Raw genomic sequence first — 67,961 nt, 5'->3', positions numbered from 1 at the left:
GAGGATACATCGGTTTCAGAGAGAACAGAGTCGGGAGGCCGGACCTGGTGGAAAAAAAGAAAAGCAATCATTCTAGACCCAGGACACTGTTAAGCCCTGCATGGCGCCAAAGACGAAGCTCTTCGGAGCCTATTTCTTCTTTCACTCCATCCTTTCATCCTGGAGATGTTCTACATTATCTCATGAGTAATGATCGACCTAATCTCATCTTGGATATGTGAGCATCCACGTGCACAGCAAGGTGTTCTTCCTCTGTAATTTACCACACTGCCTAACTGCACTTGCTAATTGGTTTATTTTGCAGGATATGAAAGCTTTCGTAAAATTGGTTTTTTTTATGTCAAAGATCTGCCAGTACTTTGTTCTCATGTACTATTCATCACCCTTGCTCCAGTTGTTCTTTACCGCATTTGTAGTAGATCTAAGGAGCTAGCACATCATTTCAGTTATACAATTTATATGGATGAAGATGAACTTTCCTGTTAATTGTTTTAGAATCACATTGCATGCCCAATTTGTGTCATCCATTCCTTTGATGAAATATAACGTACTAAGGTGTCTTTCTTCACTGATTAGGTCACCTTCCTAAGATAGTTGTACTAATTTTTTTTGTGACACCAAGAGCTGGTGAAACTATTGAAGCAAAACCATAGGCTTTGTTTGCTGGTGTTAATTTCTGAACCAATGAAAGGACTGTTTAGTCACATCACTCATTGTATGGAATATATACATGTATGTTTAATACTATTGTATGGAGTAATGTTTTGTAGAATTGTAGATTTTTGTTTCATCGTTATATTGGTCATTTATATAATCTAATTGCAATTAATGTTTTCAAGTTTCACATGCAAGGTGTCAACATCACCATCCACATCATTCACATCATAAGCATGCAAATTGTCCATATCACCATTCACATCATTTGTTGTAGACCACTAGAAATCCATTTTGGTGGTCCCTTCGATGATTTAATATTTTGACACCTAATATTTTTCACTTTCATATTAAATAGTTCACCAAGTACAAATGTTTTCATGATATATATGTCAATTTTCTAAGATATGCAAATATTCAGGTTGATGAAGTTTCACTTTTCGGTTTCTCTGAAGTTGTATGTTCATGTACATCAAAATTACTTTTATTGTTTTGTTGCATATGTGTTATGTATGATAAAGTCATTTTGTCCTAAAATATTCATATTTCTTTTGCACTAAATCATATTATTATCATTTGTTCCTAACATCATATCCAGACATGCATATAGAATTTTCCGCGGCAACGTGCGGGGAATCACCTAGTTGATCAAATGGGGCGGTCACAGCCAACTATCTTGATGTTATATTCAGTTAACGTATATTAGACATGCAAATTAATGCTTCTAAAACTCCATATTTGATTCAGGTAATTAAAGCGGGTACAATATCATCGATTGTAACTTTCTAAGTGGTCAAAATCTCAAGCAAAATTGCTACGGCCTGTGAGTTTCCACAACTCTATTAATGAAGCAATATAGGTTCGAATTTCAGGCTTGGAAATCAGGTTCCTACAATTAGGATTAACTTCATAGCTAGGAGTGATTTAATTGACTATCTATTGAGTCAATGCTTAATTTAGTTGTAATCTACCTTCCGTTCAGTCAAGAACCATTAATACAAGCCTATATTGCATTATGTTTTACAAACTTCATCTGCATACTTTGTATACAGGTTTTCACAAATGCATGAATATATAATGACCTTACTGTACATGCATTTTGCTTTGTAAAGTGAAGCGGACAACAACCTCAAGAGACACGTACGGACTGAAACATATTGTTTATTAGTGGAGCATGTTATCTGTTCGGCTAACCTCTCTTCGATCAGTAGCAACATCCAATAGGTTTTCTTTTCAAACATCTTAATATCATATCATTGCTCTTCCTTTCATGATACATGACCAGATTTGAGACGAATAATCTCCTTTTCTTTCTATTTTTTTCGGCAAGAACCTCCAACTGCTCCTCTTTTGCAGCGTCGCGCTCACGCGGTCGCTCCCCTTCATCATCTGGTCTCTTCCTTGGCACATGCCTTGCGCTCTGTCGTGGCGCTGCCACGCTGCTGGTCCTAGCATACGAGGTATGGTCGACCGTCATTGCACAATGTTCTACCAAGCTATGCAGTTGTCTACTACTTCCCTCTTAATTCTTAAAATTTAATGGTTACCGTTGATGCATGATTAGTTAACCTTGATTCAACTTTACTTCATCTTTATCTTCTACTCTTTGTACTTTGATGTAGTTTGCAGATACCATAGTATTTCACATGTATCACATATCACTTTATGCTTAATTACTTTTGCTTAGGCCATTGGTGTACATCATTGTAGTAATCCAGCAAAATGATGCGGCTGTTTCTTCCTTCCTTTTAGAACTCTGAATTTAATGCCTACTGTTCCGCTGATGCAGAATTATGCAATGTTGAATCATTTATGGTTGCCTTATGCAGATTCTTATTGCCACAAGTGATGTCTACAGATATGACATCGAAAATTCAGTAAAAATTGCATCCTCCAGTTGATCCGTTTGAATTTGATTTATGTGTGCATTTTTTTATTTGAATTTGCCACAAGGAGAAAACACGTGTTTAAATATTACCTGAAGGTTCTCTACTCGACCTGTGTATGCACCATCGCATGCATTTTCTGGGTACATTCATGGTTGATCTACGGACCTAACTAATACTACTGTCTATGGATGGATAGAGATACGCAGTACGTATTGCTGCATATATTTTAAAAAAATTTATTTGAATGACAAGATCTGAACAATATCACCACACAGTTATGAAGAATCAACATATGAATAGCCTGAAAAAACAATGGATAGTCATAAAGAAACAAAAATACTTTACATATGTCCTAAGTAACAAATAAAGATTGTTATTTGACTATTCACTTATACTGGATTTGTGCGCAATATTGTAAACCCATATAGGATATTTGATAATCATGTATATATGCAAGCAGGTATATTAGGATGTACTCCTTCCGATCCTAAATTGTTGTCGAAATATTACATGTATCTAGACGCTTTTTAAGAATAGACACATCCATATTTGGGCAAATTTGAGTCAAGAATTTAGGATCCGAGGGAGTACTAAATAGTGATGGTTGTTTAAGTATTCCCGTATATATAATGGATTTATGTGCAATAATCCGTGCTCATGTATGTATACTTGATCATGTAGGCATATTAGGTGAGTTCTTAGTGCCTGCAAACAGGTCAAAGTATTTAGTTCTTCCTCGGTATATATTGTGTGACTAGGAGCAACAATCATTGCAGATATTTGATACATACTACTATAGTTTTGGAGGCACACTGTTTTTCATGTCATAGCATGTTATAATTAAGGATGTCAGTGTCACTTGGTTTCTCATAATCATCGTGTTCTTTTCAGATTTAACATGGATGGTAGTATCATGTCGACATAATATTAATGTGAGGCGTGGATTATGTCACCCTTTATCAGTCGGTGAATCACAAGTACATTTGGTAGCTTTAAAAGGAAGGTAAGTCATTGTTGTTTGATAGTTTAGTTCCAAATTCTCTTTTTCTTTCCATTCAATTCCTATGGTCTACACCTGAGTAGAACTTACTTGGTGTGTTCTTCACTTATACAGAGGGTTTGATATTATGAGAGAGAGAGAGTACTTGCATTTAACATCCAAACTATATAGATGTTGATCAGAATTTAAAAACAGCAGGCTATTGTTATCTTTGGTGAGTTGACAACATAAAAGTATATGACGGTGCACTCTTCTTCACCGATTGCCTTCCTGTATACTTAAGACTTATTCTCCAGAGTAATTTTCCTATGGTGTAGTATGAATGCACGAATAGCCTGAAACCAGTGACTTCTTGAGTGAGGATAAATGATACTGAAAACATATAATATTAGTATGGTGGTTTTCACACAACATTACTTACTTACCAAAATAACAACAAACGTATAATATTGGTGCCTTTATAAAAATATTATTCCTCTTTTTTATCGAAAAGTAATTGTTCATGAAAACTACTGCACTGCACATCTTCGGGTACTAGGCTCATTAGTGCTTGAATTGGTGATGTTACAGTTTATTTGAAGGAGAACGTACTATTTTTAACATGCTTATTAAAAAAACAACCAAATGAATACAGGTCTATATGTTTGAGCAGTGTTCATCATGATTAATCCTGATGTATATATAAGTATCTCCATGTTTTCCGCATTCATATGAATACCGATATCATTGATATATGCATTTCTAATTTTGTTGTGTGCCTTCTTGGGCTCGGAGGATGGATGTCAGAGAGCTATTGACATCCTGTTTGGGCAGTATGCTGACTATATTTTTCTTGAACATGTATTTGCATAATGCTTAGTACTACTGATGGCAGTACTCTCTGTTTCAAACTATAAGATAGGATCTAAATATGCAATTTAGTAATTTTAGGACTAACTTGACACCTCGTCAATAATATTAGGACCGCGGGTGTATTTTACTCATCTAGGAAAGTTTCGAGTGTATGTGTTGCATAGTTTTAAATAGCGGGTTATGCTTCTTAGCGGTGGCATTTTCCAGCTGCTAAAAAAGCTATAGCGGCGCTAAGCCATTTAGCGTTTTTCTCATAAATAAGAAATTTTTCATGAAAATTAGTCATCATATATTCATATCATCAAAAACAATATGACCAGAAATTGAATGATACAAACTTTTATTGAATAACCATGATGATTGTAGCAATAAAAGGATTGCATAAGTGCATATTACATAACTAGGTGCAACTTCCAAATTCAAATCAAGAAATTTTGGGGCTTAGCGGGAGAAATAGCGCTATTTTCTGGCCCAATTTAGCGTTTTAGCGCATTTTAGCGAGCTATTAGCGACATTTTTTATTTAGCGCTAAAAGTGCATAACTTTAGCAGAGGTGATCCAAAAGGCGCGCTATTTAAAACCATGATGTATTGACAATCTCGTTGGCTAGTAAGGACACTGGAGAAGGTGAAGGCCGAGCTCGCCGTGACGAGTGTATTTGGTTGCTCGAAAACACACGGTGAATTTGTATTTGGTTGCTCGATTTCGCTTCGATGGACAATTTGTCGACGATGATCAATATATGGGTGCGGGAAGCTGCCATGTCTATCATTCTCCGCAACTAATTTCGTACTGAAAATGGGTCGGCTTGAGATCGATTCGGGTTAGTCTAATGGAAAAGGAAGTATAAAAAACATCTGGGAATTCCATTTTTGACCTCACGTTTCACTTACTTCCCACACGTTGGCCGCTGCTGAAACCCCCCTGCCGGCCTGCCGCCTGCACTTGCTTCCCACACGCACTAGCTCTCAAGCCAGCTCGAACTGGACCCCGCCAAACCGCCAGAAGCAGCTCGTTAGTTTGGCCTTCGGGCCGAGCCTGGCTCGACTCACCGACGGCGTGCTCGCACCAACCGAGCCCTGCTCAGCTCGGCACGCGTGCGCTGCAGCTCGATCAGCGCCTGCGAGTTGTCACAGAGCGTCGCCATAAGGCATGCTCGCGGCCGGCACGTGAAAGGATGTACATGCTACTCACTCCATTTCACAAAGAATGGCACGCACGTATTTTAAAATTTTGTTTTGACCAACAATTAGACTAATGATTTGAGGGTTATGTGTTACAAAAATTATATCATTAGATTCGTATTTTAAAAACCTTTCCAACAATATAAATTTGTAACACATAATCTACATACAATTGGTCTAATCGTTGGTCAAAGTTCGATCTCGAAAAGCGTGAGCGTCATTCTTTGTGAAATGGAGGGAGTGCAGGTCAAGGTGTCATGGCAGTAAAGAATTAAAGTCAAATTATTAAATGGGGTCATTTGTGGCAAAACTTTTTCTAAATGGGGTCAAAAACGAAATTTTTTATTAAATGGGATCAAAGCTGTAAAAAAAGTGAACCTTGAGGGTTAAAATTGGAATTCACTCAAAAAACATTTCCAAACATTTACACATACTAATGTTCATGTATCCACGTGGTTATAAATTTCCATTGAAATGACATTTTGATGTTTGTGAGAGAAAACATTGAAATGACATTTTTATGTTCATTTATCTGCACAAAAATAGTTTGGAAATAAAAAATAAAATGCAAAATATGACAATTAAAATGAAAAATAAAATGCAAAATATGCTAATTTTTATGTTCATGTATCTGCACATACTCTTGCTAAATCAGATCTCAAAATTAAAATGAAAAATTAAAAAAAATCAAAATTTTAAATTTTTGCCAGTAAAATGCAAGCATATGCCAATTTTGTGAGAAAATATTTTATTGTTTCGCTATATCTAAGTCGCGTGACTCCGGATGGCACCCGGCAGGTTCAAGTCCGGGTCGGGGCATACCAGACTTGCCCTGACCCGGACCCGGCCACCTGCCCCGCGACCTAGTCTCGGACTCGGCATCGGATCCAAAAAATTCCTAGACCTGGCCCTGATCGGGTCTCGGGTACCCGTCGGGTATACCCGACCTGAGAGCAGCATAGTCGTCAGCATAACAAAATGACAGCAACATAATAGCAAAAATGACAGAAATGACAGCAAAAACATACAGCATAAATATACAACAAAATGACAGCAAGCATCAGGTTTCATCATTCATCCATCACAAATTCATCCATAGACACCGACAGAAGTAGCACATCAACCATGACACATTCACACAGCACACACACTAGTTCATAGTTTTATACATGATAAATCCAATGTTCAGGCTTCAGAGAACACAGCAGCAGCAGCACTGCAGCACCATGGAAGGGACAAAAGCACACAATTTTCAGCCATCAAAGAACACAACAGCAGCCCAGCTCAAGTGCTAATCAGGTCCAATTCTTTACCAGATCCGTATGCTAATCGGGTCTAGACCCGTCGGATATTCGGCGAGCGGGTACCCATTGCCATCTATACGTCTGACATTTAGCATGAATGACGTCCAGATACTCATCCGACAGATCTGACACTATCAACTAAAGATTTAAGCATTTTGCTAAAAAATTCAAGAGCTTGAATTATAGTCACCCAACATAATATTGGTGAGGTTATATCTGAGGCGACTAATATGTAAGAAAAATAATTCTTAAACCTCAGTTGATATTATCAAATCTATCGGATAAATATTTGGACGTCATTTACCCCTCCCCTCCATCCACGTCCCAAATCTTAAAAGAAAATCTAAATCCAATGGCTGAGCAATCAACTTATCTCTAACTAAAATTCACACGAGTTTCGTATGAACAAAACCCGGTATTCTAATGCACCAAAATAAAGATCTTACTTCGATGTTACTAAGTCAGATCATTTTTTTGAGAATTACAGTACTAAATCAGATCCCAACATAAAGATTCAAAATTTCGGTGCGCGCATACAGCATTCCTTGCTGAACCACTTGTGCCCTGCATGCCTATCGAACACATTCTCGGACCAATGCAATCTCTAGAACAATCTCATGCACTCAACCATGAAGCCAATCAAGCAGCACGTCAAGACAGGCGGGCGGCCGGCGGCGGCGAGGCGCGGGTTGAGCCGGAGCGCGCCGTGCTCGTGCGCCGCCAGCGCTCGTACCCCTCAAGCGCGTGCTGGGCGCGCCGCCGCACGTGCTCCGCGGATCCCAAGAACTGCCGCACCGCCTCCGCCGCCCGCTTCGTCGCGGCGAGCTCGGCCTTCACCTTCTCCAGCTCGGCCTCCGTCGCCTGCTTCGTCGCGGACAGCTCGGCCTTCGCTGCTCGCTTCGTCGCGGCGAGCTCGGCCTTCACTTTGTCCAGCACGGCCTCCGTCGCCTGGCGAGCTCCGACTTCGCGTTCTCCAGCTCCGTCCCCACCAGCTGCCTCGCCGTGGAGACTTCGGCCTTCAACTTCTCCAGCTCCGGCCCCAGCTTCTTCCGCAGAGCGGCGACCTCGGCACATCGCGCCACCAGCCTCTCCCCCAGCTCCAGCGCGTAGACACGGTACGAGAAATCCGGTGGCGCCGAGAAGCCATCAGCGGCAGGAGGCGTGTTGGGGACAGAAAGGGACATGCTCTCCTCGCCGTTGGCTTCCTGCAGACTCCTCTTCTTCCCGCACAAACCCAACGACGACGACCACCACGCTCCGGCAAGGCCCGGCTCTGTTGTCATCTTCTCCATCGTGTCATAGACCGAGGAATCCATCCCTGAGAAAGACGCAACGGTAAGGCACGGCAATCAACATCAAGGAGAGATTTGGATGTTTACCTCTGGAAGAAAAACTGGCTGCAGCACGAGCAGAAGAAGGCATCGGCAGCAGTGCGGCGGTTACCATGGCGGCGGCAAGGTTGGTCTCGCAAAGATAGGTCCTGAAGTCAATGGCGGCGCCGCCATGAGCAAGCAGCAGCTTCGCGGCCCAACCCTTCTCCTCAGGCGTGAGCATGGGATCCTTGAAGGAGGTCTCGGACGGCACGACCCACTCCACGGGGCAGGGCCACGGCGCGGGCGACGAGAGGAAGAAGAAGCGGGTTTTCCAGTCCATGTCCATATTAGCGCACCGCGTGCCGGCGAAGCGCAGGCCGGAGGATTTCTTGGAGCGGAAGAAGTACCAGCCGGAGGATCTCTTGCATAGCGCGAAGAAGGTGCGGAAGACGGCGAGGGAAGGGGGCAGGCCGGCGTGGCGGCAGACCACGACGAAGCCGGCCATGATGCGCCAGCCGTTGGGCGAGAGCTGCGTCGGCGCGAGGCCGAAGTGGGCGGGCGCGCCGGAGAAGAAGGCGTGCAGCGGGACGCGCATCCCGGCCTCCAGCGCGTCCGCGTACACGCACACGGAGGACGGCGGGGGCGGCGAGCTCGCGCGCTGGTCGGCACCGGCGGGGGGTGCGGTGAAGAGCGCGGGGTCGACGCCGTGCATCCTGCAGACCGCGTCCACCTCGGCCTGCGTGCGCAGGGTCGATGGGAAGTACTCCGCGGCGGCGGCGGCCGGCTCCGGGTCGACGCTGGAGGAGGAAGGCATCGCGTCGCGCGCGTGCTGTTTGTGTTCTGTCTCCGGCGGTGCGGCGGAGGATTGGGAGAAAGAAGAACGGGCGGAGACACGAGCGCAGTGAAAGGGCGTGCTACGAAGGCTGTTTGTTCGTAACCGAATAAAGCCAACCTTGTGTTGGCGATCCCTAGCCAAAGAGTCGCGGGAGTGGAGCCCGAAAGTCTGTGAGCTTGTGGACATGTTACTTTTGATTCCAGAAGCGATTCAATGTAGTGTCACGCAAAGTAGTCAAGGTTCTGGCGCAAGGCAGCAGGATGGCAGGCTTGAGCTTTGGAAAAGACCAGGGTAGGGGGGCTCGCTGTTGGAGGCAGGCCACCGCCCGTCTTGCAGCCTTGCAGAGTGGGGGCAGGCGCCTGATTCAGCTCAGGTCCAAGTACAGACAAGGATGGATCCACAAAGTCGGGTTCGTGATCTAGCAACCATTGGCACGATACACCATAAGCCATCACATGTTTCCACATGAAATGGCTTGCATGAATGGGTAACCTTCAAATTTTCCTCTCTCAAAAAAAAAAAAAAGGATTCCTACCTTATGCCTCATCAGCAGCACGCGCGGCACCAGCAGAAGCAACCCCATGGGCCATGTTCGTCTGCGCTTCCCAAGGCCCAAAGCCCGGTGCGATCAACGTAGCACCCCAATGAAGCTGCAGACTCTTTTTCCACCCAGGCAATTGATACCTGGCTAATGGAGCTCGATCGATAGTCAATTCCAGAGCTGGGTATGTTTACAGTTCCTGGGTGTTTTAATTATTTTCTCTATCGCTTCATGCTTGCTCCAAACACTTGCTTAAAAGTAATAAACCAAGCCTAAATTTGCTTATTATCGGTGCCCTATTGCCGATATACTATATAATACTAACATCTACGAACCTGCTAAACAATGTTTCATAATAATATTATCGCCGGAGCATGTATACACTCCCTGGGGGAAACAATCTTTCTCAATCTACAGTACATTACAGTTCAAATCTCCCAACATAGCAAATAGGCTTATAGAGTGCTCCCGCGATGGAAAAAATTAGGTTTCACACGCGTTTCGTAAGACGGCGCCACTGCTCTGCTGATCGCACTCCCCAGGGTGACGACGATGAATGCTTGCTTTCATGACCTTAGCCTTTTGAGGTCCCTCTCGCCGCGGTCATAGTTCCTGTGCTCGTGGGTGTCCTTCCTCTTTCGGTTGTCAAGCTCAGGAGAACGATATTCCTGACTGTCCATGGACAGCTCGCCCTCTTCAGTGTTCTCTGCCGGGCGGGCCATGTTCTGATGATCCTCCCGGTGCGAGGGATGTGGCCTTCTGTCATGCTTTTTATCATCCTCTGCTGCCAATTCCACTCCATGTTCCAGCTCCCTCTCAATTAAGTCATCATCATCCATGAAGTCAACCTTCCTGCCAGCATCACCTTTTGATTTCCTCCGTTTCTCGAGCGCAGCTTTCACCTTGTCCTTGTCTATCTTCTTCATTGCATCCATCATTGACGATGACATATTGGCGCCTTCACTGCTATTGGCACTACCATCCCTTCCTTCATTCTGGGGTATCCTCTGGTTTGAGTTTTGTTTTTCAGGGTGAGGGTGGTCATATCCATGACGGCCTGGCATGCTCGACTGTCTGGGTGTTTGATGACTTTCATGAGCAGGAGGGTCCTCAACAGCACTAGCAGCTTTCCCAGGAGTACGCTGAATAGCCATACTTACGGAGCTGCCTTCAGTGTCATTCCCTTGCGATGGTGGTGGGCCAACACGGTTTTGCTCGTAGAGCTCCAACATTTGGTTGCTAACCTCTGCAAAGAACAGTCACAATTAATATAAGAATGGGTCCTTCGTTTGTAACTTCACAAAAAAGAACAATGAAACTACAAAGGTAACCATGGCAGAAAATGGAGAAAGTGTCGCAACTTTTTCTAGATACGCATGTACCTATACACTAAAACGCATCTCCATACATGCAAAGTTGCGATACTTAATATGGGATGGATGGAGTATTAGTCATAGTAAATAGGTATAAAAATGAGCAATAATATTAATATGTGGCTTCAGGCTCCACATGTCATCCTCATGTCCGATGGTATTGTCCAATTTGTACCAGTTTGTGATGCCACTAATAAGCTAATTTCCTGTACAGTACAAATGATACCTAACTGAAGAGTCAACGCTAACCAAAATATTTCAGGATCCATAAAGGCTAGTCAATACAAGTTCCTGAACCTAACATTACATTCCTGTACATGGCATTCCCTTGTATATCCCAGAACACTAATACTCAAGAATCCCTTGTGCTTATCTCGCAACAACGTGTGTCTTTGACCTAACCAACCTAGCTCCACCATCATTTTTTTGATAAATTGATGAATTTCCGGTCCATCCAGTTCTCATGGGCTCCTAGACAACTAAAGCATCACACCAAATACTACTACTTGCGAGGACATGAAATACTATCCTTACAAGATTGAATAGTGCAATTACACACTACTGACTTCATATCTAGAGACCAACCTTCCAACTGCCGTGGAGTTACATCAAACTCTTGCCACCAGACCTTCTCGCCATCTGCTGGAAGCTTGACTTTGAGGAACTTCGCAGCAAGGAAGATTGCCCCGGCCGCAATATGATGGGGCTTAAATTGCAGGCAGAGCGAAGTTCGTAGCCTGTACACCCCTTTTAAGGCGTAGTAAATAGGCATAATCGGGGATTACTATTTTTGTAAGGATGTAAGTGTAATTTAGCATACCCATCGTTGACAAAATTCCAGGCAACTTGAGCAAGTGCATTTTGAGCAACCTTGAATTTTTTTATTGCTTCAACCAAGGGCTTGTACGGGTGGTGCACATTCAGGTCAAAACCAAGTGTTACAAGCACAGCTCGCTCCCCAATTAAAAGAAGTTCCTTCTGTTGTTCATACACTTCCTGCACAAAACAACACAAAAATAGCCTCAGCGTCCATTCTTGTCACAGTGATCAGGGTATAAAAATGCATTGACTATAAACAAAAAACTTGTAGCTTTATGAATGAGGGTACACAAAGATAGCTCTGGCAACTACATAAGGAATATCGAGAAAATGTTCACAGTAAAATACTTCACCTTCTGCTTAATTCGAGCGACTGCAGCAGGATCCTTTTTGTGTATGATCTCGTAAGAAATGAGTATGACATCCTTCAGGGGTCTGGGTGTTTCTTCAACTTTGCCCGCCAAGAACATGCAAACTGTGGCTATCGTCTGCAGATTATAATGAACTTACATTCACAACTTGCAATGAGCACTTGTATAAAAAATTAAAAACATGCTACTCCTAACAAATAAAAAACTGCAAGTAGCATGATCTATGCTTACACTACCCAAAATTTTAACATTCATGTCTTTTCTGCAGAGCCAAAACAAAATTCACCAAACATGGAATCCAATAAAATATATGGTTTACAAGTGACAGCAAACACTTCTCTTGATTTACAGATAAAGTAGAAAGTATGTTGTCTGACAACAAACATGTACAGGCCCATACGGATTCAGCAAGGCTTACCCGTCTATCATTTTTGGCATGAGATTGACGGAGAAAGAAACGATGACAGAATACTATAGCTGTAGCAATTGTCACTTGAGGCCTACATTATAAAGCCATTCATCACAAGATGGAAAACAATTACTATAAAGAACTATCCCATGCCAGAAGAGCATAGTTCATGCAGTGATATAAAGGGATCTTTATTGCTCCATAAACATTAGTGCTACAATTGTTCTAAGGACACATAAAGGCCTAAGTTATACTAAACAGAGTTGTGTATTTCCTGTTCTACTTAAAACAAGGATTTCATCACCGGTTGTTGCATGCCCGACAAGAACAAGTGACCCTTCCAAGGCCATATGTTAAGTTATTCCTGACAAAGCCATGTGCTTACGAAGAAAACATAAACCTGTTTTAATGGGGATAAATGAACAGGAGTTATGTGGTCACATGCATATCTAGCAACTTTTCAAACATAAATTTCACTGAGTTCACAGGCATGTGCAGCCATATTTCTCAGCAGAACACAAAAAGCCATGGCTTCATAATTGACAGCATTGCCATCAAATTATTGAATCAATATTACTACAAGATCATCTCTAGGTGTTATCATAGAAAACAAAGTTAACACAAAGCTCACAATCTACATGGAGTATGGCTAAAATTCAATGAACAAACTAAACATCTAAAGCATAGAAGTGCTCAGGAATGCTTAGGCAGAAGAAAAACTCGGCAGGTCATCAATCATAAATATCTAATATAGTACAGATGTTGCTTGATTAAATAACAACAGTTGTTCAATATAATCAAGTAAATACCAGGAAAAACAAGACAAGCAAATCTGGACAGGCGAATGATTAAACTGACACTTGATCAGTTGGCATGCTTGGCAACCTACAACTAAAAGGCCATTCTACTTTTCTTTGAAACCTACACACCCTATTCCTTGAATCACCAAAGGTAATGTCAGTAATCTTCTAAGTACATTTGCATCCATAATATCATTACAAAGGTTCCTCACAGTGTTTGTTTTTCCACAAAAGGCCTGCTTGATTCACATCCAAAGAATGCCTGATCATGTGAGATATTTTTGCTTGTCTCAGTGAAAAATGGTACTCCCTCCGATCCATATTACTTGTCTCAAATTCGCCCAAATATGGATGTATGTATGTTTAAAAAGCGTCTAAATACATGTAATATTTTGACAAGTAATATGGATCGGAGGGAGTACCAGATCTTAGCCTGCCTAAATATACCTTGCGACAGAGCATATGTCTATGTCATTTGAGACCCAGCTGAAAAAAAAGTTTAGCATGCCTAAGCTGTGGCGATAAACGAAACACTAGCCTAACTTGGTCAAACTTGTCTCGAGGGGTGCAAAAACTGAGGCAGCATTTGGTTTCAAACTACAAAGGGTCCTAATGTTCTGTCCGCGAAGGGGTAGCCAAGGGTATGGAATGCAGCCAGGTACACTACAATACAATAACTGTCACCAATAGAATGTTCATTTATGCTTTAGGTGTGCACTGGACTTCCCTTGGATTTGGAAAATAAAACAAGAATGACATCAATCATAAAGTATTTCGAATATTGTTAACAGGGAAATGAGAAAGAAACAAAAGCTTCTTAAAAGGAACTAAGCTCTACACAAACTTAATATGAACAGGTAAGATTCAAATAATACAGCTAAAACTGCTACTCACTCCAGCCGGATTACTTGTCACTGATTTAGTACAACTTTGTACTAAATCTGAGACAAGTAATATGGGTCAGAGGGAGTATTATATTTCCCATGAAAACAAGTTGAAAAATATATTCATGGCCTTACACTTTAAGCCTCATCCCAAAATCCTGAAGGAAAGTGCAGTATGACTTGCGAAGGTAAGATTCCTTCTTCAGATCAATCCCATCTCTCCTTGAAAGGGAATTCTCCTCTATTTCTTTTCTACTAAAATACCATGAAGCGCCAAGTTGGCCACCTTCCACATGTCTATCATAGGGAATTCTATAAGGGCTGTTTTCTACAATTCCATGATGTGAAGAGTCACTTGTCTGCATGATATCCATGTATGATTCCCTCTTTTCTTCTAATAAACCTGGCAAAGTGGGATATATAATGTCACCCTTGCAAACATGACATCATATGCATACATAAAAGTAAGGGCTGTGAAGAGTTCAAACTTTATATTGACATGGAACATTAAAGGACACCGGTCAACTTGACATACAAAGGAAGAGTGCTAGTCTGGTAGAATAATTACAACAAAGGGGAAATAGCCACATGTCCATACAGCTTTGAACTGCCTGTCTTTCATGGGAGCACAGTAATTCAACTTTATAAGATGCAGATGATACTATAACAAAGAAAAGGGTTTTAATAATCACAGTGTATCGACGCATTCCCCTTCATTTACAAGGATAACGAGCTACAGTATACGAATCCTTCATGAAAATACTAGTGACTCGAATTAAAATTGCTGCATGCAAGTTAAGACCACGTGAGTAACCTGACGATTTCATGTGGTAAATTCCAAGAGCAGAGTTCTAGAGGATTTCTACAATTGCTTGAAAAATGCACTGCTCGGCTTAGAAAATTGTGTATCGGGATGGATTGGGGCTTGCACTGATGGTGCTGATCGAACTTATTAGCTTGATATTCCAGCTTAATCTCCAGCCCATAACACGAATTGTGCAACAGCAGCGGTGAACATGGGCGGCAGTGAATTGGAGAAACAGGGGAATTTAGGGGATACAAGGACTGAGGTGAAAACTTGGGGATTCAAAGGCCAATACAGCAGATTGAGGATTTGGGGGAGGAGGGTTTGGGACGGCACGATTTAAATCTAATATAGGACCATGTATCTGACCATACAAAATCATCAAATCGCATGCGTACAGCTGACATCAAATCATCAAAAGAATTCTGCCTATAATTCACATGTGTACTGCTGCAATCGAACCATTCAACCAAAGTTATAACTTTCGCGTCAAAGCAAACAAAGTTCACAGCTTTACCTCCAGATCAGTGCGGGGGGCGACTCGGTGGAAATCTGAGGTGCAGAGGGCACGAGCCTTTGGAGGAGTAGGTCCCGGTGCGTTCGGGAGGAGCTTGACGAAGGTGGACGGCGATCCGTACGGAGCAGCTTCGGCGACGAGGTGGTCCGAGCTAGAACTCGGGCGGCGGATCTGCGAAGGGCAGCGGCGGCGGGGAGAAACGGATAGGGGGGCGGCGGCGAGGGGACGCAAGGGAGATTCAGCGGGGGTGAGTGGGGCGGCTGCGGGGGGCGACGCGAAAGTGCGCCGGCGGCCAAAGAGAGGGCGGCGGCGGCGGCGCTAACCCTAATCTCCAGAAGAGAGAGGAAGAGGGGGAGCGATACGGGCTCAGAGGACCGGGGAAGAGAGTAGAGCTATTTTTATCTGAATGGCAGGAGGTACGTAAATTACTGGCAACTGTAGGGGCAAACCAGCAAGAGCCGGTTTTATTAGTTCTTCCAACTGACATGAAAGTTGTGAAGTTCATAACTTTGAACTGCCTACCGAAACAAGAAGAAATTTCCAGCAGTTACTATTTATTGATTTTTTTCAGAATTAGAGGGAACTTTGAAAAAAAAGTCAATTTTTGGGATAAATTCATGCTGAAACTTCAGCAACTCGTAACTTTTGAATTGTTCACCGAAATAAGATGAATGCATCTACTTCGCTAGTTCGCTTCGGTACTCTCGGCCTCTCGGGGTTGGGACGGGGCAGCTCGTGGGGCAAGTGCTGGAGGGGAGGAGGAGCTCGAGGCGTAGGCGACGGCTGAGAGGAAGCGTTGTCGTCGAGATCAAATCCGGGCTATGAGAAGGAGGCGAGGGGAGTGCCGGCACTGATTTTTTTTTCGGAGGGGCGGGGTTGCGGTACCTGGGACGCGTAGAGATTTTTCACGGTCCAGATGGGACGTTTCCGCGCTACTCATGGCGACGCCCACGAGCAGCCATGCATCCTTGTCGACCCTTTGGACCCGTTTAGACTACCTACAATTGCTGCAAGATACATTTGTTGCTAAAAATTGTCATGTAAAATATGTTATGACATATAAAACATGTGATAATGTGACAAAATAAGAAAATGATAAAAGAATAAAGCTGTATGTAGATCAACATACAACTCATGCAAAGGGTTCACGTTGGGACGAGAGAGTTAGCATACAATTCTCTCACCTCTCATTGGGCAGTAAGATGCAATTTATTAAAAGAGTTGTATTATAGATTGTGAATTGATGACTTACTGCCTCAAGAGACGCAACAAGGACAAGAGCACTGCCATGATGCTAGGGGAAGATGGCAGAGGCAGTAGGTGGCAGTAGGGAAGATGCAACCCTAGTTGGTAGCTGCTCCATGCTTTCGGTTTCCATCGATGATGGCAGCTTCCATTCTCATGGGCTGAAGCTGCTTGCGGCTAGTGCTGTCTCTGTAATCTCATCCCTCCCTGATCTTACTTGAGAAGCTGACGAAGGTGGTGGCACTCGCAAAAGAGCGTAGGTTGGCTTGAGCTCTGAAGTTCCGAAGCTCCTAATGTTATTGCTTGTTATTCCGTCGCGCTCTAAAACCTTATCGTTGTAACTTGTATTTGGTTGTAAGACCTTATGACTATACACCTAGTTTCACGAGTGAAATGGGCGGGGACCTATGTTGGCCTCCTTTCGATCTGAAAAAAAAGTAGGAGGCAAATGACAGCCACGGTGCAGAGGCGGGGAAGAGTTGTTGGGTTGTTTTGAGAAGTGTGGTGTTCTTTTCCATGATGCACGACTCGCCATTGATGGGCGTCTTCCGAATCGACGTGGTCGGCGTACCAATGGGCTCACCGGTGAGACACCCTATAGTGACTTCCCCACATAGTTAGAAGACGCGAGCCATACACCTCGACCTATCCAAGTACAAGCCATGGTTGATGTTGAAGACACGTATCGATTCGGCGCCACCATCACGCCTAGTTGCTTCCTGGTTGTCACCACAACATCAATAGCAGCCGACAAGTCTTGGATAGAAGAGTAGTACTCGCCTTGCATGAGCAAAGCTAGCTGGTCAAGGCGCACATGACTAGAAGCGTTTCTTTGTGTGATGTTTGGATTTTCATGATTGAATATGCCCATGACATGGTATTGATTTGTATCCCGTTAATTTGTGCATGTAATTTCCTTCTTAAGTTTATATCTTACAACCTAGCAACTTTGCCTAGGTAATCTGGTAATTACAACATTTTTCTATATTAAACCACCTAGTACATAACTAGTAACTTCACCTTAATAATTCAGTAATTAGAATAACACAAATTTGTCTATTGAATAATCTAGTAGTTGTTTGCACAAAACATGGTAACTAGATTAACAGTTTGCATATGAAATATCAAGTAATTAGATTAACAATTTTGTATACCAAGGTAGTTCAGTAGTTGTTACCACAAAACTTGATGGCTTTACCAAATAATTTGGTAACTTAAATAACAATTTGTGCATGCAACAACCCATCCACACAATAAGGTAACTTCACCTCATGATCTAATGACTTACCTGATAAACTCAATCGTACCATCAATGTTACCCTTCATGTCCCATTAGAGGGTGCCGTGTCTTGTTTGGGCACCATCGTCATTCGAGTATGTATTTTGTACTCCTTTCAATCCAACTTAATTGTGTCAGCTTTGTCTAGATACGCATGGAGTTGATTTGTAGGGCTACTTAAGAAAATATAATATGATTTTATGCTATAATAGAATCTAAAAACAAATGACTAGTTTTTTTTGGGTCAAAAATACATATACAAATGGGCCAAATCTAAATCCGGAGTACTTAAATAAGGAACTTTCAACATTTGAAAACTAAAAGCATGAAATTTGGCATGTTTATTTTGGATTAACATTTGAACCATGGACATTACGCTAATAAATGACATAGAAAAAACATTGAAAGCCTTGTAGCCATTGTTGGATAGCGAGCTTGCTCGGCTCGTTAAGCTCTTTCATTAAGGCTCAATCCATCAAACTTAACGAGATAAAACTCAAGATTCACACTGTTTTTTGTTTTGACACATCAAGATTCACATTGTTCATTAAACGCACAACCCTGAGTGCGCATACAAGACACTAAGTGTATGTTTGGTTTTAGCCTAAATTTATCATGGCAAACTTTTGGCGAGGTTTTGATAACCCATGAGTTATCCAAAGTTAGCCAGAAAAATAAATTAAAGTTGGTAATAGAACATTGACTTGCCAAAAAAATTGCTCTATTCAAACATTTGCCAAAATTGCATGCTTCCTACTTCTCATATTACGTGCCGAAATTTTACATAGATCTATATACATTCATATTTGAACAAATTTAAGTCACTTAATATGGGACGGAAGAAGTATGTTATTTTACCGTCGCGTTAGCTGACGTGTGAAGTCAATACTATGGTAGGGGTGCGAATGCCCTGAGTTCACGGATTGATACGGCGGCCCATGATTCCAGAGAAGTGGCGATTTCAGAGAAAAGACGAACACATGCACAGCTAAGTGGATTCCTGAAAAACCATACGTATACTAGGTATAAGTATGGCACAGATCTGTGTGAAAATTCATATGGGCTCAATAATAATCAAGCAAAACGAGCTGCCGTGAAAGTGATCTAGGCTTCTTATATTAACGAGCTAACACCAGTGATTGTAGCCTACGGGCCAAATATACTTTCGAGAGCTGCCGCAACCCCCTATAGCAAAGGAGCATTTCGTTTACTGTTTTTAATCTGAGACTCTGAGATGTTCTCCAGAGATCTTGCCCGTGTGCAGCAGGCATTTTTCAACTCCGGTTGGAGTCTGACGCGCACAAGACTTCCATTTGAGTAAATGTTCTCTGTTAACATATACCCAAATCAACACTGAACACACAAGCAATAGAAATCAAACCGGCATTGTGCACAACCATAATAATCTAGAACAGCAAAACCCAGCATATAGAAAACCAAAAGATGATACTGAGAACCATCGCACAAACCAACACACATTCATTCAAAGCATCATTACTCCGAGAGTATGGTATCGAAACATAGTTGATACATTGGTAGACTTAAGAAACTCTACAGCAGTGTGGAAATATAACTGTATATAACAATGAGTAGGATGAATTGATGTTGTAGATTTCCCTGCAGGATTGTCATAGGTATACCACAGCAACTGATTAACCAATAGTTCCAACAGAAGCATGTAATCCTAAATGTGTGAAAGATCTAATTGTGCTAAGACTATGTATCCAGGAGTTACAAATGCCTACAAAGAGTACTTAGACCTGGCAAACAATCCTAAATACTGTACGATGATTTCATTTTGAGAATCAAATCAATAGATAAGAATTGGATTCAGACAAACAAGCATACTTAAACAAATTAGGCAAATTGAGGATCAATTGCTGAAGACACCCAGGTACAATACAGTACCTCAGCAGGATAAAAGTGGTGCTTTAATCAGCAAAATATGATGATACCAAGTACGCTACAAGCACAACTAAGAATCTCTTAAAAACACATGGAAAATATTAAAAGCAGCATTACGTCATCACTTGCTAGCTTACAGAAACATCGTATTATCAGGCAATTCATAAACCCTAGATCCTTCTCCAAGCAGCAGCAGCAGCATCCGGTGCCTCTCTTCCATGCTTAGAACCCGAGCTTGGTGCGGCGCCAGTGCCTGCGCTTCGCGTTGTACCTGAGACAGCAACGCAGAGACACGAACAACTAAGGGGATCGTCTCTTCTTCTCAACAGAGTTTTTTAAGGCCTAACCACCAAACAACGGGGGAAGAAGAGATAGCGGCAAAGCGTACCTGATGGTGTTGTCGGTCCGCATGCGGATCCAGTAGGGGATGGGGCGGTTCTGGCGCATCTTCTTGGCCAGCTTCTGCTTGATCCGGAAGGTCTTGTGCGACGGCTGCACGAGATGAGACGCAAGGGAACAAGCAATCAGCGGAAATCCAAGAAACGAGGGGCATATAGAAAGTGAAAACGAGATGGATTGAGAGAGATTCGAGATGCCTGAGCGAAGATGCGTACCATCGCGGCGGCGGGTGGAAAGGAGGCGGCGGCGGCGCGACGAAACCTTTGGATCGGAGGAAAGGGCAAATGGAAGCAGCGAGAGTTTATATACTAGTACAGAGGAGCGCTTGATGGGCCCAATGGGCTGGTTTAGTTCTTGGCAGGAAATACCGGATGACTGCTACAGGTGGGCTTAAATTCCTCTCAAAAAAAACGGTGGGCTTAAATGAAACACAATTAGGCATCCATGGGCTCCTAATGTTACATCTCGGGTTATTAAAAAAACAAAATCTGGACAGGTCAGAGTCCGTGAACGCTGGAGTATCCCCTAGCCGTCCAGAGAATACCTAGCCGTCCTTGTTGAAGAAAATTTCAATCTTCAAACCGCCGTTTCGGCATTGAGAGACGGGGGGAACCACGGATCCACATCTGTCATTAATTTTGCAGTTTCCTGATTAGGTTTGTGTGTTCCTTACGGTGGCATCTTGACGGTGGGGACGACGTCGTCTAGAAGATTTATGTTCTGGCTCTGTTCCCGTCCTGGCACAGGCGTCGCATCCTACTCCATGGAGTCAGTGGTTCTCGCATTTCTTCTTTTGGTGTTTTTGGTTTTTTTCCTTTTCAATTCATCAACGGAGAAGCAGTTTCACAACTTGCCTTGTAAGGGATGTGTCCCCGGTCATGGTGCGTTCAACGATCTCAGGTTCCCATTGTTTGAGGTGGGCGACTCAAGCAGCTTTGTAAAAACTATAACGTTACTTCAGCTTGTGCAAGCATGGTGTTCTGTAATTCCTATCGTGGTGGTGTCACGGCAGATGCCATATGATGGCTTAACTTGGGGCCGATGGACGATGGAGGAACCGGAGGAGGGAGGACGTGAAGAAGAACACGCACGATTCACACAAGAACGCACAGATTTACCCAGGTTCGGAGCCCTCTTGCCGAGGTAAGACTCCTACTCCTGCTTTGTTGTATTAGCCGAGATAAGCAAGCTTTACAATGGTGCTCCTTGAGCTGTATTCTTGAGAAAGAAGAAGAAGAAGGGGAAACCCTAGAATGTCTAAGTGCTCCTCCCTCCACCGAGGGCTAGTGCTTTATTTATAGGCAAGACATGTCTCAGTGACATGCGGGCCGAGTTTAACGTCACCTTCCTTGGGCCCCGCCGGGCACGCGGCTCGGTTCCCTCCGGGGAGTACCACAGGAGACAAGACAACTTTACTTTTCCCTGCCAGCCTGCAACGGGTACAGCTATCCTCTGCCCGCTTCCGTCATAGATTCCCTTTCGGTGCTTCTTTAGCGTGGCCACCTGACACCGATACGCAGGCGCTGACTGCTTTTCTGAGATGATGATGTCGCTGCTTTTCTTTGCACCGCGTGGTCAGGATAAGACCGTTGAGGAATTTCGGCACCACCGAGGTCAAGGGACTCGTCCTTATCCTGCAAACTTAGAAGATAAGAGAACTATGCCGGCATACGTCCGGGATGCCGGCTTAGAGTTAGTTTAACTTTACGATGCTGGCATGCGTTGCTATGCCGCCTTTGCCTCCGTTATCTCGGCTAGACTTGTGTCGCCATGACCCTACCCGGGGTCATCCCCCCGACACTAGCCCCCGAAGCTGTTGTGGTCCGGAATAGAAGGATGTCGGGCTGCAACAGTTTCCCACAGACAGACCACCAACACCTACTTGGGTCCAGCCGAGAAGGATGCCGAGGTTCTCCTAGCCGAGATCAATTCACTCTGGGACTCCGGGTTGGCGTGTCTATCCAGCCCTCAGCCGAGATTCTTTCTTCCTCATAACCGACAGTTGAAAACTCGCTTCTGCCGATATATGCGCCGTCCGTGACTTGTACTCTTCACTTCTGACAGGAGGATAAGGCTCGAGTTAATGCTGTTGCGCCTTTCGGGGCGAGCGTGCCATCTTGTTAGGCAGTAAAGCCGACAGAGCCATTAAGGATAGAACTTCGGTTCCCACGCGAACACTTATCCTCCGGATCCTGTGGAATTCTCGGCGGCACGCCACGCGGTAACCGAGCGTGCGCCTTGATGGGAATAACTGTCCCAAATCGTGCGCAATCTTCTCGTGAGCCACTAAGGTGGTGCGCTCAGGAAACCCGCGCCCCATTGGTATAAAGCAGGAGGAGGGCGTGGGCAGAAAACCCTTCGCACTCCTCGCTCTCCTCGCCCATTCGTTCTCCTTTGTCTTCTTGCTCCTTGCGCACTTCACCGCCACTGCTAGCACCAAGCTTGCTTGCCATTGCGGTAGCTCGCCTCCAAACTCGCAGCCGCCGGTTCGCCCGTACTAAAATAGGGTCCCGCTGCACCCGCCTGCAAGCTTAGGCCTTCGCGCAAGCGCTACCTCGCAGAAACTCAAACCCTAGATCTACTTTCCTCCATGGCGTCTTCTTCTCACAATCCGGCCGTCGACCCTGCTGCTCAGGCGGAGGAGAGGACGAGCTCCGAGCGCGCCACCTGGGAGGGTTCCGACATGACCCCGGCGGACATCCGGTGGCTCCGCCGCTCCCGGCAGATCCCGGAGGAGGTCGAGTGCCGGGTTCCCGGCGGAGAACTCGTGCCGACCCCCGAAGCTGGTGAGCACGTCGTCTTTCTCTTGCACTTCGAACGCGGGTTTGCCCTTCCAGCCAGTGATTTCTTTAGGACATTCCTAGATTTCTTTGGCCTCCAGCCGCACCACCTTCCGGCGAATGCCATTCTCACCCTTTCGGCATTCGTCACCTGTTAAGAAGGCTACCTCGGCCTTTGGCCTTCCGTTGATCTGTGGTCCCGGTACTTCATGTTCCGGCCACAAGTTCTCCCGGATAAGTATAATCCCGGCGCCGCAAAGCTGATGACCCAATGCGGCGCCGCCACCATCGTTCCTCGCCGAAACTCGTCTTTCCCCAGAATTCAAGGTCTTGAGTCGTGCAAAAAATGGCTCAAGACCTTTTTCTATGTTAAGAACTCCTCCACGGCCGACAAGATCAATCTGCCGGGATTCGAAGTCGGCCCCCCGGAAGAGAAGAGGAACTGGTCTTTCGACCCGAAGGAGACCAACCCGGAGGTCAACGAGATCCACGCCGCCATCCTCGAGCTGAAGGAGGAGGGGATGACGGCAGACGATCTGTTGGCGACATTTGTATACCGGCGGCTGTGCCCGCTCCAGGGCCGGTTACATAAGATGTGCTTCTACAGCGGTCAGCTCGACCCGGACCGAGTATCAACCGTCCGGCTTGACCAGGCTGAAGTCCGGCGCCGGGTCAAAGCAATCGCAAAGAACAGCCTGCCTGGGCAGTTTACGTAAATATCGACTCCGATTCTGGTGAGGGTTTTATAGATGGTTTACGTAAATGCTCTAACGCCACCCCAGTTGGAATAGCTTGTCGCGTCGAACCGAGTTTCGACAATGTGTCGGCTGCTTCATTTTCCGCCCGAGGTATATGATGAAACTCACATCCTTCGAAATGGCCACTGATCTTCTGGACATGAAAACGGTATAGCGCCATGTTGGCATCTAATGCATCCCAATTACCAGAAACTTGCTGGACGACCAGGTCAGAATCACCAAAGCACTGAATCCGGCGGACTCCAATTTCTTTCGCCATTTTCAATCCGTGCACAAGTGCCTCATACTCGGCAACATTGTTGGATGCTGCGAAGTGAATCTGCAATACATACTTAAGTTGGTCGCGCTTTGGCGAGGTCAGAACTATGCCGGCACCAAGCCCAGTTTTCATCTTAGAGCCGTCAAAATGTAATTTCCAGTAGTTAGTTTCCGGGGGCGGTGGTTCATACTCCATCTCGGCCCAATCCACCAAGAAATCCGCCAAAGCCTGAGATTTCACGGCATCCCGTCTGTCGTACTGCAGCACATAGGGTGCCAGCTCGACAACCCATTTTGCGACTTGGCCGCTCGCGTCTTTGTTATTCATGATTTCCGAAATGGGTGCCTCACATATAACTCGGATCTGATGTGTCTCAAAATAATGCTTTAACTTCTTTGCCGCCATATACACGCCATATGCCATCTTTTGGTAGTGGGGATAATTTTGCTTGGACGATGATAACACCTCGCTCAAGTAATATACTGGCCTTTGTACTGATTTGCCATTTTCATCCCTTTCCACTACAATGACAGCACTGACAACCCGATTTGTCGCTGCTATGTATAACAACATAGGCTCCTTCTCCGTCAGCGAAGCTAATATGGGTGTCGTAGCAATCATCTTTTTCAGCTCTTGAAAAGCTAGGTCCGCATGTGGTGTCCACACAAATTTGTCGGTTTTCTTCATCAGCTGGTATAAGGGCATAGCCTTTTCACCGAGCCGACTCACGAAACAACTCAGCGATGCGAGGCACGCCGTGAATTTCTGCACATCTTTAAGGCAATTTGGCAGTTTCATTCTTTCTATAGCAACAATTTTCACATGGTTCGTTTCTATTCCTCGGCTTGATAGCAGGAAATTGAGCTACTTTCCTGCCGGCACACCGAATGTGCACTTGGCCGGGTTTAGTTTCATTCAGAACCTCCGCAGATTTGCGAATGTTTTTCGGATATCATCCAGGAGCGTGGTGCTCTGTTTGGTTTTTATGACGACATCGTCGACATATACATGTACATTTTTGCTGAGTTGATCATGTAAGCACTTCTGCATGCATCTTTGATAGGTAGCTCCTGCGTTTCTCAAACCAAACGGCATAGTGCGATAGCAATAAGCCCCGAACGGGGTGATAAATGATGTCTTTATTTGATCATTAAGGTTCAGTGGTATCTGATGAAAACCAAAATACGCATCCACAAAAGACAACAACTCACACCCGGTAGTAGAATCAATCACTTGATCGATCCGAGGTAATGGAAATGGGTCTTTGGGACATGCCTTGTTTAGGCTGGTGTAGTCGATACACATGCGCCATACTTTGGCAGCAGTTGGGTCGTTTTTCTTCATCTCGACCATGACCGGGTTTGCCAGCAAGTCGGGATGCAACACTTCCATGATAAAGCCGGCAGCTAGAAGCCGGGATACCTCTTCCGATATGACTTTCCTTCTGCCATCGGCGAAGCGTCGAAGGGGCTGCTTCACCGGTCTTATGTCTGGTCTGACATGTAATGAGTGCTCAGCTAACTCCCTCGGCACACCTGGCAGGTCTTGAGTTGACCATGCGAAGATATCCTGATTCTCACGGAGGAAGCTGCTGAGCTCGCCTTCCTATTTCTCCCCTAGGCCCGCACCGATGATGACAGTGCGGTCCGGGAACTCGCTGTCGACCTGTACCTTCTATGTCTCCTTGGCTGCCTGAAAAGCCACACTTCCATGAGGATTGGTCATTGCTGGCAGACCGACTTGTGCCGCCTGTGCCATCGCAACAGCTTCTTGTAATTTCTTCTTCTCGCCAGCGATGACCAGCGACTCAGCCAAAACAGATCCAGCCGCCGCGCATTCCATTGAGCGTTTGTAGTTGCCCGTGATAGTTATGGTACCATTTGGTCCCGGCATCTTCATCTTCAGATAACCAATGTGAGTAGTAGCCATGAACTTGGCGAGTGCTGGCCTACCCAACAGTGCATGGTACGGACTGCTAAGGTCCACCATCTCGAAGACTAGATTTTCGGTCCGATAGTTCTCCCTGGTGCCAAATAAGACATCCACTCGGATCTTGCGTACCGGGGGACAAGACACTCCCGGCACAATACCATGAAAGGTAGTCCGGCTGGGCTCAAGCATGTTATCTGTAATGCCGAGCTTAAGCATCGTGTCCCGATACAGGATATTGATGCTGCTTCCATTGTCAATGAGAACCCGATTGAACTTGACGTTAATGTCGGGTCCAATGAGCGTCGGGTCGACCACCAAGGCATATCCACCAGGGTTGGGCATAACCTTGGGATGGTCTGCTCGGTTCCAGGTGACCTCCTCTTCCGACCAATACATGAACTTTGGAACTGCCGGCATAACAGCATTGACTTCCATTTCTCGCCTGCGCTGACTTTGCTTGTTAGTGGGCTCAGTGATGAAAATCATGTAGCTCTGGTGAGGCTCCTTGTACTCGTTTCTCCCGGCATACCCTGGGATTTCTTGTCCCTCCACCTGGTTGACTACATTGTTTGCCTGAGGGGATCCTTGGATCTGTGCGTTTGCGCCTGTGAGTGGTGGAGGTGGAGGTAACCTGCTTGCCTCGCCGTTCTCGGCCCATTGCATCCAGCTGCATTGCCGCGTTGTGTGGTTCGCCGGCTTGTTGGGGTTAGTTGTGTGAAAACGACAAGGCTGATCCAACATCACCTCGAAAGTATACCTTGGCTTATCCTGCCAGGGCTTCATTTGCTCCCCCTTCTTAACCCATTGCTGATTTCCTATTTTTTGACGCTGGTTGGAACCAGCATCAGGTTGGTCCTGAACTGCAACGACATGGGCTGGCCCATATCGGTAATCCTGCCTGTCATCCCTTCTTTTGTTGCAGTGATCTTGATGATCATTCCTCCGGAAAGCCCCTGCAGGATTGTATGTCGGCTGCTCCCTTTGTGGTTCTGCTGGCATCAGCGATGACTGAGTCGGATCGCCAAGTGCATACATGTCGGCGATCCTGATCATTTCAGATAGAGTGGTCGGCATCTCTCTTTGCAGCATCTGCCATAGCATGCTGCCGTGCCGAATCCTTGGGCGAACCACGCTATGGCTTGCGACTCCACTATCCCCTCACAGGAATTGCGGAGATTGTTCCATCTTGTCAGGTAATCCCGGTCGGTTTCGTTGTCTCTTTACTTACACATGGACAACTATTGAGGGTGGTTCGGCTTTTTGTAGGTGCTAGTGAAATTGCTGACAAACGCTTCCTCGAAGTCTATCCAGCACTTTGATGCTGCTTTCCGGCAAATTGTTCAACCATATCCTTGCCAGCCCCACGAGCATCTGGGGTACATAACGTACTGCCCATCTGCGATTGCTACTTTCCACGCTTACTGCCGTGACATAGTCTTCCAGCCAATCTTCCGGCTTAGTACTGCCGTCATACATTCTTGTACCCCTGGGCAGCTGAAAACCCGGGGCTGCTCTCTCCCTCATGATCCGATGCGCGAAACAACGCGGTCCCGGAGGGCCTTGCTCCTCCAGAAGCTCGGATAGATAAATTCTATCAAGCCGGTGTCGAGCATCCAGGGGCGAAACCTGCCTGTTCTCAATTCGGCCTTCGAGCGGATCGAGATTGTCGCGCTCTCGCCTAATATAACCCTCGTCAGCCATGGCCGAGTATCTGTCATCGTAACGGTCATAACGACGATCTTCACCTCGATACAGGGGGTTGCGCCCGACACCCTGCTGTCCCGCAGCAGTATTGGGTGCCGGATCCTGAGGTCGATGCCCACGATCATATGAGTAACGCTCCTGCTGATCTCGGCGGTTGCCGCCGAGACGCAGACCACTTTGGCTGTCATCAACCCTCCTGACTATTTGTTTCTCGGCCAGGGCCGGGCCATAGTGTTCCAACTGCTTATCCCGGCCAGAGTTAACGCTTTTGTCCCGTTTGCCACCAGGTGAGGACGCTTGTCTGTCAACCCGGCCACCAGCGTCTGCGGCTGAATGAATGACCTGCGATGCACCAGGTTTACTGTGCACTCTCATGTATGCTTCATTCTGCTCATTTGCTGTTTGTAGCAGCTCTTTTACGTGCAGCTGCTACTGCCGAAGTGCCTCTCCCGTAAGATTCGGCAACTCTTCAGCCGCAGGCTCGGCAGCCCTGAGATTTTTGGCTGGGGTATTGTACTCCGGCTTAAGTGCCGAGGCAAAACTTGCCGACAAAGCTGGCACACCCCTGCCATCTCTTGCCATCTCGGCATTCAAGTTCTGCCACGGTTACGCACCTCCCTGACTCTGCTAGGGTTAGTAAACGCAGTAGAACTAAGACCATGAGCTCTGTTATACTCACGAAGCGAGATCTCGAGCTGTTGTCGAGCGCTAGCGACGTCGACTGCCTCCTTTAGCATGTCTCTCCAACTCTAACTCCGCCTGCAGCTGGGTCGGGTTAGCGTTTGATGGAGGCCTGGAGCTGGGTCGGCTTCGGCGGCAGGGCCGACGTGCCGGCTTGAGTAGCGATGTTCTCCGGCTTCTCCAAGGGGAGCTTCGCCGTTCTGCCGGATTCGGTTGGGATCGGGCCGCTTCCCGCAGCGTCCCTTCCAACGTCAGCGCCACGAGCCGTCACCATGACCTCCACACGGTCAGCGGGGCAGTCGACATGCCGTCCGCGAGCCGTGCGGAGGGCGGGAGGGTCTTCAGCCATCACCACTTGCTCTGGGTACCTGCAAGGGCTGTCAGTAGTAACATAGACCTCATTCATGCCAAAGTTGATGAAGCGGCCTGCACAGGGAAGCGGAGCGTTGTTGAAGCAGCCCGCGTTGTTGTCGATGAAGCCCAGAGAGCCGAATCTCTGGACCAAACCGGAGACCACGCGTTCTCCGGTGACGAGGAAACTTCTCGTCCGGATGAAAACTCCAGCCAGCGCCGCTGCTGGCCCCACGGTGGGCGCCAACTGTCGTGGTGGTGTCACGGCAGATGCCATAGGATGGCTTAACTTGGGGCCGATGGACGATGGAGGAACCGGAGGAGGGAGGACGTGAAGAAGAACACGCACGATTCACACAAGAACACACAGATTTACCCAGGTTCGGAGCCCTCTTGCCGAGGTAAGACTCCTACTCCTGCTTTGTTGTATTAGTCGAGATAAGCAAGCTTTACAATGGTGCTCCTTGAGCTGTATTCTTGAGGAAGAAGAAGAAGAAGGGGAAACCCTAGAATGTCTAAGTGCTCCTCCCTCCACCGAGGGCTAGTGCTTTATTTATAGGCAAGACATGTCTCAGTGACATGCGGGCCGAGTTTAACGTCACCTTCCTTGGGCCCCGCCGGGCACGCGGCTCGGTTCCCTCCGGGCAGTACCACAGGGGACAAGACAACTTTACTTTTCCCTGCCAGCCTGCAACGGGTACAGCTATCCTCTACCGGCTTCCGTCATAGATTCCCTTTCGGTGCTTCTTTAGCGTGGTCACCTGACACCGATACGCAGGCGCTGACTGCTTTTCTGAGATAATGATGTCGCTGCTTTTCTTTGCACCGCGTGGTCACAATAAGACCGTTGAGGAATTTCGGCACCACCGAGGTCAAGGGGCTCGTCCTTATCCTGCAAACTTAGAAGATAAGAGAACTATGCCGGCATACGCCCGGGATGCCGGTTTAGAGTTAGTTTAACTTTACGATGCTGGCATACGTTGCTATGCCGGTTTTGCCTCCGTTATCTCAGCTAGAGTTGTGTCTCCATGACCCTACCCGGGGTCATCCCCCCGACAATTCCGTTACCGGTTACATGGAGAAACGTCAAGATGCGGAAGATGGATCTAGAGATGTTGATTTCGGAAGACCATGATGGAGCTTTTAGTTTTGTAGTTGATTTTCGTTCCTTATGTTCGTTTAGCTTGTTTCCATCTATTGTATTTTCTTCTATGAATCAATAAAGCGAGACGGTTCTCAAAAAAAAAAATACAAAAACAAAATCTCTCAAATTAGTTTCACATGTAGACTTTCAAAGAAAAAATAAGTTAAAGAGAAAAAATACTACTCTCTCCGTCCCGTATTAAGTGACTCAAATTTGCCCAAATATGAATGTATCTACATCCAAAAAGCGTCTAGATATATGTAATAATTTGTCACTTAACAAGGCACGGAGGGGTACACTATTTGATCTCTTTTTTCTTAGTCACATGCAATTTATTGCACAATGATTTAATTTTGCTCCAATCTCTATTTATCCACATCCCTTCATCCATTAGGATTATAACATTTTAATAAAAAATTTGTCTAATAGAAATGGGAGCATAATGATTAATAGGGTTTGCGAGTCTAAATGTACAACTACATCGAGAAAACTTGAAAGGCCTAAATATACGATTAATTTGAAAACAGAGGGGTATTGCTCCTATTTCGTCGTGCCGGTTAGCGGTTAGCATGACAGTACAAAAACACACTTTTAGTTCCAAATTTATTTTATTTCAAGGATAGTGCTATGCTCGAGCCGTGTGGCAAAGCCCATTCCCCTTGTTGTGTGTGTGGTGTGCCACAAAGTTCCTCATGGTGATGATTCCAAAACTATATCCCCTCCAGTATGCTTTGATGATTTTACTTGGTACCGTTAACATTGAGTAATAACACACCACTGCTCTATTCGTAACTAAGTGTTAAAAAACCCTAAATGATTGATGGTGATAAGTTTAACATTCCACGGGAACAACCCTTTGTACCTTAGCTGGAAGCTTTGGCAAGCAAAACTAAGTGATACTACCTCCTTTCCCTATTATAAGGCGTATGGTTTTTGTTATAAATAAAAAATATTGTATGTTGATCAAGTTTATAGTAAAAATGATCGACTTCTACAACATCAAACTAATACAATAGATGAAACACGAATTATATATTTATAATATATTTGGTATTATAGATGCCAATATTTTTTCCTATAAATTGGGTTTAACTTTTAGTTGAGTTAAGACAAAAATCATGTGCCTTGAGCCATGTGCTATGAAAAAAGGGGTATTTGTAGTCGGCTTACAACAGGATACCTTTACAATATCTAGATGTTTTGTTGAATTTGCTTAGGCCCGAGTAAAATGTAGCGGCGGAAGTTTTGTTAGGCACCACCGTGAGGAAATCATAAGATTTTTATCATACCCATAGCCATGCAGCGCCGTTTTGCGATATGTGTATTAATGTTGCTTCCTTACTTTCTGGCATGTCTAAGTTAGAGCGACTTGCTGAGTATTCATATTTGGACAAATTTAGAATGACTTTCGTAAGTTAGAGTTTATCATGCCAGGCAATCTAGACAAGTTTAACCGGAACGCCAGTCTCCGAGGAGCTCGCCAGGGAGAGGCTGAGGGCGAGAGGCGGCATCCAGCCGAGGTGGTAGGCTTTTAAAAGTTAGGAGATTGCCTTTTCTTCTTTTTTATTTTTCTTGTAGTAGTTTTGCATGGCGTGGGCCAACTGGAGGGGGTGTTGTTAACAACAGTTTGGGCTTTGTGTACACCGGGCAATCTAGCTAGCCTGAGTGTTGTTCTTGTAAGTTGTAACGCTGAAGGATTTGGCAATGGCAAAGCAATAATGAAATCGACCAATAAGTAAAAAAATCAACACTGTACCTAAGAGCAAGGCGGTGCAAAGAATTCCACACGATAGATGGCAAGCCATGTTAAAAAACTTCACCATTCCTGTGAATTTCTTCAGGAACGGAGAATTTTCACGAGTTGTTAAATACAGTTGAAAGAACATTGCAGCGCCAGATCTAGGAAAGAACAAATAAAGGTGGCCGCAGCCTATCCAAATCACGAGGTTTACCGTGAGGTCCAACCACAGCAGATTGGGAAACCAAGTTGCACAAGGTTTAACACATGCGAACCAATTTGAATGTACAAAAAATGCCACTGAGGGTGGGTAGTATCAAAATTCAACAGTCCAGGCATGTCCGCCTATGTTACTTGTGTCGGTGGTAAATCATTCCATACAGCCGTAGTGTCTATAAGTTCAGCTGCAGCCTGCAGGACTGAAACCAAGCCAAAACTAATACGGTGCTGAGTTGGCCATTCCAGTCATAATAGACGATCAGATACACGATTCACCAATGCAGAAGACTCTCTTCGTTTCTGTTAACTCGGTCAAAACACAATTTCACATATATCAACTAATTTCACCAACCTTCGCTTGATTTGAAGATGTTTATGTGTACACCAACTCATTTTGACATCCATTAGGATCACCCAGTTTTTTTTAATACCTACCATCTCATTTGTTGACCTATCACCACAAGCCTCCAGCACAATGATCCAAAATCATAAATTGCCACGTAAAATTTAAAGCATGAGAACATAAACAAACGGGGTGCAATATGATTCTGGCAAATTTCACCACAGAAGAACTTTGCTAACAAATTTTTCTTATACGTTTGAAGCAGGGTAAGAAAATGAACTTATATTCATCAGGTGTTGACATATTACCATCTAACCCCATTTCAGCTCACAAGGTGGACACTGATAGACACACATCCGTTATTCTTTTCTCTAATTAAACACCCAAGAAGTATATTATGCAGTTCTCACCTAATTGACAGTAATGATCTGTAATATCCAGTCACGCAATATCATGTGTCCATTGAAGATGGCGTCTGACCTAGAACTTGATGCACAAAAAGATCTTGCAACTCAAGGTATTTACTTCTCCATTCTGTCCCTAGTTGGTTCGGCATGCCATTGAGAGTGCTCGCCCCAGAATCAAATAAACTAGTGTTGCCATGCTGCTGAAGCAATGCATAACAATCAGACACAACAGAAGGGAACATAGAAATGGAAGGTTACAATAATGTGTTGCATCTAATGCAAGGAAATACAGAATCAACTGACCTGAAGTGAATCCAAGCAATGCTCTAGAAGGTTAGAGCTGTGATATTCAGCAATTTGAATATCATTTTCAGGGTTGGGCGGAATTACAGCTTGTGGTTCAACTTCTCCATTTGCGGCACAAACTTTACGCGTGGTTGCAGGGGTGGCAGATTTACTCTCTTGGGTGCTACTATGAGAACATTAGTTACTGGACCTGTTAAAAAAGATTTTTACCAAAAGCTCAAAAGACTGTACTTTCCTTCACATGATTCAGATATTAAATACATAACAAATGGTCTGAAAAAACACCGGTACAACTCAGCCTACGTATTTAGAAACAATCAATTCAGACAAGTTTTACAAATAAAATGAGTGACTCACTGGGCCCTTGTCAATGAGGTCATGGTGCATTTCAACCATTCCACGGTTATGGCTGCTGAGGGCTTTCATGGCATGAAGGGCATAGAATGGCATGTTCCGGCATGGACGACGAATTACCAAATAAGACATATGAACACCACAGAAGCACATACTACATCCAGATTCGTCCAACAACATGATCTTTAGGTTTCGTCCAGAAAAAAATTAGGACCTGGCTTTGGGTCTGAGAAGATCTTGCGGTAGACTATTTCTATATGGCACTATAATACACAAGTAACAAAATACAGATTGGCCCTTCGACTGAAGATCAGCAGTCTATGGGTCACTTTAGTGACTAAATGACGCTCACCAAATTGATACAAATATTTTCCCTTTTTTGGCTGGAAACTCTAGTCAGGCTTCCTAAACGAATGTGTGCTTATAAATTAATCTAGCAAATCCTACTTCCGGCAGGATGGATTGATAAATTTCAGTCAAAGTAAAGTATCCTTGGGAACCAATATATGCAGAAATAAATTGTGCATACAGATGCTTCTACTGTTTTGAATATATGTCTTTGGATAGGATTAACGATGTTACCTAGAACCAACACTAGAAAGGTAACAAACTAGACTCATGAGTCATGTCAATCTGTTGAGGATGTCAACATCTAATACCATCTCATTTGCTCTTCTTGAGGCATGGAAACAAGTAATTATCATATCCTCTCTCAAAAGAAAAATAAATCATCAACTCCATAGTCCATGTGATAATGCAGAATACATATCAAACATGTTTCAACTCTTTGACTACTTTCTGCATGGGTTGGTACAGAAAGGTCAAGTGTAGAAGTAACTTATGAACCTTGAGAATGTTTGAATTTCCGGGTTACTTGCTGAGTTCTGGTATCCCAAACCCGAACACTGCCATCCTCTGAACCGGAGACTAGTAGAAGCCCATCTGTGCTTGATGCTAAGCTGGTCACTCCCTTGCTGGAACAATTAAACAAAGCATCAGTATCAGCATAAGAAGTCTTGCAACGCAAATAACAGGAACACTACAATGAAGTGACTGAAACTAAACAGCACAGGTAGCTGTTAACATCTCTGTTTAATTTACACAGCTGACCCAGGTACATATCTCTAGTACAGAGCCAATCCAACTACTATCTGAAGCATTAGTCGAATGAAACAAATACACAAAAAGAACAGTAATCAACCGGAGGTATATCTTTTTTGCATACTAGTGTATTGCCTTGGTGCATATACCAGTGACCAAGAGCATGCACAGGAACACCAAATCTAGTATAGGGAAACAGGACATATTTTTGTGTACAAATTTGAGTTCATGGATCATGTACCAAATCACCTTGTTTTTCCTGGTTATGTGGATTGCCATTTCAATTCCTATGTTATTTAGTATTTTAGCTGGTGTTGTGGACAAAAAGCAGCAGCACAGCAGCGACAGAAAGGACATGCAGCCTGTGCGGCAGAAATAGTCCTGCTGCAACTCAGACAGCATCGGCCAGGAGAGTCCGTAAGGGAGTACATGAGTATATTCACATTTAGTAGAGCCGCAGAGTATAATTAGCCACTAGGGATCAAGTAGGACAAGTGAAGCCAATGAGTCAGTGTTGAGCAGTCCTCATAAAAGGATGGCAGGTACTTCTTCCAAAGTCCAGCATGAAATCAATCTCTCGTATATATACTCCATATTTATCAACCACTCTAGTCCTCCAGTTGAAACCAATAACTACTCTATTTCCCCTTCTAACACCCTAATCCCTTCATGGCATGCCGTCTAGACATCTTCTGCATGGTACTGATTCCAATGTGAGCCAGCTTCACATCAGTTAGAACAAATCGTACTCTGAGATATAGTTGATTTCTAAAGCAACAGTTAAAAGTTGCAGTATATTTGCATACAACAGTCAACAGGTGAATCACATTTGGGCATATCAATCCTACTACCTCTGTACTTCAGTAATACTAGGCTACAAATTTATAACATGCACAAATAAAGCAAAGTACAACAAGTAATTCCGGCCGGAGGGAAGTATATTATTTTATAGAAAGGGATTGGCACAGCTAGTTTAGATTTCCAAGGCCCGGTTAGATATTAGACATAAAAGAAAGATTTTTACGTCATAGAAGACATAACCAACATAGAGGCTTAGAGCTATTTACATCACAAGATAAAAGAGACATGCTGATGAAAAAGTATGACAGTCGGCAAACCTGTGGTCATCCAAAGCGCCAAGAATAGATGAATCGTCACTGTCCTTAGAGGTGACATCAACACCCATTGCAGTGACATATATCTTTCCATCTCTACCACCAGCATAGAAAATATGACTTCTTGGGTCTAGTACGATAGAATCAATGATAGCAGGAAATGAAATACTTCTTAGCATCCTACCCTCAGATAGATTCCAAATCTGGGGAAAGACAAAAGTATAAGCAAGGAGATTTATTAATTAGGCCAAGATGCTTAATTACAAACTGTAAAAAAGGATGCTAACAATAATGTCAGTAACTTGTAGAAACGTGCAACGGTGCACAACATACAACTCAAAAGACAATAAAAATGAAGACATACTTTACAGGTGCGATCCTCTGAAGATGACACAGCAATTTCTCCATGAAAACAAGCAATGTCAGTTACAGGAAGTGCATGCTGATTGAAGCTATACAAGTATGGTGTCTTCGCCTCTGATCTTGCCAGCTCATCAAGCATCCTGCAACCAAAACAACCAAACTTCAAACAGTATACAAAATAATACAATAGACTCCACATTACCCTAATCAACAAACATACGTGATAAGATCCCAAACTTTGATGCTCCCATCTTCAGACCCCGAGACGAGCAATAAGTCATAGAGGGCAAGGCACCTAACATCAAGATAGTGTGCATGCCAACGGACAAGCAGCTCTCCAGTAGCCACCTACACAGGAACACCAAACAAAGCAGGTGTAAGCTAGAACAACTTTTCACCGTTAGTTTCAGCACAGCACCAAGAAACCACAATTCCCCAACCTCCCAAAAAAATATGTCACCGGAGACCCCGCCTCCAATGAGATAACTCCCTTCCGGGTCAGCAATGAGCGCCCGGATTGGCTCTGTGGGGAAGCTCTTCACGGCCACCTGTGGCTGCATTTGGAACCAAAGACAAGCTCAAGGACAGAGTTTGGGGTACAAGTAGGTGATGTGTGGCTTGCGAAGGGTGCTTACGGCTTACCTTGTCCCACTGGTAGTAGTAGATGGGGGCAGATTTGCCGGCGGAGGCCTGGGCGGCGGCGAGGAAGCGGCCGGCAACGGCTGCGAGGGCACGTGGCCTGGAGGCGCAGAGGCGGTGACGGATAGCCTCAGCGCCCGTGCGGAGATCCCATGCGGCCACGCCAGCGTCGGTGGAGGAGGCTGCGAACACCAGCTGCTGCGACGGCGGCGCCATGGGGGCGGCGGGGAGAAGAGGTTGCTAGGGTTTAAGGGCTTTGAGAATTTGGTATTGAATGGAATAGCAGCGGCATTCCATTCAACCCAAAAATTTGAGAATTTGGGATTGAATGGAATAGAGAAGGAAGAGATGAGAGATGGGAACTTACCCCCGTCCAGCAGCGTCGTGTCCACTGACCGCCTTGCGTTGCCTCCGCCGGTTGCCACACAATCCGTCCCTCGAACTACCCTAGGAAAGAAATCAAGAAGCGGATCAACAAAAAGAACAAGAAACACTTAAAGAAAACGGGTCAAGAAGGAGAAAAGGAAGAGAACGAGATGAGGAGCTTACCCCGCGTCCGCCGGCTGCTTGCGTCGCCGCCGCCGCCGGTGGCCTTCGTCGACGGTGAACGAGATCGGGAGGACAGAAGCAAGAGAGAGAGAGAGAGAGAGAGAGAGAGAGGAGGCGCCATGGCTTGGTTCGAGAGGAGAGAGCGGCGCGGGTGGGGAATGGGGACAGCATTTGTATATTATGGGCCAGGAGAGAGCCGGACGCGAGCGCGGGCCGCGTGATTCCTCCGATTTTGCTGAGCGAGCCGAACTGTTTTCGGGGTCAATTTCCCACCCGGGCCGCTCGCTCACACCGACCAATCGATCCAAACGCCAAAAATAGAAATGGGGAGTACGGGGTGTGTTTGGTTGATTCCAAAACATATGTTCATTGATCAAAATTTGGTGTTTGTTTGGACGGTGACCAAATATTTGGCTAACCAATGTTTCATATCCAATTTTAGTTTAATTTTTTTGTCAAAGTTGGCCAACTCATGGGCTAGCAAAACCATCCCCAATTATTTGGCTAGTCAAATTTTTGGTAGGGTTACTTTGGGCTCAAACCAAACAACCCCTATAAGAGCATCTTCAGCCGGCGTGACAGGCAAACCCGTTTGAAAGAGTTGATGCCCGAGGGCGGTCCGATCTTCACGTCGTAGGATCGAATCGGAAGGGGATAACTTGCTGCAAGCAGCTGTGGTAACTAGTTTTAACCTGCCAAGGTTGGATGCGACCCGTACGTGCAAGACCTCCGACCCGCTGTCTGAACAATTGCAGAACCACAAACCGGGACTAACCCACACAAAACGGCCGGAACCGTAGAGCACGAATTAGGAGGAACCAGAGGCTCCTTCTCGCGAATCTGGATGAACTCACAAGAGCAAAGGTAGTAAGGATCTCTCAGCAATCTTGCTGCATAAGTTTATGGCTAAATGGTTTGACAAAAGGCCCCTCTAAGGATGGAAGAGATGGGGTTTTATACTAACGGACAACCCTCTTACTTAGGTGTGAACATGACTCAAAATATGGCTGGCTTTCTTGGGGGATACGAAGTCAAATTGGAGAGTTATTGAGGAGCTTCTCGAAATCTCCCGCAACATTTGACAGCCTAAACACCACTCGCCAAACTGGGCATAGACACACAACTCCAAATGATGTGAGTGTTGGGTTGGAAAGCAAATTTGATTTAGCTTCTGTTGGTATACCCCTCTTGTCACGTCTCTTCTCGAGGTGGGTGGTAGCACAGTCGAAACGCAGAGGAAAATGTTGAGTGCATTGGAAACACCTCTAACTTGTTTCTTCAAGAGCTCATAGGTTGATGGATTTCCTCAGTAGTGTGTCTCAGTTCAATCAACAACAATGGAGATGAAAGAATAGCCATATCACTAAAGTTGTGAGATAAACTTAAGTTAGCTTTCACCTGATCGCTTATCAGTTTGGCGCGACTTCGTGTGATAGGTCCATTGGTTGTTGGTGTAGCGTCGATGGCTGGGATATCCTCATCACGGCGCCCCTAAAGGCCCCCTAAATGGGCTCGTGGGGCACCGGCGCCTAAAATCCGATCCAGCTGACCTCCCCAATTTGGTTTTTTAGCCGGCGCGGCCCAAAAAGTTAACCGTCGCTCCCAGCCCGAACCCAACCCACGGGGGGGGGGGGGGGGCAGCGGGGCGCCGGTGAAGCGTTTTATTGCTGCGGGCCCGCCTTGTCAGCGTCATTTATCGCCCTCACCGGCTTCGGCATTAATCGCCCACCGGCTTCGTCTCCGCTTCCCAGGCGAGTAATGGCGGTCCAATCCCGTCGGCTTCCACGCGGCGCGTTTCCGCGCATTCCCAACGCCCATTTCTCGCCGTGTTCATACCCCCGGTGGGTTAACTTCGGTGCCCATAAAAGGCAGCGCCGGCCCAGAAGCTCGCCATTCGCCCTTCTCCTCCCTCGCCGTCCTCCTCTCTACCCCATCTCCTCCTCGCCACCTCGCCATAGCTGGCAACTAGCAAGATCGCCACTAGATCCGCCTCGATGAGGCCGAGGCGTTGGCGCGGGCCGGCTACCCCGCACCGGTGCCGGACTGCCGCATTCCCCACGGCCGGGTGCTCAACCTTGGCGGCAGGCCCGTGCCGCCACCGCCGACGGGAGCACGCCGGCACGAGAGGATTGCGGAGCACTTCTTCCGCCACCTCCGCCTCCTGAGCGCGGCCACCTCCGCCTCGTATGGCCGAAGCTGGAGCCGGAATGGACGCCGGCGCCGGACTCCGAGCAGGCCGCCGTCTCGCGCGCCAGCGAAGAGGAGGCGGAGCGGCAGCGCCTCCTCGGCTACATGGCCTCCGACGCCGAAGTCCAGGCGGGGCTAGACTATGACGCGGCGAAGAAGGCGACGCCAGTGAAGCAGGAGCTGGGTGTAATCATCCTCAACGACGACGACGACGACAACAGCGGCTTCGACTCCGGCAGCAACTTGGGCAGCGGTGCCTCCTGGCTGGACGACTTGGCTACGGCTAGGGTTTGATTTCGTTTTTTTAATTTTGTAAATTATCGCAAATTTCAACGAAATGTTGCCGGGCTTTATGAAATGTCGCCAATATGAATAAATTTCGATGAATTTTAAAATGTGCCCCAATTTACTATCGAGGGCCCGGCTGGGACATGGTCGGCCCCCAAATTTTTTCGGCCATATGGGGGGAACGGCTGGAGTTTCTCTAAGGGCATCTTCAATGGTGGTTGATACTAATTTTTTTCTCTTCTTTTTTTAATACGTTTTTTATTGTCGCATATCTTTCTCTTATGGTACTAATTTCCCACATGTCATATTTTTTATTTTCTTGGTACCCATGTAGGAGTGGTTACATGTACAAGTAACCACTATTTGCTTGTGATACTCATCCCTTCTCTACATTGGCTAATATTTTCTTGGTACCATTGTAGTACCCATTGTTGAAGATGCCCTAATGATTACGAGATCCCTCTTTAGCACCAAACCGTCGCTTTCTACTTGCGGGGTTAGTTTCCATGCTTGCAAACGTGGGCCCCACCCCTTCCTTATCCATCCCCACCTCTCTCTTCATCTCCCTCGATACTTCTTCGTCTTCCCGATGCCTGTTCAGCCCGAGGGAGCCATGCAGGCGGCGATGCCGCGACGGGCCGCACCAGAGGCGGCGAGGGAGAGTAGGGTCCGAGCCAGCAACGACGTCGTCGTGACCGCGACGGCGACGGCGAGGCATAGATCGAGCCGCAGCAGCGACGGCGGAGGCGAGAAGGTGATGCTGGAGAGGAAGCAGTCCCTCACGAACTCCACTTAGGGTTGGGGGGTGGGGGTGCTGACCGGTGCCGGAGAAGATCACCGGTTTTCGGGCATAGAGGGATGGCCGAGGCTGGTGGTCGACCGGCGGTGGTGGTGGCTGGGGCAGGGCGGGGCAGCGCCCGCGCTGGCCGTGGGTGGCGGTAGACAGCCAGTTGGTCCAGGGCCGGACGACGGGTCGTCGGATTCACCTGGTCGGAAATCAACCGCCCGAGGCGGACGACCGCCAAATAGCTCTGCCCTAATGATTAATAGGCTTTGTGCTAATCTAAATGTACAACTACGTTGAGAAAACTTGAAAGGCCCGCATATACGACTAATTTGAAAACGGAGGGGTATTGCTCCTATTTCGTCGTGCCGGTTAGCGGTTAGCATGACAGTACAGAAAAACACACTGTTAGTTCCAAATTTATTTTATCTCAAGGATAGTGCTATGCTCGAGCCGTGCGGCAAAGCCCATTCCCCTTGTTGTGTGTGACGTGTGCCAGGAAGTTCCTCATGGCAATGATTCCAAAACTAGATCCCCTTCAGTATGCTTTGATGATTTTACTGAGAGTAATAATACACCATTGTTGTATTGGTAACTAAGTGTTAAAAAAACCCCTAAATGATTGATGTCAGGCAAGTTTAACATTCTACGGGAACAACCCTTTGTACCTTAGCTAGAAGCTTCGGCAAGCAAAACTAAGTGATACTACCCCCTTTACAAGGCTATGGTTTTGTTATAAATAAATAAACATTATAGGTCCAATTTTATAGTAAAAATAATCAACTTCTACAACGTCAAACCAATACAATAGATGAACCATGAATTATATATTTGTAATGTATATGGTATTATAGATATCGATATTTTTTCCTATAAATTTGGTTTAACTTTTAAAAAGTGAGTTAAGACAAAAATCATGTGCCTTGAGCCATATGCTATGAAAAAGGGTACTGTGCGGTGATTTGTTGAATTTGTTTAGGCCCGAGCCAAAATGTAGTGGTGGAAGTTTTGTTAGGCACCTCCGTAAAGAAATCATAAGTCTTTTATCGTACCCATAGCACCCCCATTGTGCGATATGCGTATCAATGTGATATGTGTATTAATGTTGCTTTCATACTTTCTGGCATGTCTAAGTTAGAGCGACTCGCAAAGAAAAAAAACTTGCTGTAAAAAAGACATCCTCGCAAAAAAAAAAGACCTCCCAATAACTAAGAGGTAAATATATTGTTGCATAGGAGCAAATATTAATCAACTTCTTCTGCACTAACAGTAGTACAGTACAGACGATCGGACGGTTCTGGCGAGGGAAACCGCAGCACCACGGTGTACCCAACCATTTTGATCAGGAGGCAACACACGGGACGAAAACTCTCTCTGAAGAAATGTCAACAGAGCCTACCACGGTGGTCAAAAAAAAAGAAAAGAAAAACAGAGCATAACACGAAAAATCAAAACAGAGGACAAGGCAAGAATGAATGAAATTTGCTGTGCGCCCTGACAGGACTAGAGTATGCACACAGGCTGTTGCGAGAACTCGGGTCGGATGGCCGAACTAACCTCGAGTTCTTCTTCTTCCTAACATGGCTCACTGACTAAAAAAGGAACACGGAGAGAAAGAAAAGCAAGAGACTGGAAACACGACAAGGAAGGCAGAGAAAGGAAGCAGAAGATGCGCAGCTAGCGCGGCAGTCTAGTAGGAGATCTCCATGGAGAAATTGGAGTCCAGCAGCTCCTCGATCATCTGCTCCACGTACTGCTCCTCCAGGAACCCCCCGCTCCACCCCGCCGCCGCCGCGGACGTCCCCGTGGAAGAGCCGTCCTGTTTGTGATCCCGCTGCGCGGCGGCGGAGGCGGCCTGCGAGGTCGAGGACGCCATGTTGAAGCGGTGGAGCTTGGCGACGAGCGCCGGCGAGAGGAACGACGACGATGGCGGCGGGTCGCCGGCGCCGGCGCCGGTGCTGGAGAAGTTGGTGCGCACGCGCGGGCCGCACATGATGCGCGCGGCCTCGTCGTACGCGCGCGCCGCGTCCTCCGCCGTCTCGAAGGTGCCCAGCCAGATCCTCGTCTTTCTGCAAATCAAAGGAAATTAACCGCCATTGGCCCGTCAGAGAGACCCACGTACGCCAAAGAGAAATTTGAGTCCGAGCAATGGAATCGCAAAGGCTTTTTCGCCCGATTAATTACGCACAGGTGTGGGTGGCGGATCTCGGAGACCCAGGAGCCCCAGTGGCGCTGGCGCACGCCGCGGAACCGCTGCTGTGGCCGCGCCATTGGAAACCGACCGGCCGAGCGAGCTCTTGCTTTGCTTTGCTCGAGCGGTGAGACCAGCTGCTTCTGCTGTGCTTGCGTGTCAGAGCTTAGAGGAAGGAGAGGGAGGGTGCCAACTGATCAGTGTGATGGTGTGAGCTTCCGGAGCACTATAAATAGAACAAGGAACGAGCTTCAGTTCGCGGCGTCTATCAACGGCTTGTTAAGTGGGTCCCCCTGTTGCTTGCGATGCTTCAAGTGTGTGTGTGTGTCCCTTGGGCCCAACAGGGCTTGGGTGTCGATCCATACACTTATTATTATGAATCCGAGGGTGTAAGTAATACGGAGTAGCCGAATTGAGTGGTAGTAAGCAGCTATTTTTTTTACCTGTTACCATCGTGCTCTGAAAAGATGTGACATTTAGGTATTTTGGAATGTCATAATTTTTATGGTGTGGCCGACTTTTAGACTTCGCGCTTCCATCTTTCATACACAAAGTACATATTTTTTTACAGCAATACAATGATATTCAGAGTTTATGCTATATATACATGAAGATATGTGTAGACAATTTTAATTTCATGATTATAAGCGGTTGATTTTTTTAAATATATCAATAAAGTAAAATATATACATAGAGAGGGAAAGAGAGAGGACTCGTACACATACTATCAAGATACATAATTCTGAGAAGAGGGAGTACCTTCCAGGTCAGACAGAGGACAAGCATGCACGGAGGTCAGGACAAGTGTCGAAGTTTCTAATAAAAAAGACAAGAGAAGGAACGGGTGTCAACAATATTTGCGTAGACTATCTAACAGCCCGATTGACCAGATCCCAGACATCACATTGCCCCCCTCCCCCCCCAATAAAAGTACATCTACCTAATACATATCCATTGACAAAACAAGTAAATTACGAGGGTTTATAGGCCGGGTAGTTTAGTAGCCCTAATTAACTAGCGTTTGCGTCCATGCAGTCCAATCCATGTTAGATCAGCCATATGGCAGGTAAGCAGACAAATTTTAAATAGTAGTGATATGATAAGTTCAGAGCTTCGGATTCCCTGCAAAGGCCACGAATTAGCCCCCAGATGCGCCATCATGGCACATACCCTGCAACTGCACACACTTATGTACGTGCTCCAGTAATCTCTTCAATTCTAAATTATTGTCGAAAGTACCAATTTTCCTCCGTTCAATTGCCTATCGATCGATCGATGGATCGAAGTCGAACGCGCTCCATTATCATATTTCATTGTCCCCTCTACACCACATGGCCACGACACATCTGCTAAAACATCGACTGGTCCATAGCCAGTCACACATGCATCATCCTAGCTAGTCACATATATAGGAAAGCAGTTACTCATTGGGCTGCTACATCGATCGAGCACAACTTACAGATTGCATAATACTGCCTTGGTCACCTTGGGACGAGCAGGCCCTGTTAGTTGCATGTCCCTTGGGAAGCGCAGGCGCAGAGATAGAAGGCTAGCACATTTTTTTAGGTTTTAGCTTCTGCCGCGGCTGATGAGGCATACGGTGCATGCATGCACCGTATCCGGGGCACCATCTTCGGCTCGTCCCTTGGCGGCTTGGACTTACGTGTGGCAGGTATACAAAGAAAAAAGTCCGTTTTCAACTCTCTACTTGTAGAGAGCGTCCGAGATGAATCGATGAATCCTAACTTCTTAATCCCTCAAATCGGGACCCTGAACTTGTTAATCTCGGTCAATTATGACCTTAAAGCTGTTTGGCACGTTAGGAAAATGATGAACACGGTCGGGATTTCTAACCCTGATGTTTTAGGCAAAGTTTGAATTGAGTCCTAACCTCTTAATCCTTGGATTTCGACTAACCTTACAAATCCTGATTAATTAAGGCATTTATTCCTAGAAATTCCGTTTGGTGGACTGCCGGCACCTGGAGGAGCAGCGTCGCACGTGGGGTCCGGAGCCGCGGCAGCGGAGCTTTGATAAGCCGGCGATTTTTTTTTGTGATTTTTTTTATTTCCTAATCCCCATCAGTGTCGGGTGTGTGGTGTGGCCGCTACTGATGAGGCGCCCCATCAGTAACGGGTGACCTGCCCGCTACTGATGTCATTTTACGCCCGTTAGTAATGATCTATTATGTAGTAGTGACATAGACGCAAATCACGAGAATTTGTAAATCTACTCGTCAATCTCAGAACCATGTTAGTGAAAACGGTCAACCAAACAAGATTGCTGGGATTAAGGATTTTAATTAACCGAGATCAGTAAGGTCAGGGTTCAAAATTTAAGGATTAGAAGGATAAGATCCGATTCAGATTTTGTCTTCGAAATTGAGGTTTAAAATAGACCTTTTCTCCTTTCGCCCGATAACAATACAAAGTGGCCCGGCTGCGTGCGCGCGTGGAGCCACGGACACGTTTGGGAGATCGCAGGGCCATCGGTCGATCTACCGGAAGAAGATCAGCAGGGGCCGGCGAGTTTAATGATGCTGGTTTGGACAAACAATCCAAACGGGTGACCCGGCCTGACTGACTGCCTCCTGCTGCTGCTGCGGCTGGGGGTATCTATGATGGCGATCTGATGAGGATCAGCAGTCAGGGGGGTGGTGGTTTCAGAGGATATATATCGATCGAGAGTGGTGTCATGTCATGGAAGCTAGGCATGGGCGCTTGTTCTTGCTTTGCAGGTTTATGGCATGGCAACTTTACTGCTGATCCCATGTGCGTTCCAATCTTCCAACAGTGACTTTTCTTAGTCATGCATGCTGTCACTTGATAAGGTGGAATAGGATGCGAACCTTGTGCAGTAGACCTGTCCGAAAACCAGAGCCAACATGTAAATATGTACCAGTACTACTCTTAATAGTGTCTCAACTTAATTTAGTATTTACATGTTGGTATGCCAAATGCAGCGGAAGGGGGTACCCTGAAACCTGATACGCCCGCCCTAGGTTTCTATTTACTCATAGGTAGTACCTTCTACCCAGACAAGCCCACGGCCACATGGCAGCTAGCACATGCCAAAGCAAGAGAAGCAAAATCAGTACCAAAAACCATTTAAGCATATACGCGCGCCAAGCCTGACGAAATGCCGCACAGTACCACAGCACACATCCATATATCTATGAATCTATTCCATATATATCGATCTACACCGTCGCAGTACCACACAGCATATATTTACTCCAGACCGACCGACCGGCCAACACGATGTGCAGTGCTGCCACGCATACTTTCGTTTGTTCCCACCACTGTTGAACCGGGAGTTTCGTCACGCCCCAAAGGACGTGCTGACGCACCGTACTACAGTACAAACCGCGCCAAGCAGGGCAGTCGATCACGGAGGGTACATAGGATTCCAGCCGGCCGGCCGGGCGAATCGGTACGTGATCCGGCGTACCCGGCCATCCGCCACAGCGAAGTGAAAGTGAAATGCGGGGAGATTTCTTTGTTTTCTGCGTGGGGTGGTACGTGGTCGCACGGCGGCGCTCAGGCCCCTACTACGACGCCTGCGGCGGGATACGAGGATCAGCCGGGTCAGGTCACAGGTTAATCGAGCGAGGATTTGGGTCCAGACGAGGAAAGATCCCGGGTAGTACACGCCGAGATCTTTGGCCTGATACATCGATATATCGGGGGCCCCGATCCCTCGTGGCTACACGCAAAGGTCGATCGCTCCGGCTGTGCGGCAGCCGCATGCAGCTCCAGGAGGAGGGTTTTCCACCTGCCGATATACTTACTCCATCAATGATCTGATGGTGGATGGGAGACATTGGGCCGGACCGGAGACAGTGGTCATCTTATTTGACTGTGGATTGTGACGGGTTGGTTCTCCGTTTTATTTTGGGGTTTTGAACATGTCATGCTTGATGATGATGATACTTCTTTGATGGGGGAGGTGAACGATCGATGAGCAGCGCGCGTGTATGTAACCCGGCCACCCATGTGACGGCTAGATCATGAGCATGATATCGCATCAAGTTATCTGCAACATAATAGTTCCCGGGAGAAAAAAGATAATTGAAAGCATGTCGCTATCTAACACATGTGGTTGCTGACAAGACACGAAGAAGTTTGATGTAGGAGGGAATCTAATTGCCATCTTTTTTGCTAGTAAATTTTCTAGCCCAGGAGATACAAGTTCAAAAGAATTTTAGTACTCCCTCCATTTCATAATTCTTATCTAAAATTTGCCAAAAATGGATGTATCTATTCCTAAAAAGTGTCTAGATAATGTAAGATTTCGACAAGAATTATGAAACGAAGGCAGTAGTAACTAAAGTGAGTTTAAGAGAGAAAAGTGAGCTACTCATCGCCAAAAGAATTTTAGTAGTAACTAAAGTGAATTTTAGGAGTACTATTTATTTTGATGTAGTCTCGCTGGTGCCCTTTTTCTTTGCAGAGGGCATCCACACTCATCGCCAAAACTACCACTATAAATGTGTCTAAGGGGTTTAGAGGTTGCTCTAAGCACGTCATCGTTTTTGTTTCTACCTCTAAGCTTAGAGATTTCTATTTCCTTTAGAGGCAACTCCAAGGAAACAGATCCCGAGACCACTTGTCAAAAGTCTGTGAGCTCTATACTTTCTACTATTTTCTTGGCGGTGTGGCCTATCTCAGAGGCAGTAATTTCCTTCATGCGCGACAACACTTGGTGATGAGAATGAAGATAATACGTGTATCCTAGTTTAAAGACATATTTTGCATGTGAAGACCATGGATGCTCTTAGACGGCACCATGCAACGTCTAAAAAGAAAGGAATACCGTCAAAACACCACCGTGAATTAACATGTTCAATCGTGAATATATATCGCTGGAAAAGACTAATAACTGAACCACCGTTTGAAACTGAGTATGCTGTATGCTGTTTTCCCTGCACCCTCACGAGTCACGATAGCCAAAATCGTTGGCCATTGCTTGATTATCAAGTTGTAATAAATTGTGATCCGCGTTTCATGCATGGCGAATTTGGTTGGCCCCACGAAACAAGAAATCACGATCTTGCGATCGAGGAAACATGGCAATTCGATCTGATGCCCTTTTGATAGTACGATGATAAGCTACTAACTCAGGCCATATGCATGGCCGATATACTAATTTAAACTAGGTCGCGAGCCACGCAAGTTGTCGGCATACAGCATCATATTCATATCGATATGCAGTGCAAATCTTGATCAAGCAGTACAATGGTTCCTCTCCAAGTGGACAAATTGTTTGGGCAAATCTTGATTAAGTAGACATGTGTAATGTGTTTGTTCATGGTTGTTAGGAGCACGATCTTAATTCAGGGATTCCTTTTCTTTTTTTGCAGGACCATGACCATACAATTCTTGAATTTCTAAGAAACGAACCGTGCAAATTAAGACTATATGTAGGAAGTAGGATCATAATACAAGGCATGGCATTCCACGTGTCGATCAACCTCCGGTCGGCACATGAACTTAATTTGGCTAGAATCGTTGCTAGTTTCTTAAACGATTTCCTATCATTAGTAAGACAGCATCTGGAAAGCCCATGTGAGGATGATTGTGATGCCCATAAATCATACTAACTCGAATGACGACGATGGTGGCGAATAAGGTTCCAGAGAAGCTCAATCGATCCATTGCAACGCATGATGCATGCATGCATCTTAATTAATTGGGAAAACTATTACTAGTAGAGCTGATCTCCCATGTCTGACCTCTGATTGGCCAGTGCTTAGATCCATTGTCTGTTTCCGGGGCATGGCTGCGTGCCGCATGCGAGCCACCACACTTGCGATCATGAAGGTTTACAATCTCCGGGTCTGTTCTAGAAGTATGCATAGACTGGTAGAAATAGGCTCAGCGTTACAGTGCTAGTTAATTAAGGTTATACTAAGGAGTACATGCACGTGTGTAACGTAGCAGATGAAAATCTCTACCCAGCGAAAAGTTGAAAAAATTCAAATCGTTTATCATTGTAGGAGCTTGCGCGATTTGTTAGTCTATTTAAAACTGCAATAATGATATGTTTTTTCGTAACAGGAAGGTGTCTAATTTCTTGTTGTTGTTATTCGGGTGTTCCACTGGTTCCGAACTTGATCACTACTTCTTCGGACGAAGACATATGGGTTTATGGAATCTAGATGCAACCGTTTTGAAATGATAACACGACAGTTTTTTAGCCGGTTTGGATGCACGCCTTCTTAGGCCGGAAGGATGTTTTTTTGTTTTGTTCTTTTCATCCCTTTTGTGTATCCAGTTGTAACCTTGTGACTTACGCTTTTAATATTTTTATTAATGAACGGTTGTTTGATTGATTGATGCAGAGACTGGAGAACGACCACATTTTCCGAAGAAAAAAAAGATAAAAAGTAGAACCTCTAATCACTAGAGACATATTTTATGAAAGGAAAAAAAAAAACCCTATACCCAGTCCCACCTAGTGGTTGTAATTGTGGTGCATACAATAAAAATTGTACGAGTACCCTCATGTACCACATGCAATGCAATTCATAAACATTAGCTGTAAGGGTGACAATCTTGATTCATGCGTCCTGACTCCTATTATCGCAGATAAGTAAATTCCGTAAAGCTGTGACAAAAACAAACTATATATACCCCTATATGTGATGGACGGTGGATGCACAGGGACCAGCACAAAGATTAATTACCAACAACATTTTATAACCTGACTCGTCTCCTTCGACACATCAGGCCTTATTTGGCACTACTGTTTTTTTAGGTGTTTTTTAGGGTTTTATCCACTCCAAATTGCAAAACATTAGAAAGCCAAATGGTTGTTTTGTAGGAAGGGACTGGAGGAGATTATCCCTAGTTTTCCCAACAAAACACTCCATTTTTGCACTAATGTAAAACACTTTTTATACTAGTGTTTTTTTTAAAACACTAGTGTTTTGGATCCAAAACTCTCAAATACCAAAACACTAATGACTAAAAATACACTAACACCAAAAAAGGCCTCGGTGGGCGGACCAGCACAGATAAAATCCACCTTTCATTGTAACCTCATCACACGTCCCACATGATATCCTGGAAATTAAACGGCACACAGCAAGCATGGATGAATCATGGTAGCGTCTGGTAGCAGCAAGCTAGTTGAGCATACACAAAATGCAGAGGGAACTACGCATTGAGCATCTGAAAGACGGAACAGGAAGGTACGACGAATCCTGGCTCCCGAAGTACAGAGCAGAAGGGGCACTTATGACCTGACGGGCCTGGCCAGGGCGTATCCTGCGCTGCAAATGGCCAGATTCGCTCGCTGCCCCCTTTGGCAGCAAGGGCCGATCCGGCCGGGGGTCGGTACTACTACTGGCCAGCCGGGGTAATTGCAGTTGTGCGTCACCAATGACACTGACACTCATCTGACTCACGGCGGTACGTATATACGAGCAGTAGCGTGGAGCTCCGGTGGCTCTGCCCCTTTGGCTTTTCTGGCCTGGTCGATCCGTCAGCCGTGATGGGGAGAAGTGAGGAAATGAACCGAGTTCACGCCATCGTCAGTTTGAGTTGTTACTTAGGGGGGGTATCCGGGTATAGCCAGCTTGCGTTTCTCGTGCCAAAATTTCAGGCACCGAGACGGCAGTCGCCATTTTCGGGCGTTTTTTTACGGCGGGATTTTCATTGGGCTTTATGCCGCGCTGTGGAGGCCCTGTTTACATGCCCAAAGTTGCAGCTTCGGTGTTTAGAAATGGCTCGCAACGTTTGGGCCTTTTCTCTGAGAATGACGGCCCAATATAGGGCTATTCGAATTGAGCTGAACGTGCATAACGTTCCTTTTGGCTTTTGCATTTTATTGCCTATACCCCGAAACCGAAAATATAGGAAAGTACATTGGCAGGGAGCGATTATAGTTTATTCAACTAACTCATAAAAAACTGGATCATCAAACTTGGCAACCATGTTCAGTGTTAGTCCAAAATACTGGCTAATCTGCCAATGTGTGTGCGTGCGCGCGCGCAGAGGTTCAGTTTGGAGGAGATTCTAGCAAAACTGTTTGACATATTTCGCATCCCTGTGTCCTATATCACGCACTCGAGGAAGACCTTTGATAGTTTTTTTTTCCGTCCAAAGTCGCCCAAGTTCTTCGATCCCTAACCACTTTCACTTTAGCCAAGCGATTCCTCCTTCGTAGCTCCTTGGTAGCACCTCCACAGACCTGTGGTCGATTCCGCATCTTCCCCGGTAGCTCCTCCGAAGCACTGGCATGGTCTCATAGTCTTTCTGATTTCTTAAAGGAGAACTGAAATCTCAGCTAACATCGATATCGGACACGCTTGTGTTTCACGGTTGCCGACCACTTAGTCGCCCTCGAGACCACCGTGTGAAGAATAGGATGAGACCTGGACCAGAAACTGAGAAACGAAGTTTTCCAGAGAGTTTTCCCGAAATAAGTAGAGGATTACATTATTTGGACTGACTCACGGGCATCGCAATTCGCATGTGAGATTTCAGATATTAGGACAGTGGGAGTATGCATGTTTTTGTTTCTTGATACGATGTTTTGATTAGAAAATACGCTTCAAACTTGTGCAAAAGTCAAACTCGGCAGCCAGCGAAAAGGGTGATTTGGACTAGAAATAGTGAACATGGCTTCTTAACTTGGCGGCACGTTTTTAATTTACGGTTTAACAGACTGAAGTACCGGAGTGTCTACTGAGGCCAATAAACTTGGCACACCGGTATCCATCAACTGATAAATCTTAAAATACTGTCAAATTCCTTTTTTTTAGTAGTCACCGGAGGGAAATTTTATATATACACCTACAAGCTAAACACGAACCGGTTCCTGTTTAACTAAACAGAGAACGATCCGAACTTCCGCAGCTGCACGAGTGAGCTTCCCTCTGCTGCGGATGTGAACTTCTTCTCTGTTTGTACGCGGAACGCACTTCGGGTGAAACCCCGCGGGCCGTTTTTCTTTTTTTTTTCTAATCCCTACGCGCCCCGACAACTGCCGTCTCCGCATAACCCCCCGAACTCGCTCTCTCCCTCTCCGCTCTCGCGACAACCGCCGAAACCGCGCCCCGATTTCCGGCAGTTCATCGGCGAACCTCTCGGGAGTGGTGGCGATAAGCGAGGCACGGCGGTTGCGCACCTGTTGCCTCTAAAATCCGCAGCCCGACACCCCCTCACGCCACTTGGAGCGCTCCGCGAACTCCGTCGTGTCCAGCGCCGAGTGCCGCCGTCTATTCGTGGATTTAGGGTTCGAGAGCTACTGGTATGTATCACGATTTCGTCGGTCTGGTCTTTGCGCCCCTTGCTCTGTCCTCTCCGATTTTGACCTATGCATCCACATGCTCTGAGTCCAGGTTTTCCCTCCAAATCGGCGTCAATGGATAGTGGTTCTCCCGACTTATTCGATGGCATGCTCCCTCTCGCACCCCTCCCCTGCCCACCTCTTACTGTGAATGCGCGCGATTTTTAGGTTGTGCTTGTTTTTTTGGTTGCTTATGTGCTTATGATTTTAGGGTTTGCAATGTCTGATAGCCTTGAGGGTGTCCCGATTTTTTGATGAGATACCTAATTATCGATTTGGTAGGAGGTGACGTTGACGATCCGACTATAACCTAGGAGGCAGCGCCTTAGCGATCGATACACCAACTCCAGAAAGTTATTGATCCCGCGGGGGCACGATCAACCTGACCACGAAGGTCTTTGTTCGTGCAAGCAATCGAAGAACAAGCAAGAACAAGATGAAAAGCAATCTGAAATTGCGAATAGGAGATATGAAGGTTCACGAATCTAAATATTCAATATAGTTGGAGTCTTGATGACGGTAAAACAGGTGGTCTAACCGACACATGCGATTACACGAAAGTAGCAAAGGTTAAACTTTATCTAATCAAAACCCCAGGCTCCATGGGGGGGCTCATGGGGTATAAATAGGAGGGGAACTAGGTGGTTTTCGGACAGGCCCTTGAGGGACTCCGAAACGGCATAGGAATCCTCCTAAAACACAACGAAAACATCTAAAAATTGGCTGGACCCTATTACATGGCCTTAGGCCCAATAAAGCAAAATTATAACCCTCATCTTTGGCCCATAGATACCCATTGGAGGGGGAATCCTCCACTTGGCCGAAATCCCATTGATGAAGAGGATGCGGCCTTCTTCTCATCTCTCGTTATGGCGTTTTCAATGTTCTGAAATCATCACTTGAGCTAGCTCCCGCCACCTTGCTGCCACCTTGGTTTGCTGTCCAACGCTGATCCTTGAGGTGCAAGCTAGGTCCTTCATTCCTAAAACACATAAAAGAACCCATCTTAGGCAGCAGCATATTCTCATTAATATTAAATGAAGTACCGAGGAATGAAAGTACCTGATAATTTAGTTGTCGTGCACGAGCTCTAGTAATTGGTCCATGTATCTCCGGTACTTGAGGTGTAGGTGCTGTAGGGGCTGTGGTTGTATCATTAGTTGGGATGTCCTCATCATCCTCCCCTTTTTGAATCGAAGTCGTCCTCGACGGTAGTTCATCTTCTTCTCCCAAATAAGGCTTCAAATCTGCAATATTAAACGTGGAACTAACCCCAAAATCTGCAGGTAGCTCAAGTTTATATGCATTATCATTAATTTTTGCTAACACCTTAAAGGGACCATCAGCTCGTGGCATTAACTTAGACTTGCGCAAATCAGAGAAAGGATCTTTGCGCAAATGCAACCAAACAAGATCTCCAGGTTCAAACACAATTTGTTTTCTGCCCCTATCTCCCGCAAGTTTATACTTAGAATTCATACGCTCAATGTTCTCTTTAGTCGTCTCATGCATTTTTATTATAAGTTCAGCACGTTCCTTAGCATCAAAGTTAACTTTTTCAGAAGTTGGCAAAGGTAACAAATCAATTGGTGCACGAGATATAAAACCATAAACAATTTCAAAAGGGCACAATTTTGTGGTTGAATGCAGTGAACGATTATAAGCAAATTCAATATGAGGTAAACATTCTTCCCACATTTTCAAGTTCTTCTTTAAAACAGCCCTAAGCATAGTAGATAATGTTCTATTAACAATTTCAGTTTGTCCATCTGTTTGGGGATGACATGTAGTACTAAAAAGCAATTTAGTCCCCAACTTAGCCCATAAGCATCTCCAAAAGTGGCTAAGAAATTTTGTGTCACGATCTCAAACTATAGTATTGGGCACACCATGCAAGCGAACAATTTCACGAAAGAATAAATCAGCAACATTTGTAGCATCATCGCTCTTATGACAAGGTATAAAATGTGCCATCTTAGAAAATCTATCAACAACAACAAATATGCTATCCCTCCCCTTCTTAGTTCGAGGCAATCCCAAAACAAAATCCATTGATATATCTTCCCAAGGAACATTAGGAACAGGGAGAGGCATATATAAACCATGAGGATTGAGTCGTGACTTAGCTTTTTGACATGTAGTGCAGCGAGCGATAAATCTCTCAACATCCCGTCTCATCCGAGGCCAAAAGAAATGATCAGCGAGCACATCTTCGGTCTTCTTCACGCCGAAGTGACCCATCAACCCTCCTCCATGTGCCTCCTGTAACAACAAAAGACGAACGGAGCTATCTGGGATGCATAGCTTGTTAGCACGGAACACAAATCCATCATTAATGACGAACTTGTTCCATGTTCTGCCCTCTTTACAATGCTGCAAAACATCCTTAAAATCCGCATCATGTTCATATTGTTCTTTTATAGTCTCCAATCCAAATATCCGAAAATCAAGCTGAGATAACAAGGTATAACGACGTGATAACGCATCAGCAATAACATTATCTTTACCCTTCTTATGTTTAATAACATACGGAAAAGACTCAATAAATTCAACCCATTTAGCATGACGACGGTTCAGCTTTGCTTGACTACGAATATGCTTCAAAGATTCATGATCAGAATGTATAACAAATTCTTTGGGCCATAAATAATGTTGCCATGTTTCTAAAGTCCGAACGAGAGCATATAATTCCTTATCATAAGTAGAATAATTCAGACTAGGCCCACTCAATTTTTCACTAAAGTATGCAACAGGTTTTCCGTCTTGTAACAACACACCTCCTAAACCGATTCCACTAGCATCACACTCCAACTCAAAAGTCTTATTAAAATCAGGAAGTTGGAGTAAAGGAGCATGTGTCAACTTATCTTTCAATATGAGAAAAGCTTCTTCTTGTGCAGCGCCCCATACATATGGAACATCCTTCTTTGTGAGCTCATTAAGCGGTGCAGCAAGGGTGCTGAAATCCTTTACAAAGCGGCGATAAAACCCAGCGAGTCCAAGAAAGCTCCTCACTTGGGTGACCGTTGTTGGAGTTGGCCAGCTTTGAATAGCGTCGATCTTGGCCTTATCAACTTCTATGCCCTGTGGAGTGACAACATAGCCAAGAAACGAAACTCGATCGGTGCAAAAGGTGCACTTCTCAAGGTTACCAAACAAACGTGCATCTCTCAAAGCATCAAAAACAGCACGTAAATGATTCAAGTGGTCTTCTAAAGAGCTGCTGTAAATCAATATATCATCAAAATAAACCACCACAAATCGTCCTATGAAAGCACGTAAAACTTCGTTCATTAACCGCATGAAAGTGCTAGGTGCGTTAGTAAGACCGAAAGGCATGACTAACCACTCATATAGTCCAAACTTAGTTTTAAATGCTGTTTTCCATTCATCGCCTAATTTCATTCGAATTTGGTGGTAACCACTACGTAAATCAACTTTAGAGAACACCGTAGAGCCACTTAATTCATCTAACATATCATCAAGTCTAGGAATTGGGTGACGATAGCGAATAGTAATGTTATTAATAGCTCTACAATCTACACACATATGCCAAGAACCAGCTTTCTTTGGTACCAAAATAACAGGAACAGCACAAGGACTAAGGGATTCACGAACATAACCTTTGTCGAGCAATTCTTGAACTTGTCGTTGAATCTCCTTCGTCTCCTCTGGATTGGTACGGTAGGGCGCACGGTTGGTAAGCGAAGCACCAGGAATTAAATCAATTTGATGTTCAATCCCTCGAATAGGTGGTAATCCTGGTGGTACGTCTTGTGGAAAGACGTCGGAATACTCCTGCAAAACGTGAGTAACAGCAGGGGGCAAAGAGGGAGGCATATCCTCAAATGAAAACAAAGCCTCTTTGCAAATGAATGCATAGCAAACAGAATTATTCGTATCTAACTCAGAAATATCGGATTTACTTGCAAGCAAGCATGCACCTTTCAATTTAATTTCATTAACATGTTTCGGTTCAGATTTGCTAGTAGACGCTTGGTGCTTAAATTCTTTAGCGACATTCTGGTTCTCAATCTTATCCTTCTCTTTGCTCTTTGCTCTACTAGCTCTAGCAAGATCATCTTTCACAATTTGTTCAGGAGTCATAGGTTTCAAACCAATTTTCTTACCAGCATGCATAAAAGAATAATGATTAGTTCTACCATGATGAACAGAATCTGTATCATATTGCCATGGACGACCGAGTAACATAGAACATGCTTGCATAGGTACCACATCACAATCCACAAAATCAGAATATGTACCAATAGTAAAGTGTGCACGGACTGTTCTAGTTACCTTGAGCTTACCGCTGTTGTTAAACCATTGAATGTAGTAAGGGTGGGGGTGCGGCCTAGTGGTAAGAACAAGTTTTTCCACCATCTCCGTGCTGGCCAAATTATTGCAACTTCCCCCATCTATGATGATACGAACAACGCGCTCCTTGATGACCCCTTTTGTTTGGAACAAGTTATGCCGCTGATTTTGTTCGGCGTGGCTCATTTGGACGCTCAAGGTGCGTTGTGCAATCAAACTCAAGTACTGATCAGCGGCTTCAGCTCCCATTAACTCCTCGTCATGGTGGGCAGCGGGGTCTTCTTGCTCTTCCTCGGCAATGAGAGCATATGTAGCTTCGTCAAAATCACTGGCTGAATCATATACTCCATCTTCACGTATGATCATAACGCGTTTGGTTGGACAGTCCCGCTGAAAATGCCCGTATCCTTTGCACCTACGACATTGGTTATCTCCGGTCCGTCCGGTGGAAGCGACGGACGCTGCTGAACTTTGTGCAGAGGCAGCGGGTGTATTTCATTTGCTGCTGGTCCAACCTTTGCGGATGTAGGTGTAGCGGTACTTTGCTTGTTGGTGGAAGTAGTCAGAACAGCCGGACGTGTAGGGGGTGCAGCTGGGCGTGTGGAAGGGGCAGCGGGGCTGCGTGCTGCCCATGAGGAAGTACGACCTGCAGAAAAGTTAGTCCGCGCGTTCGCGTGTCGTCCCTGCACTTCCCTTTCAGCTTTGCAAGCAATGTGAAACAATCGATTGATAGAATTATACTCCTTATAATCAACAATGTCAGCAATTTCATGATTTAAACCACCAAAGAATCTAGCCATAGCAGCTTCCTCATTCTCAACTAAACCACAACGTAACATGTTCTTTTGCATTTCTTGATAATACTCTTGGACAAAATTACTACCTTGCCTTAATTGTTGTAGTTTCTTTAACAAGTCACACGAATAGTATGAAGGAACATATCTAGCGCGCATAATTATTTTCAAATCATCCCATGTTGGTGGTATAGCGTTAGGATGTGCAATACAATACTCATGCCACCAAACAGAAGCAAAATCAGTAAACTCACTAGTAGCAGCCCTAACCCTCTTATTAGCAAGAAAATCATGGTAAGTAAATTTTTGACTCAATTCTAATTCCCATGTAAGGTAAGCATCAGGGTCATATTTTCCATCAAAAGGAGGAACCTTAAGTTTAATAGAATGCAGCGAGTCATGTTCCTCTCTTTGAGGTCGTGTCGGTCCCATACCTCGGCGGTTGAAATGAGTTCAGCGACGATCACGGTCGTTGTGATGGTTTACGGCCCCGTCGTGTTCCGTATCCGCGGAGTAGTCGTCGTCGTTCTCCTCAACCTCGCTTGCGAAGGTACCGTTATTAGCGGTCCGCTGGTTGTGTGTATTGTTTCCTCCCGGTGTAGCGATGGTCGTTGCAGCAAGTGCCGCCAGTTGCGTCGTGATTTCTGCCAGAGAAGTACTAATGGTAGCAACAGAATTCTGTAAAGATGTTAGCTTGGTATTTGTTTCAATGTGCGCGCTCTCCAAGGTTCCAAGTCTCTCATTCGCAACCCGAACGTCCTCATCCAGCTCCTCGTTACGAAGTCTAAGCTTGCGATCAAAATGTGAAATAATGCCCTTTGTGCGTGGAGAGTGGCCTTGTAAATCATCGTCAGAACCTGCCATCGTTAGGAGAAAACAAGAAAAAAAATCACAGGAAAAGTCCCTATGCACTACTAGGATGTGGGGTTCCAAAGATCACTCCACTCAACTTTTAATCAAGTTCTTACTCGTTCTTACCCAGCAAACAGGAAGGTGATGGCCAGCGGCGAGAACAAGCCCTCCGAAGATTAATGTATCGATGCCTCGAGGCAAACCAACCTAGGTGTAGAATCTGTGGAGCTTGGAGGCTTATGTGAGTAGCAAGGAAAAGCGAATAATCAAATCAGCAACGCAAAGTTGAAAATATGCTCAAAAATGCTAGTCCTAGCTGCTGGAGTCGATAAGAACGAATTACAGAAATTAACTAAGCCTAGATACTGAAAAAGGTAGAAAGGAAAGATCAAATGAAAGGTAAAACAAGTAAATCTCTGGGGAATATTTTTTCTCTTTTTTTTTCTTTTTGCGGCCTTCTGTTTGGCTTCTTATTCTCTTCTATTTTTTTTCTTTTTTTTATCCCCAGAAACTCACGCAAAAGAAGTTAAGACCGGAAAGCTGCACGTCGGTCTGTAGGAGAATAGCAAAGGCTGTAGTAAGGAAAACTCAGAAAAATATGAGAAAATATGGGTTAGAAGCGTATCAAAACAAGCTTTCCAACAAGTGCATGATCACTCGAAACGGAGGTCGGACGGTGGAGAAAACTGAGATATACTGCACTGCCCCGGTGTCGAAAAACGGGTGCAGAAACTTCGGAGCACGAAAAGTCCACCTTAGAGGTCGAACTTGAGGGTCAAGGAGCCGTTAATTTTAGAGGATGCGCCTCGTCGAGAGCTTTCCGAAAAGTCTTGGAACGTCCAAATCTGACTTCGTATGCAAAAGATACGGCCGTTTTAGTGAACACGGGTCAAACCCACCCGAAACTCTAATTCTACTTGGACTCGGGTCCGAAACTGACTCTTCCTCTTCCTCTTCCTCTTTTTCTTTCGTTTTTTTTCTTTCTTTCCTTTTTTTTCTTTCCTTTCTTTTTTTTTCACAACTTGCCGAACAACTTGATCTCTAAACAAAATTCGATCTATTATGAAACACTTTCCAAAAGCACTCTTGATTGGACTCGGAGTCGAACTCGCGGCTGAAAACTATAACTTGCCGACTCGATGTAGGACTCGACGAGGGACTCGGTGTAGGACTCGAAGAGGGACTCGGTGGAAGATATGGTGGCGGCGGAAGATTATGGCGGTGGTGTGGCAGGAAGTTTGGCGGTGGAAGTTTGATGGAAAGCCTGCGTCACACGAAATCAAAAGACAAAAACAAGTTTGATCTAGTAGAAAAAAAAATCTGAAAAACGATCCAATCTAATCCAGCAACTCGACACGATTAATGCAGCAAAGATTCAACAATGCAAATACTAATGTGAAATTGCAAGGCTCAGATTGGTTCTAGAACAAGGTAACTAATTCTAATTTTTGTTTGGCTTTTTCTGAAAGATAGGTAAAAACAGATCTAAACTACGGATAAACTGGAAAAATCTCACCGAGCAACCTTAAGCTCTGATACCACGTGATAGCCTCGAGGGTGTCCCGATCTTTTGATGAGATACCTAATTATTCTTTGTTCCTGCAAGCAATCGAAGAACAAGCAAGAACAAGATGAAAAGCAATCTAAAATTGCGAATAGGAGATATGAAGGTTCACGAATCTAAATATTCAATATAGTTGGAGTCTTGATGACGGTAAAACAGGTGGTCTAACCGACACATGCGATTACACGAAAGTAGCAAAGGCTAAACTTTATCTAATCAAAACCTCAGGCTCCATGGGGGGGCTCATGGGGTATAAATAGGAGGGGAACTAGGTGGTTTTCGGACAGGCCTTTGAGGGACTCCGAAACGGCGTAGGAATCCTCCTAAAACACAACGAAAACATCTAAAAATTGGCTGGACCCTATTACATGGCCTTAGGCCCAATAAAGCAAGGTTATAACCCTCATCTTTGGCCCATAGATACCCATTGGAGAGGGAATCCTCCACTTGGCTGAAATCCCATTAATGAAGAGGATGCGGCCTTCTTCTCATCTCTCGTTATGGCGGTTTCAATGTTCTGAAATCATCACTTGAGCTAGCTCCCGCCACCTTGCTGCCACCTTGGTTTGCTGTCCAACGCTGATCCTTGAGGTGCAAGCTAGGTCCTTCATTCCTAAAACACATAAAGGACCCATCTTAGGCAGCAGCATATTCTCATTAATATTAAATGAAGTACCGAGGAACGAAAGTACCTGATAATTTAGTTGTCGTGCACGAGCTCTAGTAATTGGTCCATGTATCTCCGGTACTTGAGGTGTAGGTGCTGTAGGGGCTGTGGTTGTATCATTAGTTGGGATGTCCTCATCAATGTCACCACATTGTTGTAAATAGATGTTTGATATTTATTTTTTGTTTGAGTGCTTGATGTTGTAGATTTGTACCAAGTGTTGCTTGCATTAGAATCAGGCAGGTGTGTATGATTTACTAATACTTTTACTTGCATGTGAACTTCCTGTGTGCTAAATGTGAACCTCCTTCTGTATTTTGTTGGTTCTGAAGCTTTAGCCGTTGCGCTGATATGCGACTTTCATATGTGTCAACTATGAACTTCCTGTTACTGAAATGTGAATTTTCTGCTGTCCATGTTGTCCTGTGAACTTCATATAGGCATTTATAAAGTTGGGTTGCAATTTTACTTGCTTGTGAACTGCTTTAAGGATTAAGTTTGAACCTCCTGCTAGCTATGTTGCCTTGTGAACTTCAGATGTGTTAGATGTTCTCCTTATGCTGCTAACTTCACATGCTGTATATGTTGTATGAGTGAAGCTCTGGTATCTGCAATGGCTTGTTTTTTAATTTACCCCATGTGCTGATATGTGAACTTTCATAAGGATTAGATGTGAACTTCTCTGTTACTGAAATGTGAACTTTTTAATTTACCCCAAGTAAGTTTGGGTTGCAAATTTGCTTGCTTGTGAACTGCTTTGATTATTAAGTGTGAACCTCCCTGCTGTCTATGTTGCATGCAAAATTCACATGTGTTAGATGTGTCCCCTTTGCGCTTGTTAACTTCACATGCTGTATATGTTGTATGACATGAAGTTCTGATAGCTACAATGGTGTTTATTTAAACTTGTACTCTCCGTGCTGATATGTGAACTTTCATTTGTGTTAACCGTGAACTTCCTTTTTGTTGCAATATGAACTCCCTGCTGTGCTACATGGTCCTGTGAACTTCATATATTAGTTTGCCTGGTAAATTTAAAAGTTGGGTTGCAAAATTACTCTTTTGTGAACTGCCCAAGGATTAAGTGTGAACCTCCTAAAAGTGTAGTACATGCCTTATTTTTTTCTACCCAGTCAGGTCGTATTATTATACGAACTTCAATGTGTTGTTTGTCTGAACTGTCTATTTTTACTTACATCATTTTTTTTTGACGATTGCAGCTGTTGATAGCATCACGCAGTCGTTAAACGAGTTGAATGCTGAGTTTCCTCCGGTTGGAACACCAGACAGACAGGCTGATTATACTAATTCACCCAATGGCAGGAGCACAACACGCCGTCCCAATCTGTAGATGGCACCGAGGAGGTCACACAGGTGTGGAACGCTGGTGAACAGATTGAACAGTATCAGAAGGAACACGCTGCAAGAGTCGAAAAGCATGCCGAGGATGTCAGACAGTACTACAGGAAGTTCTCCAAGAGGAAGAGGGATGGATCTAATGTTCCAGCTGATCAGAATGAAAATGCCACTGTACCAGGCGGTTCAGACGATGATTTTGAAGCCCCGTCTTCACCAACAGTGAAAAAGAAGGTCAGGGTTGCTGTTGCTAAACAGAAGGTCTCATGCGTATCGTCGCAGGAGTCTCCTGGTCGTGTTCTACGACGCAGCCCTCGTGTCGCAACCCCCCATGGGGCTGGGCTGCCGCTGCGCAACCAGCTCGATCTGGTGGAAATCATTAGGAGTCTCCTGGTGCCGGCCATCCACGACGCAGCCCTCGCATTTCGACGTCCCCTGCTGCTGTTGCTGCGCACCCAGCTCGATCTGGTGGAAAAGTATCTGGGAGCAAGCGTCGCCGAACGGCTGATAAATCTTATGTTCCAGATGGCGAGGATGACGCCGCAGATGCGGGTGTTGAAGTTGCTGTTGCTAAGGTTTGCCATCTACCTATTTTTTATTCTCTTAATCCATGTGTTTTTTATGTTTCGTGAACTTCATCTTATATGCATATGAACTTCCTCAACATCACTGTTTTAATTATTTTCTTTTTTTTCAGTTTTTCTGTGAACTTCACAGTTTAGTCTTTTTTTTGTGAACTTCATCAACTATGTGTGTTATAATTATTTTTTATCATGTCTGCTTTTTTTGTGAATTCCTTATGCTTATGTTTTTCTTTTGCTGAACTTCCATAGTATATGAATATGAACTTTCTCAACTTTCTTTTTTGTTGTTATTGTTATCCAAGAAGGAGATGAGAGGCGGTGCAGGGTGCAGCAGCGAAGCGGCTGGTAATGCTGGGAAAAAGAGGAAAGGTGGTATCATTAAGAAAGCTAAAACCGGCAACGATTACGATTGCTCGGATGACGGTCCTAAAGGAAGTTTCCAGCAGACTGCGCGATGCTCTTTGGACGAAGTAATCGAGGCTGCCAGGTTGCTGAAGGATCCTCACAGAGAGAGAGAGTGCGTGCAGCGGGTTTTGGTTGTGTATTTGATTGGGTCTTAGAAGGCAATGTGTCGCGTGTTCTGCTGTGCTTTCTGTTGATGAACATGGAGACAACAACGATGAAGATTGACTGCGGCTCTGGCAGGGTGTTGACTGTCAACAGAGACTCAGTCCACCATATATTCGGGTTCCCGTGCGGAGGTGAAACAGCCCCAAGGCCGTCCGACAGCGGCCACGATGCTGCATTGACAAGTCTTAAGACTGAACTTGGGTTTGAGAGAACTGCCAGCATCAATACCAAGGATCTCCGCAAGTTGTTCTGACTTGGTTGAAGACGAGACCAGAGTTGATTCAGCAGTCAAAGTTTTCTTCGCTATCCTGTACAACAAGCTTATATGTCCTGGTTCAGCAGTTCGTTTGGAAAGGGAGGCTGTGATGCTTGTCAATATGGACTACGAGAGGATGGCCAGAATGAACTTTTGCCAGCTAGTAGTTGACGAGCTGAAGCGAGCAGCAGAGAAATACCAGAACACACATATCCCACAGGTTGGGCCCGAAGGGTGTGGAGTTGTGCCCGTATCATGTACTTGGACAGCTGCCACTCAAAGGCTCACTCTGTCATGCACCGTCTCACTCCTCTTGCCAACTTTCTGTATGAGAAACAGCTTAAAGCAATATTTTCACAAGATATTATCAGGAACGACAGAAGCAATCTCTCGAAGTATGTCTTTGGGAAGCTCCCGGTGAGTCAAGACACACACTCTTTTCACATTAATGTCAACCCTGTTTCAAGTCATATCATGTGTGCACTTCCATCTTTCATACATGTGAACTTCTTCACTGTTTCTATCTCTTTTTTTGTGCAATGAACTTACTGTTTTTTATATATATAAGGAGTGAACTTCTTCTATCTTTGTATATTCTGACACATGTTTTATCTATCACACATTGTTACAAGCATGATGTGTGAACTTCCATTTGTTTTTGCACTTAATTGTGTTATTGTTTTATATATATAGGAAGAGTGAACCTTTTGTGCAGTAGGTGGTCGTATGGAGTGAACTCCCATCTTTTCTACATAAACGCTTTCTATGTCGTGTTTTTCTTACAGCTTCCTTGGTATCTTTTTTATCTACAGTGGAAAGGTCGCAATGATATTGCGTATTCATACAAATTGCGTCTCGAAGAACTCTAGATTGAATGTAGCCCTGAGGGGAACGAAGATGATGAAGCTGTCCCTATTGACAGCTATCGACATGATGCAAATGCCCCTGGTATTTCTTATAGGGGTGCGGCAGCTCCTGAATGCTTAGGGTCCACTTCTACAAACCCCATAGCAGAGATTGATCAGCTGCTGGCGAAAGCTGTGGAATTGTCGAGCTTTGTGCCAACAACGGAAGACCATCTTAGCAAGCTGGCTGGTCTTTTTCCAATCGGTCATGGCCCTAGTTTTGATGATGTGATAAAAGCTACGGACCTCGAAGTCAGTGTGATTGATAGTCTTAAGAGCGCCTTAACATATGTGCGTAAAGGGTTTGCTGACATGGCGGCAAAGCAAGATCTGATGTGTGCTGGGTTTGAAAGAGAAGCTGTGATCATTGAGAAGCAGATTCGTGAGGAAGGCACGGACAGAATTCAAGTGTCGACCGAACATGTCATTGGGCAAGACGCAACTGCCGCTGAGGTATTTTTCTTTTGCTCGTCTGCGAAATCTATTTTTTTCTATGGTCTATGTGTGAACTTCTACAGGAGTGTGATGTGAACTTCATTTCTTTCTCATGTGAACTCCAATATCTCTACCAGGAAGAGGCAAGACTAGCTGAAGAGAGTGCTGCGGTTGATGCGGCGGCCGAGGAAGGCGACGCTCATGCAGCTGATCATTTGGAAGAAGAACACCGGCCGGACGTTAGGCGGGCCTCGCCTAGTGAGACTCCACCCCAAGATTACAGCGAAGAAACTCATTCGGGGGACGATGAAGATGTTTCAAATGTTGTCAACAACAACGATGTCGTCCCAAGTTTGCATCATACGAATCAGAAGTCCACTGGAGGCGGCGACGGAGTTGATAGCGCTCAAGGTGATCCACCCATGGAAGGCTCAGGCATGCAAGCTAAAGCCACGGTTGCTGAAGATCCACCACTCAATGTCACGGAAGAAGCTATTGGTGATGATGCTGTAGGGCCTCAGGTCCATGCCGATGTTCCTGCAGCAGCTGCCGTTGTTGACAAGGAACCACCTACCGCTTGCGAACACACAACGACTAGTGCTGAAGTCATTGGAGATACCACAGGCGGTGACCATCCAGCTGTAGGTGTCGTAGAGACGGATGCTCATGCTGTGGACAGTTCAGCACATCAGGTTGGTGCAGAGGTTTTAACAGGTGCTCCTGCTGTGGAGGAACACAAACAGAGCAGTGATATCCCGGACGGTGATGGCGGCGTAGGATGCACCCCAGATTTCCCTGCCAGTACTGGCACGAGCACGCAGGATACAGGCAAGGATCTGTAAAATACAAAATCCTCCCCACATCCCTATTTTTGTTTATCCGTATGTTCGTTGTTTGTACAAAACTTTTTTTGTAGAGGGGGGTCGTGTATCATGAACTTCTGGGATGCAGTGATGTGAACTTCTGTTGTTACCCTGTATGAACTTCCATTTGATTCTCTTCTACTAGAGTCAGGTGCTTTTAGCACACCCACCGCATCTGCGCTACCAGCCGTGCAAAGGATAAGACAAGTATATGATGATATTTGTAGGCTAAGGAATGACCCCGCAAAAAAGTATGTTTGCTCTCCTTTTTCCTCCCCTATTTGTATTTTTTTACCATACTTGTCATGCAGCAAAACCTTTTTATCTTTTTTTTGTTTTAAACTGAACTTCCAGATCCACCATTACCGAACCCCCCCCCTCGATGCACCATTGTGAACTTACTGTTCCTGCCAAATCCAAAAATTGAATTTAACTGAACTCCCAGACCCATCATTTGTGAACTTCCTGGCTCACCACTGTGAACTTCCTTCTATCTTTTTCCTTTTTTTTGTCCAATTGAATTAACTGAACTCCCAGATCCATCCACCACTGTGAACCTCATGTTCCTCATCCTTTTTTTTTTTGCTAAACCAACTGAACCGCCCCCCCCCCCCCCCCCATCAACTTAGTGAACCTCCAGTTTTCATAGAATACTCACGCGAATGTATGGCTTTCACTTCTTGCAAGGATATCGTCCTTTTCCAGAACGATGAGTGTGAATGTACAATTGGACAAGTTGCACGAGCTTTCCACCCTAACAGCATGTTGTGCTCCTTTGTTGTATCCATTGGTACATATCTGCTTGGGCAGAAATACAAAAATTCTGACAAAATGGTTGTGCCATATGTTTGCTGCGTAAGTGTTTTGTAGTACTTGTTTTCATATATTTTTTATTGTTTTGTTTTATATGGCGTGTGAACTTCCATGTCCCATTACTTGCTGTGTGTGTGAACTTCCATATCTCACTTGTATATTCATTTTCATTTATCAGCGGCAGCTTTTAGAAGGGAATTACCAGAGCAGGCGCTTGCAGAATCTATTTAGTATTTATGCTGAAGAGCGTCTGGACAAGAAAGAAATTGTAAGAATTAATGTCACCATTTTTTCCTGTCGCAAAAAAACGGCCTGTGTGTTTATCTTTCTGTTCTCATACACTTATTTATTGATGTGTTTTTGCAGATTCTGTTTGGTACATTCGATCCACCCGACCCTCCAGTACCTGGGAATATTGGCCACTTTTGCGTTGTTGGTGTTAATCTTAAGCTCAACCGATTCGAGTTGCTTGACTCGCTTCGTGGTTCTGACAACCCAGATGCGCATAAGTTATTCCACAATATGGTACATGGCATCAAGAAGCTATGGAAGCAAGCTGGCAATTCTAAAGGGGAGTCTTTCACTCCAAAATCCATTGATCACTTCACCATGGAGTATGTTAGTGTGCCGAAGCAGGGAACCGCGTTAGTATCATCTGGCATTTATTATTATTCCACTCTTCAGTCCTTTTTCTGTTTGTTGGCATGCACCGTCATATCATTTTCCCTCACTGACCGGTCCTTTTTTTTGCCGGCATATGCAGACATGACTGCGGGTTCTTCATGCTTCAGATACTGCAGTCGTGGGATGGAGAGAGCCTGGTAATTTTCAAACAAGCCGATATCTTGAACATCCGGATGACCCTACTATATAGCTGGCTGACGACGGGGGATTTTAACATCGACCTACAGGCTGTATTGGGTGTTGATGGAGGTATATCTGTCAAACCCTCTAGTTTATTTTTTTTTAGTTCCGAAGTGAACTTCGTTTTAGTTCTCAACCGAACCCCTTCTCAGGTCTGAAGTGAACTTCTTTTCCCCCTTTTTTACCCTTGTTTGAATCAGGCACACCTCTTGGGTTAGAGGAGGATAATTTTACTCTCTTTGAGACCCAGTTCTGCACACCAGAGGTTCATGTGAAAAAACCTGAAATAGATTATTTAAATCAGACTAGTAAAGCGAAGAAGGCCCTATCTCGTTTGTACCCCGCTGAAAAAAAAACACAGGCAAGAAAGGAGCGGGCGCATCTGATGTGGAGGTTGCGGTTTTGCTTTCGGATGATGAGGATGACTTCGTGTCACCTGTACCACCAAAGACAAGGAGCAAGCCTGCCAAGAAGCAAGTTGAAATAATCTCAACGACCAGCAGCGATGACTTTGTAACTCAGCAAGCCAGGAGACAACCTAGCGGCGGCTCTATTTTGTCTAATAAGAGGGTGACAAAAGTTCCCAAGAAGATGAGAGTTCCTGTGTCGAAGCTAGTCCCCTACACTTTTCCGATGCTATCCAAGGCGTCCCAGATGAAAAGTCTGGTCCTGAGCAAGGAGTATCTCGATGAATTCGGGGAGTGAGTGTTCTTAGATCCGTTCCACTGTTTCATTTCTGCATTTTTTATGATGTGGTTTTTTGTAATATTATCCCTAACACACTTTCTATTTTTTTCTCCAGTGTTCCTTTGTGCAAGTTCACATCCCCCATTGGTGAATCTTTGATCATTGATGGAAAATTCATGTACGGGTTGTTCGGGCGCTGCGAGATGCTGGAGGCTGACATCATTGATCTCATAATTTCCTATTGGAAGGGCAGCCCAGACATGAAACATCTGTTTGATTCCGGTTTTGCTTTGACCTTTTGCCATCATGGTATGCCTAGTACTATATCTTTACTACCAGTTATTCATATTTGTGGTTTTGTGCCATCTGAACTACACTGTTTATTCATTGTGAACTCCCTTTGTTATTTTTACCATGTACTATTATGTGAAACTTTCCTAAGTGCTAGCTTTGAACTTCCTGTTGCTGTAAATGTGAACTTCCTGTTGTTTTTCTGCAGCACATGCTTCATGCTATAAAGTTTTTACCCCAAAATTTACATGTGAACTTTCATAGGGGTTAGCTCT

At 45.1% G+C, this 67,961-nt stretch overlaps 4 protein-coding genes, 1 non-coding gene and 1 pseudogene across 6 annotated transcripts; 1 reads left to right on the top strand and 5 right to left on the bottom strand.

The window, feature by feature from the left end:
* Positions 1–7,304: 7,304 nt before the first annotated feature.
* Positions 7,305–9,592, bottom strand: LOC106865759. The gene is made up of 2 exons (XM_014896528.2): positions 8,263–9,592; positions 7,305–8,201 (listed from the first exon to the last, which is right to left on the bottom strand). Exons 1-2 carry the CDS (start codon positions 9,215–9,217, stop codon positions 7,804–7,806), a joined length of 1,353 nt encoding a protein of 450 aa, XP_014752014.2. The 5' UTR covers positions 9,218–9,592; the 3' UTR covers positions 7,305–7,803.
* A 308-nt stretch (positions 9,593–9,900) lies between these two features.
* Positions 9,901–15,913, bottom strand: LOC100829376 (cyclin-T1-3). Its single transcript, XM_003564156.3, has 7 exons — positions 15,551–15,913; positions 14,364–14,631; positions 12,554–12,635; positions 12,118–12,252; positions 11,766–11,941; positions 11,531–11,682; positions 9,901–10,818 (listed from the first exon to the last, which is right to left on the bottom strand). The coding sequence occupies exons 2-7, from the start codon at positions 14,600–14,602 to the stop codon at positions 10,139–10,141; spliced, it is 1,464 nt and encodes a 487-aa protein (XP_003564204.1). The 5' UTR covers positions 14,603–14,631; positions 15,551–15,913; the 3' UTR covers positions 9,901–10,138.
* Positions 15,914–18,797: 2,884 nt separating this feature from the next.
* Positions 18,798–18,951, top strand: MIR5171A (microRNA MIR5171a). Its single transcript, NR_126915.1, has one exon. It is a non-coding gene; the product is annotated as a microRNA MIR5171a (primary transcript).
* Positions 18,952–19,903: 952 nt separating this feature from the next.
* Positions 19,904–20,729, bottom strand: LOC100829077 (60S ribosomal protein L39). 2 transcript variants are annotated; one of them, XM_003564155.3, is made up of 3 exons: positions 20,594–20,729; positions 20,368–20,471; positions 19,904–20,250 (listed from the first exon to the last, which is right to left on the bottom strand). In XM_003564155.3, the coding sequence occupies exons 1-3, from the start codon at positions 20,594–20,596 to the stop codon at positions 20,202–20,204; spliced, it is 156 nt and encodes a 51-aa protein (XP_003564203.1). In that variant the 5' UTR covers positions 20,597–20,729; the 3' UTR covers positions 19,904–20,201. The 2 variants fall into 2 exon arrangements, with proteins under 2 accessions (XP_003564203.1, XP_024312425.1); XM_024456657.1 differs by having other exon boundaries at positions 20,576–20,628.
* An 11,172-nt stretch (positions 20,730–31,901) lies between these two features.
* Positions 31,902–37,264, bottom strand: LOC100826614 (annotated as a pseudogene).
* Positions 37,265–41,614: 4,350 nt separating this feature from the next.
* LOC100825990 (ethylene-responsive transcription factor ERF003) lies at positions 41,615–42,797 on the bottom strand. Its single transcript, XM_003560952.4, has 2 exons — positions 42,569–42,797; positions 41,615–42,449 (listed from the first exon to the last, which is right to left on the bottom strand). The coding sequence occupies exons 1-2, from the start codon at positions 42,649–42,651 to the stop codon at positions 42,071–42,073; spliced, it is 462 nt and encodes a 153-aa protein (XP_003561000.1). The 5' UTR covers positions 42,652–42,797; the 3' UTR covers positions 41,615–42,070.
* Positions 42,798–67,961: the final 25,164 nt, after the last annotated feature.

The sequence above is a fragment of the Brachypodium distachyon genome, chromosome 1 (assembly GCF_000005505.3).
Source record: "Brachypodium distachyon strain Bd21 chromosome 1, Brachypodium_distachyon_v3.0, whole genome shotgun sequence".
NCBI lineage: Eukaryota > Viridiplantae > Streptophyta > Magnoliopsida > Poales > Poaceae > Brachypodium > Brachypodium distachyon.
This window is presented reverse-complemented; position numbering and strand designations above follow the sequence as displayed.

Coding starts and splice junctions, on each gene's coding strand:
- LOC106865759 (XM_014896528.2), bottom strand. CDS start 9,217: ATGTCCACAAGCTCACAGACTTTCGGGCTCCACTCCCGCGACTCTTTG. Junction 8,202..8,262: donor AGCCAGTTTTTCTTCCAGAG/GTAAACATCCAA, acceptor CGTCTTTCTCAG/GGATGGATTCCTCGGTCTAT.
- LOC100829376 (XM_003564156.3), bottom strand. CDS start 14,602: ATGGATATCATGCAGACAAGTGACTCTTCACATCATGGAATTGTAGAA. Junction 12,636..14,363: donor TTTGGGATGAGGCTTAAAGT/GTAAGGCCATGA, acceptor TTTATAATGTAG/GCCTCAAGTGACAATTGCTA. Junction 12,253..12,553: donor ATGCCAAAAATGATAGACGG/GTAAGCCTTGCT, acceptor TATAATCTGCAG/ACGATAGCCACAGTTTGCAT.
- LOC100829077 (XM_024456657.1), bottom strand. CDS start 20,596: ATGGTACGCATCTTCGCTCAG. Junction 20,472..20,575: donor TGGTACGCATCTTCGCTCAG/GCATCTCGAATC, acceptor CATCTCGTGCAG/CCGTCGCACAAGACCTTCCG. Junction 20,251..20,367: donor CGGACCGACAACACCATCAG/GTACGCTTTGCC, acceptor TTGCTGTCTCAG/GTACAACGCGAAGCGCAGGC.
- LOC100825990 (XM_003560952.4), bottom strand. CDS start 42,651: ATGGCGCGGCCACAGCAGCGGTTCCGCGGCGTGCGCCAGCGCCACTGG. Junction 42,450..42,568: donor GAGATCCGCCACCCACACCT/GTGCGTAATTAA, acceptor TTTGATTTGCAG/AAAGACGAGGATCTGGCTGG.